This window comes from Oncorhynchus tshawytscha, linkage group LG31 (genome assembly GCF_018296145.1).
Source record: "Oncorhynchus tshawytscha isolate Ot180627B linkage group LG31, Otsh_v2.0, whole genome shotgun sequence".
Lineage (NCBI taxonomy): Eukaryota > Metazoa > Chordata > Actinopteri > Salmoniformes > Salmonidae > Oncorhynchus > Oncorhynchus tshawytscha.
Genome location: NC_056459.1, coordinates 254486 through 326574, shown reverse-complemented (window position 1 = coordinate 326574; position 72089 = coordinate 254486). Strand labels below are relative to the sequence as shown.

The 72089-nt window shown below is 44.8% G+C and overlaps 2 protein-coding genes across 9 annotated transcripts; both read right to left on the bottom strand.

Annotated features, from left to right (window-relative positions):
* Nucleotides 1-7917: 7917 nt before the first annotated feature.
* On the bottom strand, nucleotides 7918-11867 carry LOC112229998 (dolichyl-phosphate mannosyltransferase subunit 3, regulatory). Its single transcript, XM_024396197.1, has 2 exons — nucleotides 11821-11867; nucleotides 7918-8959 (listed from the first exon to the last, which is right to left on the bottom strand). Exon 2 carries the CDS (start codon nucleotides 8904-8906, stop codon nucleotides 8628-8630), a length of 279 nt encoding a protein of 92 aa, XP_024251965.1. The 5' UTR covers nucleotides 8907-8959; nucleotides 11821-11867; the 3' UTR covers nucleotides 7918-8627.
* A 23922-nt stretch (nucleotides 11868-35789) lies between these two features.
* Nucleotides 35790-71151, bottom strand: LOC112229997 (tripartite motif-containing protein 46). 8 transcript variants are annotated; one of them, XM_024396191.2, is made up of 16 exons: nucleotides 70673-71151; nucleotides 70404-70512; nucleotides 65678-65887; nucleotides 63666-64993; nucleotides 57063-57327; nucleotides 56722-56875; nucleotides 55278-55476; nucleotides 55041-55187; nucleotides 54554-54649; nucleotides 53775-54028; nucleotides 42925-43046; nucleotides 41783-42121; nucleotides 41435-41530; nucleotides 40476-40705; nucleotides 37953-38020; nucleotides 35790-37660 (listed from the first exon to the last, which is right to left on the bottom strand). In XM_024396191.2, the coding sequence occupies exons 4-16, from the start codon at nucleotides 63690-63692 to the stop codon at nucleotides 37195-37197; spliced, it is 2463 nt and encodes an 820-aa protein (XP_024251959.1). In that variant the 5' UTR covers nucleotides 63693-64993; nucleotides 65678-65887; nucleotides 70404-70512; nucleotides 70673-71151; the 3' UTR covers nucleotides 35790-37194. The 8 variants fall into 8 exon arrangements, with proteins under 8 accessions (XP_024251959.1, XP_024251958.1, XP_024251960.1 ...); XM_024396190.2 differs by lacking the exon at nucleotides 70404-70512 and having other exon boundaries at nucleotides 63666-63750; nucleotides 64000-64993; nucleotides 70673-71149; XM_024396192.2 differs by lacking the exon at nucleotides 70404-70512 and having other exon boundaries at nucleotides 70669-71151.
* Nucleotides 71152-72089: the final 938 nt, after the last annotated feature.

The following is a 72089-nucleotide window of genomic DNA, read 5'->3' as shown; positions in this document are numbered from 1 at the left end:
TCCTCCCATGCCAAAACCAGTCCTCTCATGAAATTGTTAGGCGAAATTTCAAAACAAAAAAAAGTCTACAGAAAGAACATGCAGCACCAATAGGGAGTGTCTGCAACAAAAATAATTATTAAGTAACACTGAGCGTGTCTTTCTGTGAGAGAACTCAGATGAGTTTGACTTGTACAGAACGTATCACTTTATGTTTCAAAACAAATGAATCATTCAAAATGAACCATCCTTTTACCAGCAATGTAGAAACAATGGTGTGTCAACTCTAAATCTATCAAACATATTTTATGTCATTTAGCAGACGCTTTAATCCAAAGCAATTTACAGTCATGCATGCATACATTTAACGTACAGGTGGTCCCAGGAATCGAATCCACTGAGCTGGCATTGCAAGTGCCTTGCTCTATCAACTGAGCCACAGAGGACCACAAGGAGCATATCTCATACAAACATCTATTCAGAACATTTGTTCAAGGTAATTCACAATTTGACGTTGATGTTACGAGTTAACGTTTGGCTTCCAGACTAACAGCTCATGGTTCCGAGAAAGGGGAGTATTTGATAGTTGTGCGTGTTAGTGAATAACAGATCATTGATCGATTTATCTTGGTATCAGATAATGACTCAACCTACTCATGACACAGATTCATACAATTCCACATAAAATCAGACAAAAATATGAAAGTAACCTTTCTTTGAATTTAACAGTGTCGATTGAATCGGTTGAATATTCTATACAAAGAATTCAATCTGTTGACTATACTATTCAAATAGTTCAAGTGGTAGGCATTATCTGATAACAATAATGAAGCAGTCATTTATGAATATACACTTTCATTACTAACATTCCCAACTACACTGTCAAAATGAAGTGCTTTATAACACTAAATCTAGTGGCAACTGAGGCCTATACCATAGGACCAGGAGCTATTGGCCTGGAGGTCAAAGGTTAATTCATAACATCAACATCAAATTTTATTAGTCACATGCGCCGAATACAACAGGTACCTTACAATGAAATGCTTACTTTCGAAACCCTAACCAACAATGCAGTTTTAAAAAAAACATAAGAATAAGTGATAAAAGTAACAAGTAATTAAAGAGCAGCAGTAAAATAACAATACCGAGACAATATACAGGGGGATACCGGTACAGAGTCAATGTGTAGGGGCACTGGTTAGTTGAGGTAGTACGTACATGTAGGTAGAGTTATTAAAGTGACTATGCATAAATGACAACAGAGAGCAGCAGTGGTGTAAAGGGGGAGGAGGTCTGGGTAGCCATTTGATGAGATATTCAGGAGTCTTATGGCTTGGGGGTAGAAGCTGTTTAGAGCCTCTTGGACCCAGACTTGGTGCTTCTGTACATAAGAGACGGTAGCGGCAAAATTATGTACAAAATAAGTAAAAAATAAGTTTAAAAAAAAGTTACAAATAAACTAACAAAAAAACAATCGGCTGGGGGGGCGCGTAAAACGTCTGCCTTCTTCTCTGGCGCCATCTTATGTATCACATCATGAATGAATATACTCTGTACAATGCAAGTCAACACATGCTTTTCACCTGAGAAACTGTATGGATGGTAGCTGTGAGTTTGACTTGTCTGTCCTGGCCAGGACTCACTTGAAAAGGAGATGTCAATCTCAATGTTACTTTCCTGGTGAAATAAAAGGATCGTCCTTCAGCAGTGAGAAGATGTTTAGACTGATTCTCAGAATATCAGATGAATTAACCTATTTGAATGTCACACTATTTGGGGACCAAAACATGACACATTTTCGATTTAACTTTTTAACATTCTTCTTCTTCTCTGGCTTATTACTTATCACAAAACACATCTAACAAAGACATAATGCTTGGGCCCATAAGGCATACAACATTGGGTCTCAAGGTCTATCATAACTGCCTCTCTTCCAAACATCACATTGAGTTATAACAGTCTTCAAAGTTGATATCACAGAATCTGTCAGTGGTACATTGAAATGCAATGGTAGCATTACACCGCCTTTGCTGTTGGAATCACAACTCATAGTGCTGCAAGTCCCGCCTCTCCCATCTCCCCATTGGTTTTTAGGAGCATATACCCACGAGGGTTATTGAAAGATGAACTGAGGTGTCACACTCCAGTCTAGTTGGTGGTGGTAATGCACCTTAAAGTTGGTTGCAAACAGCCATATAAAGTCCAAAGAAGAAAAAGCCTGAAGGAGGAGTGATGACTAGAAACTAAATCAGTTAACCTTTTAATCTGTGGATTAATTGTCGGAGTAGAGGACCTTGTGCATTTCGGGTAAAATAACTACCCAATGTTTATATCCCAGGACAAATTAGCTAGCAACAGCAAGCAAGCTAGCTAAATTGCCATAAATGTTTAATGCTTTTCGACCTGTCCCCAAATTAATATAAACTCAGCAAAAAAAAGAAACGTCCCATTTTCAGGACCCTGTCTTTCAAAGATAATTCGTAAAAATCCAAATAACTTCACAGATCTTCATTGTAAAGGGTTTAAATACTGTTTCCCATGCTTGTTCAATGAACCATAAACAATTAATGGACATGCACCGTTAAGACACTAACAGCTTACAGACGGTAGGCAATTATGGTCACAGTTATGAAAACTTAGGACACTAAAGAGGCCTTTCTACTGACTCTGAAAAACACCAAAAGAAAGATGCCCAGGGTCCGTGCTCATCTGCGTGAATGTGCCTTAGGCATGCTGCAAGGAGGCATGAGGACTGCAGATGTGGCCAGGGAAATACATTGCAATGTCCATACTGTGAGACGCCTAAGACAGCGCTACAGGGAGACAGGATGGACAGCTGATCGTCCTCACAATGGCAGACCACGTGCAACACCATCTGCACAGGACCGGTACATCCGAAGATCACACTTGCAGGACAGGTACAGGATGGCAACAACTGCCCGAATTACACCAGGAACGCACAATCCCTCCATCAGTGCTCAGACTGTCCGCAATAGGCTGAGAGAGGCTGGACTGAGGGCTTGTAGGCCTGTTGTAAGGCAGGTCCTCACCAGACATCACCGGCAACAACATCCCCTATGGGCACAAACTCACCGTTGCTGGACCAGACAGGACTGGCAAAAAGTGCTCTTCACTGACGAGTAGCGGTTTTGTCTCACCAGGGGTGATGGTCGGATTCACGTTTATCGTCGAAGGAATGAGTGTTACACCGAGGCCTGTACTCTGGAGCGGAATCGATTTGGAGGTGGAGGGTCCGTCATAGTCTGGGGCGGTGTGTCACAGCATCATCGGACTGATATTGTCATTGCAGGCAATCTCAACGCTGTGCGTTACAGGGAAGACATCCTCCTCCCTCATGTGGTACCCTTCCTGCAGGCTCATCCTGACATGACCCTCCAGCATGACAATGCCACCAGCCATACTGCTCGTTCTGTGCGTGATTTCCTGCAAGACAGGAATGTCAGTGTTCTGCCATGGCCAACAAAGAGCCCGGATCTTAATCCCATTGAGCACATTTGGGACCTGTTGGATCGGAGGGTGAGGGCTAAGGCCATTCCCCCCAGAAATGTCCCGGAACTTGCAGGTGCCTCGGTGGAAGAGTGGTGTAACATCTCACAGCAAGAACTGGCAAATCTGGTGCAGTCCATGAGGAGATGCACTGCAGTACTTAAAGCAGCTGGTGGCCACACCAGATACTGACTGTTACTTTTGACCCTTCCCCCCTTTGTTCATGGACACATTAGTCCATTTCTGTTAGTCACATGTCTGTGGAACTTGTTCAGTTTATGTTTCAGTTGTTGAATCTTGTTATGTTCATACACAATAATTGCACATGTCAAGTTTTCTGAAAATAAACGCAGTTGACAGTGAGAGGATGTTTCTTTTTTTTTGCTGAGTTTAGTTGGTTCAGAGTTCATTTTGATATTTCAACCTGCGTTGTCCTGATCGTGTCTGGTGTGGGTGGACAACATCAACATGTGTGCGAGCGGTCTGGACAGCATGTCAGCCTCATCAGTGGACCGGCTGGTAGAGACTTTGCATTATTATGCGATCATTATTATGGATTTGGCTCTGCGTTTCAAGTTACAGTACTGTACTAAATCAAAAGCTTCCCTCTTGCGAATAGCCTTTTGCCTAACACACAGCAATAACACTAATGGTAATCCTCTCACGTGCATGGTAAGCAAAATGCAAGGAGATTTAACAAAGAGCTCTAGTAGTGGAAAGGTCATTTCTAATGGGAGAGCTTTGTGTATTACTGGCTCTAGGTTGCATTAGATTGCAGATTTATCGCTAAACCATAAACATACTCAAACTGTGTTGAAGACAATGTCATTTTTGAAGATTTGGTATTAAAGCCAAGATGGAAGTTAGTGCTTTAGTCTAGAGTTCTGTCGCCCTTTTTTGATCATCTGATGCAAAACATTGACATCAACAAGGATCTTTTTATGTATTAGGCCAAGGTTAACTACAACACTATTTGTGTCAGCATACAAGCTAACAACCAAAGTTGGATCATCTTGGAGATAAAGACAAACAGATGAAAACAGATGAAGTCAGAGTTACGCATGCATGTGGTTATGAGTGGAAAGTGCAAATCTGCCAGACTAGAGGTCTGTTTTTCTGTGGTGTATCACAGGTTCCTTTTCATCATTGAGCCAGTCAGCGCTCAGTCAACAGCTTGCAACAGATCCATGGGGGGTGGCAAGGCAGAGCTTGATCCTGTGCCAAATCAGGCACATGGAACACGTTGGCCGAAAAACTGCCAGTTCGTTTGCATTCGTTCTGAAGTTATAAGAGGGCTTTAAACCCTTTAATGATGCCTTTGCTCAGATTGTGCTTTGTTTGTGCACAGCAGGGGTCACTGAAAATGAGCATAGGCAGCCATTTTAGCCTGACGAGAAAGAGACACTTGATGCCAAAATCATCCGATTAGTTCAGAGCTATATATTTTCACCTATTTATTTAAAGTCAAATCTTATTTGTCACATGCGCCGAATACAACAGGTGTAGACCTTATTGAAATGCTTACTTACAAGCTCTTAACCAACAATAAAGATTTAAGAAAAATATCTAAAAAAATAAGAAATAAAGTAACAAATAACTAAAGAGCAGCAGTAAAATAACAATAGCCAGGCAATATACAGTGGGTACCGGTACAGAGTCAATGTGCGAGGACACTGGTTAGTCAAGGTAATTGAGGTAATATAGGTATCAAAGTGGCTATGCATAAATAATAACAGAGTAGCAGCAGCATAAAAGAGGGGGAGAAGGGGGTGGCAATGCAAGTAATCTGGGTAGCCATTTGACTAGATGTTCAGGAGTCTTATGGCTTGGCGGTAGAAGCTGTTTAGAAGCCTCTTGGAACTAGACTTGGTGCTCCGGTACCGCTTGCTGTGAGGTGGCAGAGAGAACAGTCTATGACTAGGGTGACTGGAGTCTTTGACATTTTTTGGGGCTTCCTCTGCCACCGCCTGGTATAGAGGTCCTGGATGGCAGGAAGCTTGGCCCCAGTGATGTACTAGGCCGTACGCATTACCCTTAGTAGTGCCTTGCGGTCGGAGGCCAAGCAGTTGCCATACTAGGCAGTGATGCAACCCGTCAGGATGCTCTCGATGGTGCAGCTGTAGAACCTTTTGAGGATCTGAGGACCCATGTCAAATCTTTTCAGTCTCCTAGGGGGGAATAGGTTTTGTCGTGCCCTCTTCACGACTGTCTTGGTGTGCTTGGACCATGTTAGTTTGTTGGTGATGTGGACGCAAAGGAACTTGAAGTTCTCAACCTGCTCCACTACAGCCCTGTCGATGAGAAATTGGGGGCAGGTTCGGTCCTCTTTTTCCTGTAGTCCACAATCATCTCATTTGTCTTTATCACATTGAGGGAGAGGTTGTTGTCCTGGCACCACACGGCCAGGTCTCTGACCTCCTCCCTGTAGGTGGTCTCGTCGCTGTCGGTGATCAGGTCTATCACGGTTTCTTCATCGGCAAACTTAATGATGGTGTTGGAGTCGTGCCTGGCCATGCAGTCATGAGTGAACAGGGAGTACAGGAGGGGACTGAGCACGCACCCCTGAGGGGTCCCGTGTTAAGGATCAGTGTGGCAAATGTGTTATTACCTACCCTTACCACCTGGGGGCAGCCCGTCAGGAAGTCCAGGATCCAGTTGCAGAGGGAGGTGTTTAGTCCCAGGGTCCTCAGCTTAGTGATGAGCTTTGAGGGCACTATGGTGTTGAACGCTGAGTTGTAGTTAATGAATAGTATTCTCACATAAGGGTTCCTTTTGTCCAGGTGGGAAAAGGCAGTGTTGAGTGCAATAGAGGTTGGATCTGTTGGGGTGGTATGCAAATTAGGTGGGTGTAGGGTTTCTGGGTTAATGATTTTGATGTGAGCACTTCATGGCTACATACATGATTGCTACATGTCGCTAGTCATTTAGGCAGGTTACCTTAGTGTTATTGGGCACAGGGACTATGGTGGTCTGCTTGAAACATGTTGGTATTACAGACTCGGAACAGGAGAGGTTGAAAATGTCAGTGAAGTCCCTTGTCAGTTGGTCAGCGCACACTCTGAGTACACATCTTGGTAATCCATTTGGCCCTGTGAATGTTGACCTGTTTAAAAGGTCTTACATCGGCTGTGGAGACCGTGATCACACAGTCGTCCAGTACTGCTGATGCTCTCATGCATGTTTCAGTGTTATTTGCCTCGAAGTGAGCATAGAAGTAGTTTGGCGCGTCTGGTAGGCTTGTGTAGCTGGGCAGCTGAAAGCAGTGCTTGAGTTGGACTGAAAAAGGTTCCGGTACTCATTTTGGGTGCTGGTACTGTTTATACACTACATTACCAAAAGTATGTTCATCGAACATCACATTCCAAAATCATGGGCATTGATATGGAGTTTGACCCCCCTCTTGCTGCTTTAACAGCCTCCACTCTTCTGGGAAGGCTTTCCACTAGATGTTGGAACATTGCTGCTGGGGACTTGCTTCCATTCAAGCACAAGTGCAGCAGTGAGGTTGTACACTGATGTTGGGCGATTAGGCCTGGCTCGCAGTCAGCATTCCAATTCATCACAAAGGTGTTCAATGGGGTTGTCAGGGCATTGTGCAGGCCAGCCAAGTTCTTCCACACTGATCTCAACCAACCATTTCTGTATGGACCTCGCTTTGTGCACGGGGGGCATTGTCATGCTGAAACAGGAAAGGGCCTTCCCCAAACTGTTGCCACAAAGTTGGAAGCACAGAATCGTCTAGAATGTCATTGTATGCTGTAGCATTAAGATATACCTTCACTGGAACTAAGGGACCTGGCCCAAACCATGAAAAACAGCCCCAGACCATTATTCCTCCTCCACCAAACCTTACAGTTGGCACTACGCATTGGGGCAGGTAACGTTCTGTGTGATTCATCACTCCTGAGAACGGATTTCCACTGCTCCAGAGTCCAATGGCGGCAAGCTTTACACCACTCCAGCCGACACTTGGCATTGCGCATGGTGATCTTAGGCTTGTCTGCGGCTGCTCCACCATTTCATGAAGCTCCTGACGAACAGTTCTTGTGCTGACCCTTGCCTCCAGAGGCAGTTTGGAACTCAGTAGTGAATGTTGCAACCGAGGACAGGCAATTTTTACGTGCTACAAGCTTCTTATATACATATAGTGTATTTAAGTGCAGGAGCTCCACAATACTTTGTAGCAAGTATTTAGGTTCTGTTACTCAGCTCCAGCAAGGTCCTGCCCAAATCAAGCACTGTCTGAAACCGAGTCTAAAGGGAAACAACAGTATGTATATTTGTGTTGCCAAATATATAAATATTATATAAGACCATTCCATAGAACAGTACAGAGCATTCATTCTGTGGTTGAAGTAAAGAAGCCCCTAAGCCAAGGCCATATGTTGAGAGATCCTTAAACACACACACACACACACACACACACACAGCTTTGGGAAACATTTGTCTTTATTAAGTCACAACTGCCTCAGGACACAAGTCAGAAACATCTCAATGGAATGTGCACTTCTTGAAGACAAAAAAACTAGCTGTCGAAATCAACAGCTGAATCTCCAGACACACTACTCAACTCAATTAGCTAGAGGGTATACAAGTGTTTGACAATCCTTGGGCGGAAACTAATCCTAGTCCTGTTCTGTATCAGCATGACCCTCGAGTTTTATTAGTAGGCATTTCACAATTAACTACATTTGGCCACACAACAGTGATTTGACTGTGCTGCATGATACAGACTTCCCTAAAGGGTCTGGTCTATTACCTAAACGGTGCACAAAGTGCCCTTTATAGGGTTGACGTAATAGTACAAGCATTAGTGATGTAACAATACAAACAGTTGACGTGTTGTTGTGCTCCGTTTCTCTTGATGTTATTGGTCGAAACTGGTACTGGATAGCGGTCGGTTTTGGATGATGGATGAGTCAGCCCGAGTGACTAGGCATCTGTATAGGGTGAATCATGAATACAGAATAGGGACAACAGCATTCAATGGCGTATGTAACTAAGCAAGAACCGCTTTGACTTTATCCACTATGGACATTGTACGAAATAAAATAACATGGTCCATGATAAGAACTTTGAGTTGTATGAGTCCAAGTCTGTCATTGTGGTGTCTATCGCATAGTCTCTATAGTCTGTACTTTTCACATCTTCAACCCTTTTTTCCTAAGGTCCTCCTTGGCCTCCTTTATCTGATCCTGTAGTTCTTTGGATGCCTCCTCACAGTCGTTGAAGGTGGCCACCCTGTATCCCACAGTAGCCAAGGAGTAGCAGCCGAACACCACCAGCAGATACACAGGCATGGGCCAGGCCACCTCCTTGTAGGCCACTGGGAGCCTCAAGTTCAGAAGGTCAAAAGTCACGAGAGCCCATGCTGCACCTATTACCGAAACGCCAAACACCCACTCCAGGAGCTTGGTCATGGTGAGCAAGATGATGGGAAACTTCAGGGCCAGGAGACCAGATGCCAATAAGCCTGAGATAGGAAAAGAGTAACTTAGGGTTGAAAAGAAAACTCAGATCTTGAGTGTTTTACTAACTCATTTATTCAATGCAGTCCAGTGACTGCCCTTATCATGATTTAATGGATATTTCAGCAAGAAAAAAATACATGCATCTTAATCATATCAATCTAAAATTCGCCCTCGCTATCTACATCTTTAGATATTTTCTACAGTCACGTTCAGCAGTGTTGCTAAAACACTGTTACAAAACAACTGTAGCCAAAATTATGTGTATGCTCTGGGCTAGGCTGAACAAGCATCTGAGCAAAGGCGGAGGATGAATATGATAAGTCTCCTCTCTAGCCCAGTTAGCTACCCTTACATTTTCCCATTAGACAGCTCTGCAAGCGTTATAATGTCAAAATACATTCGTTACTCACAGAATATGGAGTTTTGCTGAGCAACTATTGTTATTTATTGCCGTCCAGCTCGGTACGTACTTCCAAAAAAGTTTTAGAAGCAACTGAAAAAGTGTCTCATCTATGTATTGTTTAAAAAAAAAATGTTTTAACCAATTGTAGGGTGTTCACCCATAAAATAATTAATTCATTCAAAGTTTATACAAATATGTCCATTCAATAGAGAATTGCGTAATAAAAACAGTCCAACAGTCCAAACCCCATGTCCTACTATATATGGTTCAAAAGTTAAGATGATTTACTCTGAGAATTTAGCATATTTAGAGTGAATGTCGTCATTGGCATGATCAAAAAGTAGTCACTGCTCAGAACTCTGTGGCGCTGCTTCGCGGCACAACGTCACCAACTTCGAACGTCAACTGATGAGCTAACTAGTGGCTGCAGGTTCGTGTGTGAAAATGGGGTTTTTCGAAATTAAATCTGCTGAATACAAAACAAAACTATATATTTAATTACAAAACTAACGGACTTAATTTCAATATTCGCGAAGACAATCCTGTTCCTGTTTTCAAGGCCACTCTAAAATGTGCAGTTTTGTCACAACACAATGCCACAGATGACTCAAGTTGAGGGAGTGTGCAATTGGCATGCTGACTGCAGGGATGTCCACCAGAGCTGTTTCCAGTGAATTGAATGTACCATAACCCGCCTTCAACGACGTTTTAGAAAATTTGGCAGCATGTACTACCGGCCCGGCCTCACAAGCTGAGGTCACGTGTATGGCATCGTGTGGGTGAACGGTTTGTTGATGTCAATGTTGGCAACTCAAATCAAATTTGTCACATGCGCCGAATACAACTGGTGTAAACCTTACCGTGACATGCCAAGCCCTTAACCAACAGATCAAGAAAGTTAAGAAAATATTTACTAAATAAATTAAAGTAAAAAATAGTAACACCAAAATTGAACAATAATGAGGCTATATACAGGGGGTACCGGTACCGAGTCAATATGCGGGGGTACAGGTTAGTCAAGGTAATTTGTAAAGTGACTAAGCTTAGATAATTTTAAAAAAGGGGGGGTTACGTAAATAGTCCAGGTGGCCATTTGATTAATTGATCAGCAGTCTTATGGCTTGGGGGTAGAAGCTGTTAAGGAGCCTTTTGGTCCTAGACTTGGCTCTCCGGTACCGCTTGCTGTGCGGTAGCAGAGAGAACAGTCTATGACCTGGATGTCAGTGATGTACCGAGTGCCCTATAGTGGCGGTGGGGTTATGGTATGGGCAGGCATAAATTACAGACAAACACAATGGCATTTTATCAATGGCAATTTGAATGCACCAAAATACCATGAAGGAGATCCATTTAAAAAAAAAAAAAGGTATGTGACCAACAGATGCATAGCTCTATGGACTGATTTTCTCATGAACTGTAACTCAGTAAAAATCTATGAAATTGTTGCGTTTATATTTTTGTTGGGTATAGATTCATTCCAGACAATACAGTTTAATTTCGAACTGTTATTGAAGTACATACTGGGCGGGACATCAGTAGATTCGGCCTCCTGAGTGACGCAGTGGTCTAAGACACTGCATCCCATTGCAGTACCTGGTTCCGGCGCACAATTGGCCAAGCATCATCCGGGTTTGCCTGGGTTAGGCCATCATTGTAAACAATAATTTGCTCTTAACTGACTTGCCTAGTTAAATATAGACAATAGTTGCTCGGGGAATCTCCATATTTGTTAATGAACGTATTGTGACATTATAAACTCGGTGGTTCGAAAACGGGATGCTGATTGGCTGAAAGCCAAATGACAAAACATTTATTTTTACTGCTCTAATTACGTTGGTAACCAGTTTATAATGGCAATATTGCCAATACAACACAGCTATATGCAGGCAATCGGCGTTACGTCGGGCGTAAGAACAGCCCTTAGCCATGGTATATTGGGCATGTACCACACACCCTTGAGCCTTGATTGCTTAATTATAACGCTTGCATAACTGTCTAGTCGGACAATGAATGGAGGAGACTCGTCATATTCATCGTCTGTTCTTCTGCCCTGATACTGGTTTTAGGCTAGGCTATTCGTTGCCAAGACTACAAATGAGGTAGCTAACAAGCTACCCTAACTCAACAGATCACAGTAGATACTGGCGACATCACAAAGCTGCAGCTCTATGAAAAGAGGAATAGCTTCAGTTAGTTGGCCTATATGACGACTATTTTGCGATATGTGAGTTTTGACTATATTAGAGAGAACAGAGTATTTAGCTAGCTAGCTCTGTAGCTAACGTTAGCCAGTTTAGGTTCCAATGTAACACAACAAACTAGCGACATAAAAGGCATTCAACGTCGAATTTGCATATACATATAGTACATGTACATATAGTATTTGACCTAGCTAAATACATTTGAAAATGGACTTAAAAATACAAATATACATCGTTAAATATTAATACGCGTTCTTACCTTCTTCCTAAAGCCAACTCACCACTAGGCGCAGAGAAATGACGTCATTAGTAAATACGGACTTATGGGATATGAAGTGTCAGAGAGATTGAAGGGACTACAAGTTGTGTCCAACAAGTGACACATTTCTTTAGAAATACTCAGACATGAAAAGCAATCTGTTTTTTATGGTCATAGGATATGTAAAACATATTGGAAACAGATTACTCAAAGTACCTCTAATTGTTTCTTTAAGCAAACAATACTACATACTGCTCTAAATGTAGAAATTCATTTTCAAATATTGTCATTCACAACCTTGGTCTCATCCTTTGTGATGGTAATGATATACCATGTTAAAAGCGGACCAACAAAGGTTACATGCGCTCAGTGGCACAGACGGCGTCATTAATTCAATGTCTCTTTATGTTTTTAATTTTTTATTTATGTCACCTTTATTTAACCAGGTGGTTAAGTTCTCATTTAAAACTGTGACCTGGCCAAGATAAAGCAAAGCAGTGTGACATAAACAACAACACAGAGTTACACATGGAACAAACAAACATACTGTCAATAACACGCAGGGTAGCCTAGTAGCTAGAGTGTTGGACTAATAACCGAAAGGTTGCAAGTTCAAATCCCCGAGCTGACAAGGTACAAATCTGTCGTTCTGCCCCTGAACAGGCAGTTAACCCACTGTTCCTAGGCTGTCATTGAAAATAAGAATTTGTTCTGTCTTGCCTAGTTAAATAAATGTTTAGGGAAGTAAGGCAATAAATAGGCTGTAGTGGCAAAGTAATTACAATTTAGCAATTCAACACTGGAGTGATAGATGTGCAGAAGATGAATGTGCAATTAGAGATACTGGGGTGCAAAAAAATAAATAACAATATGGGGTAGTTGGATGGGCTATTTACAGATGGGCTATGTACAGGTGCAATGATCTGTGAGCTGCTCTGACAGCTGATGTTTAAAGTTAGTGAGGGAGATATGAGTCTTCAGCTTCAGTGATTTTTGCAATTTGTTCCAGTCATTGGCAGCAGAGAACTAGAAGGAAAGGCAGCCAAAGAGGAATAGGCTTTGGGGGTGACCAGTGAAATATACCTGCTGGAGTGCGTGCTATGGGTGGGTGCTGATATGGTGACCAGTGAGCTGAGATAAGGGGCGGCTTTACCTAGCAGCGACTTATATATTGACCTGGAGCAAGTGGGTTTGGCGACGAATATGAAGCGAGGGCCAGCCAACGAGAGCATACAGGTCGCAGTGGTGGGCAGTATATGGGGCTTTGGTGACAAAACGGATGGCACAGTAATAGACTGCATCTAATTTGCTGAGTAGAGTGTTGGAGGCTATTTTGTAAATGACATCGCTAAAGTCAAGGATCGGTAGGATGGTCAGTTTTATATGGGTATGTTCAGCAGCATGAGTGAAGGATTTTTTGTTGCGAAATAGGAAGCCGATTCTAGATTTCATTTTGGATTGGAGTAGCTTAATAATGTGAGTCTGGAAGGAGAGTTTACAGTCTAACCAGACACCTAGGTATTTGTAATTGTCCACATATTCTAAGTCAGAACCGTCTGGAGTAGTGATGACGGACGGGCAGGCAGGTGCGGGCAGCGATCAGTTGAAGAGCATGTGTTTAGTTTTACTTGCATTTAAAAGCAGTTGGAGGCCACGGAAGGAGAGTAGTATGGCATTGAAGCTCATCTGGAGGTTAGTAAACACAGTGTCCAAAGAAGGGCCAGAAGTATACAGAATGGTGTCGTCTGCGTAGAGGTGGATCAGAGAATCACCAGCAGCAAGAGCGACATCATTGATGTATACAGAGAACTGAACCCTGTGGCACCCCCATAGAGACTGCCAGAGGTCCGGACAACAGGCCCTCCAATTTGACACACTGAACTCTGTCTGAGAAGTAGTTGGTGAATCAGGCGAGGCAGTCATTCGAAAAACCAAGGCTGTTGAGTCTGCCGATAAGAATGTGGTGATTGACAGAGTCGAAAACCTTGTACAGGTCGATGAATACAGCTGCACAGTATTGTCTTTTACCGATGGCGGTTATGATATCGTTTAGGACCTTGAGCGTGGCTGAGGTGCACCCATGACCAGCTCTGATTCCAGATTGCAAAGCAGAGAAGGTACGATGGGATGTGCCAAGGGTCACATCTGTTCATTCACAGCCCTTTTTAGTGTCTACTTAGGAGCCAGAGAGACATCAACATAATTCACTTAGGGAGGGCAAGGGAGACAGCAAAGAGCCACTGAGACATAAACATCATTCACTGAGGAAAATGGAGAGTTCTTCTTGGGACGTTGGTGTTTGTGTGAGTCACTGTTAAATGTGTGAGTGACAGTGTGCATGTTGGGAGGCACATGTTGCTCTTTCTGTTTATACAGGGTTTTCACATGCGTACGAGAGTAAGATACACATATTCTACTAACATACACAAAAATATAGTATGTCTTTTAACACACACATACGCTACTCATATAGGCCTACCCTACACAAACATTTGGTGCGTATTTGACTGTGATTGTAGGTTGAGTACTGAGCCTGAGTATATATAACTGCAATTGTCAAATAGTATTTATTACATACAGTGAATGTGAGTATCCCTTTACATATACATTTGCAATAGTATGTGCCTGCATCTACCTACCTACGTGTATCTGCCTTTGTGTACGAATGTGTGTTGTGTTTCTGTGATGTGTAGTGTAGTGTAGTTGTCAATGTTACGTCAGTGTGCGTGTGCGAGTCTCAGTGGGAACGGCCGTGCTGGCGTTTCTCAGTGTGTTTCTCTGCCAGCTCCTGTTCCTGTACTCAGGAAACCTGTGCTCCAGCAGAGAGGGCCTGGCAGACACAGCACAACAGCCTGCCTGGAGGAGGGAAGCGGCACAGGGAGAGGCAGTGGGGAGAGATGGGGGAGTGACTGGGAGGGAGAGAGGCAGGGGGGAGAGAGGTGAAAGAGACAGATTGGGAGGGAGAGCGGCAGTGGGAAGAGAGGGGGAAGGGAAAGAGAGGGGATGAAGTGGGAGAGAAAATAGGGGGTTGAGTCTGGGGTGTGGAGGAGGAGAGGAGAGGAGAGGAGAGGAGAGGAGAGGAGAGGAGAGGAGAGGAGAGGAGAGGAGAGGAGAGGAGAGGAGAGGAGAGGAGAGGAGAGGAGAGGAGAGGAGAGGAGAGGAGAGGAGAGGAGAGGAGAGGGGTTGAGATGGGATGCGGTTGAAAGGATGGGAATTTGCAGGTGCAGGTTGAACAATTGATGACCTGAATGGTGCATTAAATCCAGATGCTCATCCAGACTTTTCTTCAATCCCCCAACACCTCCAACCACCTCCCACGTGCAAACAGAAACCCTGCTTCCAACAGTGTGAAGTTACAGCTTGGAGGGAATAGAAGGAACAGAGGTACCGAGAGAAAGAAAGATTGAGTTGAAAAAGAAGATACTGTATCATTAAGTCAGGAAAGAGGAGAAGTGACTCATGACTCCAGAGAGTGAGATAAAGCTGAACATTTTGTTTTAGAGATTTATGTTGTATGTGTGTGTGGTTAGGTCAATATCAGTCGAGTGAGAGGTTCAGATAAGAGATTGTGGTCTAAAAGAACAGAGGACATATTGAACATTTTGTACTGATAAATATTGACGTACAGTATATAACTGAGAATATAATTCTGAGTAACACAAAGAGCAACAAGGAGAAGGGGAGAGAGAGACTCACTGAGCTGAGGGTATATACAGTATAGGAGAGAGTCAGCCAGGGTAACAATAGAGCTTGGCGAACTAACAGGAACCCTCTGTTTCCTGAGTAGGAGACCTAGTCCGTTGTGTGTTATGTAGCCATGAGATGGTTGTAATGAGTGTTTGTGTACCCAGGGTGACTAACAGTGTGTCGTTGTGTGTGTGTGTGTGTGTGCGCATGTGCGTGCTTGCACGAGCTTGTGTGTACGTGTGGATATTCTGCATAAAATGTGTGTTCCAGCTAAGGGAAGAATATGCAACTGGGGTGTGAGGTGAGCGTGTGGCTATGTGTGTAGTCAGTCAGTGTCTCCTATGAAAACCATATGAGGATGGCACTGCACTTGTGTGCCCTCGCTGCCCTAAGTCAAAACACACCTGTTTCAGCTGCTGCTGTGACGGAAGAAAGGCCCAGAATTCGCCTCCCTGCCCGCCATCCTGTAGGCTGATGTGATGTACAGTTACCTGCTCTAGGTGTGTGTGTGTGTGTGTGTGTGTGTGTGTGTGTGTGTGTGTGTGTGTGTGTGTGTGTGTGTGTGTGTGTGTGTGTGTGTGTGTGTGTGTGTGTGTGTGTGTGTGTGTGTGTGTATCAATCATTATGGGGCTGATTGGACTGGACTGCTAGACTCTGACGACCTGCCTGTCAATGGCTTTAGTCTGGACACTGGTTATATTGTACTCTCCACAGAAATCTGACCCCTGGACCCTCAACCCCAGTCCCCTCAGGCACCTGCCAACCTCTGACCTGTGAACCTGGGGAGCGTTTGGAGAGGGTTAAGTGTTGACACTGTAGCAGAGAAGGGCCAACAGTTCCAGACTTTAAAGAGACAGGTCAACTGTTTTAACTACCCCCTCCTTCCTGGGCTGTCTAAACCTTCTCCATACCTCTCTCCAGTCTTTTCTGTCTTTCCCTCCCTCACTGCCTGTCTCTCCCCTGATCCTTTCTATCCGTTCTCCCACTCTGTCCATCTCTCGGGGTGCGTGTCCTGTGTGTCTCCCGGTGGCTATACACTGTCAGGATTTTGATGTGCACAGCTGCTCCTGACAGAGCGGTCCAGGAAACGTGTGGTTTACAAACCCCCTGTTGACACTCGGATTTGCCTCGACTTTCGCTTTTCAGGGACCTGGAATTTTAACAGCTCTGGGGCTGTTGGTTGAGGTTCCAGTCAGTGCAGTGTGTTTGACCATGGAGGGAAAGCCCTGCCGCATAGATCTGTGACAGGATGTAAAGCTCAATCAAAATAACACTATATCATTACTCTTTCCAGATGCTATTCCAAAATAGCTGAAGTTGCACCAGCCTTAAAGTTACACCAGAGGGCCACAAAGGCATTAAGTTAATGTTTAGTTTGATAAATACATTATAGAATGGGACCCAGTTTCACCACATGCACTTGAGGTTCACCAAGAGATTTCTTTCCAGATTGCAATTCAGTATGAAGAATAGTTAAAGATGGAGATCTTTGTACCATAGACCGGTTAGGGGTTTTGAAATGTGTTGGATTCCTCCTATACACTTGATTTAAGCCTTTGAGGTTGATGCCACAGTTTAAGTCAGCATTATTGTAAAATCAAAATCAAATCAAATTGTATTTGTCACATGCGACGAATACAAAAGGTGTAGACTTTACTGTGAAATGCTTACGAGCCCTTCAACAACAATGCAAAGTTAAAAAGTAAGGAAATTGGCAAGTAGAAAAATAGTAACATAATAAATAAAAATAAGGACACTATATACAAGGAGTAAGCGTACTGAGTCAATGTGCATCGGTAGGAAGTAGTTGAGGGAATACTGTATGTACATGTACAGTTGGTAGGGGTAAAAAAATGACGCAATTAGGATAGATAATAAACAGAGAAGCAGCAGTGTATGTGAAGAGTGTGTGTGTGGTGTCAATATGCATGTTTGTGTGTTTTGTGAGCGTGAGCGTGTGTATGTTGTAGTGTAAGTATGTGTGAATGTGTGAGCAGAGTCCAGTGACTGTGCAGAGAGTGTAAGAGTCACTGCAAATAAGGGTCAATGTAAATAGTCTTGGTAGTGATTTGATTAACTGTTCAGCAGTCTTATGGCTTGGGGGTAAAAGCTGTTCCGGTCCCAGACTTGGTGCTGCGGTACTGTTTGCCATGTGGTAGCAGAGTGAACAGTCTACGACTGTTGTGGCTGTGGTCTTTGACAATTTTCCAGGACCTTCCTCTGACACCACCTGGTATAGAGGTCCTGGATGGCAGGGAGCTCGGCCAAAATGATTGCCTGTGCCTCTACTCCACCCTCTGTAGAGCCTTGCGATTGAAGGCGGTGCAGTTGCCACTGTAGAGCCTTGCGATTGAAGGCGGTGCAGTTGCTTCTGTAGAGCCTTGCGATTGAAGGCGATGCAGTTGCCATACCAATCGGGGATGCAGCCAGTCAATTTGCTCTCAATGGTGCAGCTATAGAACTTTTTGAGGATCTGAGGGGCCGTGCCAAATCTTTTCAACCTCCTGAGGGTTAGCATTAGGGTTAGGGTTTGCAAAGAGGGGCATACCCCCCCTCCCCCTTTGTTTTTGTCCACTGTCCGATCTCGACGATGCATGGAGAAACCCTAGAGTTTATTGTCAATATCACATTTCAAAGTGTGTGGTGGAATAGCTTTAGCTATAGTTTACCCTAACTGGGATAAGGATATACTGTAGCTGCAGCAGCAAACCAATGACTGAGCCTTTATGCTTGCCTGTTCACATTCACTCTGCCAGGTCATCTTCATTGTGTAACAATAAAAGCAGAGTTTGTCTGTATAGGGAGAACGGAAATATTGAAAGACAATCCAAATGGATGTGGCTTTGGGAGTGTAAATGGTAATTTAATTATCCATTAGCCCCCCCCCTCCATGACCGTAGTGCACCCGGATATAGTATGTGGCCATATGGGCTGTCTAGTATTACTGTCACCCCTAATTTATTATAGTGAATGAAGATGACCCCACAATGGCTTCTCAAATCCTCTTACCAAACATTTAGTTGATTGACCCCGCCCCCCACCCCCCGCACTTCAATTCAGCTTATCAATTTGATGAAGGCAGCCAGACAGGAATATATTCATGCTGCTGATGGATGAAAAAACAGTATAAATGTTTTAACCAGAGGCCTATTTTTTGTGTAAAATGGTTTTATAATTAGAGTTTAAAGTCCAGGATGAAAAAGTATAATTTGGGACAATGGGTAATGTGAATGATACAGCATGCCAAAGGTGAAAAGGAAGATAAATAGAATAGTTTTATTATGTAACTTGTGCTGATTGGGTTGCAATTCAATCAAAGCATTTATATTGCAATCAAACCAAAGTGGGACAGTCAGTGCCATGTGGGTGGGATGTTAGGCTACTATTTATACTGGTTAATAAAAGGCATTGTCTATATGTATCACTGAGAGCCTCCATTTCAGCAAAGCATGGTAATGATGACTTTAACTGTGCGGTATAGGACAGGTCATCAACAAACCTTGAAATATAGGCCGTGTACACAGACAGTAGCCTGGTCACAGATCTGTTTGTGCTCTTGTCTATTACATTGCTGCTGACAGGGAGTTGACATGATAGCACAAACAGACTGGAACCCATGCTATATGGATATTATTTAGTACACTGGGCCGTACAAATGATATTGGCTTAGAGTGTGTACTAACACGGATCTTGTATACAGAAGATCATTACCAGCCTCAACAACCAGAATGTGCAGCGTGGGTCTTCAAGATGGTAGACTACAGTACAGCTCTTCCAGATTTGATCTCACAGCCAGCCAGGCCTTCATCAGAAAATGTCAAATGCCTTTTCCAGTCCCCCATCCACCTCCCCCCTCTCGTTACAGTACATGTTAAATAATGATCATGGCGATGAAGTATTGGTGGTAGTTGTTCTGAGGTATTTAAAAGAAGGCCCATGCTGGGCTTAATGCTCAATGGGAGGATAACGTGGTCCCCCTGCATGTGGTGTTGTGGCAGCATACCTCCAGCCAGTCTAAACACAATCTGTTACAGATTTAGACCAAATATGATTTTTTTGAAAAGAGAGGTGCAATGCCAACGAGCGAGAGAGGGAAAGCAGGAGAGAAAGAGAGAGGAGTGGTAGAGTACAATACATTCCAATTCCACTCCCTCTATCATGCGGCGATAGAGAGATAAAGCCATCCAGGATGACTTTTATCTATGTTTTAGGAAATTAAGAACCTCTGTATTGTGCTGTTGGCTTTCTATAGTTTTTTGGTCGGTTTTTATTTCTCCTTGGTGGCTGAAGCTAGCAAACCCATCCACCCTTTGGTTCCCCTGAACATGGACCCAATTAAATACATATGTGGATTTTCATATCGAGGTCTCGTAAAAAAAAAAAAGTAGGGATTTACATCACGCTCATCTACATAGGGACCATATGCTGAACATTCTTACATGTCCTGTACAGTCTTACAGTTTTCATTATTGTGTAATGATATTTAAGGGCACATCAGATGTTCATTTTATTCACATGATTATTTCTCACTTCAGTCAAGTGTTATTTCATAAATACAGCATTTTACAGTCAGAATTTTGTTTTTTGTTAAACATGTGGAATTTGTTAAAAATGTACTGTATAGTCTACAATGTCATCCATCTTCAGCATTCAGGCTACTGAGAAGGAAACCTACATTTTTCCTTCCATTCAACTACAATAAAGCATCATAGATGCAAACCATATTGTTTATATTATGAGGCTGGGATAGCAGCATTGCTTGTTTAAAGATCTGTATGTGTGCTTTAGCCAAGTCGTTTGACTATCATTGTCATTCTGAGGATTTGCTATAGTACATAGAGATTAGCGACCAGGCTAGTGACTCTATTGTCATTGTCTCCCAACAGGTGGCTCCATGCCTCCACAACGCTAAAGTATACCACTGTGGTATAATATAAAATGTTTTTTAAAATCCCTAAGATTGTTTGTTAGGCCAGACTGAGTTTTATGTACCATGGTTTTTATGCATAGTTGATACAGTGAGCTACATTCCCTCATCACTGCTGTCTATCCCAGTACATAGTACATATATTACATATAATATAATATCGTACGGGGAGAATCTCAATTGCATTTCCTTGATTCCTCGCATCCTCTCTCCTTACCTTCTTCTTTAAAACCCCTTTCGATGAGAAGGTCAGTGGTCCCTCCCTTTTCATTTTCTCATCCAATGGGTTTTGAGGAGGCAAGGAGAGAGGACATGAGGTATCACAGCAATACAATTTAGATTCTCTCAAGGTATGAATTAGGCTTACTGTTAGAATAGTTAATGTTCTACTGCCTCCCAGTGGTCAAGGTGAAACACTGCTCAGATATTGGTCAGAAATGTGGAAAAAGTCAAGGGGTTTGAATACTTTCCAAATGCCCTGTATACACTAGAAATAGAAATGCAACATGGATTGGTCCTGTGTTTCATGGGCTGAAATAAAAGATCCCAGAAATTGTCTATGGACAACAAAATGTTTCTCTCAAATTTTACATCCCTGTTAGTGAGCATTTCTCCTTTGCCAAGATAATCCATTCACCTGACTGGTGTGGCATATCATGAAGTTGACAAAACAACATGATCATTACTAGGCTTGAACAATTTGGGGAATATTCAGAGGTGGGAACTGTCTGTGGGAATTAACAGGAATATATGGGAATTAATGGAAATATATGCAAATGAATATTAATACCATTTAAATGTAGATGTTTTTTGCATTGGATATATTTACCATATCATATCATATGGAGACAGAAACATAAACATTTTACCTTATCATCAGTAGACATAATTGCAAATGATTAAATTCTTCCAGTAGAAAAAAAACATTTAGTTACGAATTGAACTTTAAATAAGTTGACACTTCGCATGGGATGATTTCACTGAACAACTAAATAAAGGGAATATTGAATGATCCCAATGATCCATCGCATCTCCCAAAAATGTTTTAAACATACATCTGTAAAATGATAGTCTAGAAACAACAGATTTGGTTCTCTTCCTCTCAGGCTTCCATGTCTTCTCCATGGACCTCCTCAATGTCCACTTCTAAAAACATTAATTCTCAATAGGGTCTTCTTTCCCCACTGATTCCGAAAAAACCTTGGCTATGGTTTCGCTAGATAGTAGGTAGAAACAGTGGGAGTCTCTTTCATCCATTCATGCGTGTCACTAATTAGATGACGAGGCATTTGGCTACCTTAACAGAGTCACAATCACTCCCGCCCTTTACCCGGAATTCATTGAATTTCTTCACTTTGACAGCTCGAAGCGGGGCTCGTCTCTTTTGAACGTCAGCCATTTGACCCTCGGTTGATCCGCATGGCGGGGTGGACTCTTTTCCGGTTTACCGACTGGCCGTCAGTCGCCTACGAGCCATCTTGTGCTGCGTACTACTTACCTGGAAATGAGGTCACAAGGACTAGCGCTACTGTATCTGGCGTCCTCCAGCTGGAGAGGGCATGCGATTCCTATTGCTTGACTCTGTCCGTCACCACAAGAGACCTGAGGGTGACAAAAGAGTGGGATTATTCGACCGTGTGTCGGATGGTAGCGGCCTCTGCATTGTATGGAACTGTAACACTGTGTGGGTTTTGCCGGTGTGAGTGATACATGTTACCGTTCCGCCCCTGCGCACCTTACCATGTGGGGCGGCAGCGTATCCTAGTGGTTAGAGCGTTGGACTAGGAACTGGAAGGTTGCGAGTTCAAACCCCTGAGCTGACAAGGTACAAATCTGTCGTTCTGCCCCTGAACAGGCAGTTAACCCACTGTTCCCAGGCTGTCATTGAAAATAAGAATGTGTTCTTAACTGACTTGCCTAGTTAAATAAAGGTTAAAAAAATATATTAAAAAATGTGCACACACGTATGCATGTAGTGTACCTACCTTTTGGCCAGCATTTTTATCCTCTCTATTCACCATGGGGGCAGTTATTACCCCCGGGTCCTCGGAACCTAAGACCCATCTGTAGACGGTATGTTTTTGCTAAGGGTTAGTCAGAGCCACTTCATGCTCTGAGAAGCGTGAAAGGGAGCTCCCACTTTAATGTGTAGAGTCCCTTACTCAGGCAAACCTGAGACCTGGTAGTACCTAACCGCTAAGCACCGACCATCGCACCGACCGTCTCCCTTTTAATGCTCATTCTTTGGCGTTCGATTCAAAACTTCGCTGTTTAGAGTTACCTAAGTATAGGGACGCACAGCCGTCTCCCAGAACATAGTTCCCCCTCCTAGCCGAGCCACCATTCCCTGGTTGGCTACTCTTGTTTGCATTGTTATCGACACCTGAGAACGGGTGACCTACAAGGAGGGGTTGAAAGAGCCCTACTGGAAGGCTGCCTCCCTTACCTCCCTGCACTAACACGCCAGAGACAGTTCGACCTGCCCCTACCAGGTGTCATACAAGAAGGGACCAGAGGGGTCCTACTAGAGGGCCCCCTCCCTACCTCCTCGCACTACCCGGTCAGAGATAGATCTACTCAACCCCACCAGGTGTCATACAAGAAGGGATTAGAGAGGCCCTACTAGAGGGCACCTTCCTTACCTCCTCATACTATCTTGCTAGAAGTGATTTTTTCCCAGTCGTTGGAGTGACTCCCCTAAATATGTGACACAGAATAGGGGTTGAAAGAGCAATGTCTGTCTTACGGCTCTGCCTTGCCGAAAGGTGATGCCAGTTTTGATAACCCGGGTTGGTTGCCCTGGAACGTTTATGGAATCGAGTTCATTACCTGGATAATTCTGTCAGTAGACATAATTTTGTTTCGCAGAGGTTGGTGGCTAGGTGGGGTTGGGGAGGTTGCCCTTCTTTCCCCCGCCCGACTTTCGCCAGAGCAAGATGACATATTTCACAAAAAAGTTTGAGGTTGAAATGAGAGCATCTGTCATCGCCAGGGCGATGGTGAGGGGAGACATTGAACTCCCGCCTGCGCCGGTTGTCATGCATCCACCCTTTGAGCTCCGTCCATCGTCCTCGTAGATACATACTTGGTTAAGGGTCAGGCAAAACATATAGAGGGCTACTCCCTTCCAGGAACCCAGCTTCTCAGTCTGTTGCCATGTGTCCATCCCAAGCTTGTCAATCATTCGGTCTTGAGAAATTGAACAGACAAAAACCCAGGAAATATAACCTCCTCTACGGTTGTCAGGCATCCACCCCAAGTGTCAGTCTTTTGTACTCAGTGGTTCAGATGGCAAGAACTAGTGAGGCCACTCCCTTCCAGGATCGTGGGTCCCCATAGGGTGTCATTCTTAGCCAGTGAGTTATTGTCATTATGTTGTTCAAGTCTTGTAGTGGTCGGATCAGTATGAGCGAGACTGGGCCAGGTGTCCGCAGAGTGTCCGAAGCTGGTTTTCATATCTGATGGATCCTCTTCCCCGTCAAACTGCACCTGGTCCCCCTTCCAGGTTCCTAGGCCCCAAACAGGTTCCAGCGTGCCAAGTGATCCCAAGCCCATTTCACCAACACTCCATTGGAGACATCGATGGCCACCAGCCGGTCAGAGGCTGAACTTCCTGACTCATTCTGTCAAGGTACTGAATCAGCAGGCCAGTGATTTACAGGGTACCTCTGCTGGGAGCGAAGGCATGTTGTTGGCCATTAGTCAAGCCCCGCATACTCTTCGGTGAGAGTGTCTGGCATTTTTTTTAAAGAGATATGGAACGGATATGCGTAGGGCAGCATTGCTTTGTTAGAGCGTCTTATGCTGGGCATGAATCCAAGGTGCACTCCATCTCTAAGCCCCTTGGAGCAGCTGGGGCGAGGGTCACGTGAAGGCCTTAAAGATGTGGTTGCAGGGTAGATTTGGAGGGGAAGACCCTCCATCCAGTCCCACAGGCGTATTTAGATGGTTACCTTTTTACCGTACTTTTCACCCTTTGGTGTTAGGATTTGGACGGGCCTGATTTGCAAGGGAGGCTCAGCGCACAGACGGCCCGTTGGGGGAGCCAAGGGAATGAAGGTTGGAGGAGTGTTTAGGTCCTCTCTGTCATAGGGTTTGTTGGTGGGTTGTAGTGGGTTGATTGTAGTTGAGGTTGATGAGAGGCTTGATTGGAGAGTGGATGTGTTGAAACACAGGAAGGCTGTTGCCTCCGTGTGTTTTTGTTGCTCCCTTGATGGCTAGTGCCTTGGGGGCCCGTTGCTGAGTCCACACTTGGCTTTGTATCTTGTTGAGTAGAGTGTTGATTGGAGTCTGTTGTGTCATTTTTTATGATGGGATGTGGTAGGTGTAGGTGTTGGGTTGGTCCGCAATGGCAGAGGTTTTGGGTGGTGATGGGAGCACATCGAGGATGAGAAGGTGGAGCAGGAGAGGGATGATGATGATGAGGAGTCGGCGGCGGTGGAGTCGGTGGTGCTGGCGATGTTTCTAGACGAGTTTGTAGAGGAGTCATTGCTGGTGGAGGGTTGGGGTGTGGAGGAGCTGCTCTTGGTCTGTGCTGGTGTGATGGTCTTGCTGTTGGGCGGTGGTTGGTTGATCATGGGGGTGTTGTGTCCCTTTCGATGTTGTCTGGTGTTCGTCATTGTGGTGGAGGATCGTGGAGAAGGTAGAAGAAGAGGTGCTACGGTAGTGTTGTAGTGGTGGTCTTCTTCCTTGTGGAGGGGAGTGGTGCCTCTTTTGTCTGGGTTGAGTGGCGTCTGGTGGCTGTTGTGTTCTCTCTTCTAGCCTGCTGGGAGAGTTCTGTCACAGCATGCATGAGGAGGGCATCGTCTAGGATATCTTGATCCTCTGGAGCCAGTGCAGATGGTAGTCCGGTGGAGTGAAGAGGACTGGGGGTGGAGAGGTCCAGAAAGTTGGGGAGCCCCTCTTCTAGTGCGGTGAGTTGGTTGATGGTCTCTGCAATGCCGGGTGGATAGGTTGGAGGGTGGTGGGGGCTTGGTCTTTTGGAGAAGTACAATGGGTATCTTGGAGTAATGGTTGAGTTGTATCTTGGTCTTTCTGTGGGTAGTTGGTGCTGGCGGGTCTGTAGGTTCTGGTAGGTGATGGTCTCTGTCCAGGGTGGGGTGGAGTGTTGTGGGCTCAGAGGTAGTAGGTTGAGCCTTGGTTTCCTCAGGTGCGGTCTCCCTGGTCTGGGTGGGGTCCGTGCTGGGGTTGGGTTGGGCCGTGCTAGTGGTCGGGCGGTGGGTTGGGGGCAGTCTTGATCTGTAGGTGGCTGGTTCTGTCAGGATCTGGAGAGGGTGTAGAGGCCCTGTAGGTCTCGTGGGTTCTCTTGCGTACTCTAGTATCGGTCTGTGGGTTTCTTGTCTTGTAGGTTTCTTCCATGGTGTGGGAGGTAGTGGCTTTGTCCGGAGGGTCGAAGTTTGGTCCTGCCGGTTCTTCTTCTGTCGAGAGGGGCCGTTTCAGGTCTTGGCGTGGCGAAGGAGGTCTCTCCTCAGTTGGGGTGATGTGTAGAGAGGTCTGGAGAGGTGAGTCGTCCTCTGCTTTACTGCCTGGGGGGTGTGGGTGAGTGGGGGACGAATTGGCCATTGTCTCTGGTTGGCCAGTCTCCTTGAAGGTGAGGGAGAGAGTTCCGCAGGCTCTCCAGAAGAGGTAGTAGTGGGGGTCTTTGAATGAGTTCTTCTGCCCATCTGCTGCCGAGGTACCCGACCTCTGCAGTTGGTGTAATCGGAGAGGATGTGGTGGGTGTATTCTGTCTCGTTCCTGTAGTGTCTCTCCAGGATCTCATGGTTCCTTCTGAGCCATTGCGTGGTGGCGATGGTTAGTTCATTGAGGGTGTCGTTTGATGCTCTAGATGGGGTGAAGAGGGCTATTAGTTCCTTTGTCTGGTTTGGTTGCCAGGTGGTAGAGGGCCTCCGGAGAAGTGCTCGCTGGTTGTTTCCTGGTGGTGTATCGCTCTGAGTAGTCTGGAGATCAGCTTAGCTGATTTCTTGACCCTAGGGTGGAACAGGGTGAAGATCTCTCTTGGTTGCTGTTCCGTAGTTCTACAGGTGTGGAGAGGGGAGATGGGCCGCTGGAATGACGGTAGGGAAGAGGAGGAGGAAAGTGTCGTGAGAGGGGTCTCGGTGCTGCTGGTGTGGAGTCCTCTGTGTAGGTGCTCCTGCTGTCTTGTCTTAGGGGAGGAGAAGGGCTGGGGACTGGTGAGTAGTCCATGGTACCCATAGTAGTAGTGGTGGCCTCTGTGGCTTGGCTGAAGCTGCTGCCGGTGTGGGACGTAGTCTCTGTTCCAGAGGTGTCGCTGTGGTGGTTTTGAGTCAGAGGTGGATCAGTTCACCGCTGGGGAGGTGTTTCTCTAGAGGTAGTTGGGTTTCTTGATTCCCTGGAGTGTCTGGAAGCTGTTGTGTAGTGTGGAGGAGGTCCCAGGGCGTGGCGGTGTTCAATCTTCTCTGTGTGGTAGTGGTCCTCTGGGTTGGAGGTGCTACGTAGGGGTGCAGGAGCTGTTCGGTCCTGTTTCTGTTGGTCTGCTCTGCCTCCCTGTATAGTGGGAGTGTCTGCTGTAGGATGTCTTGTGGTGGTATCTTCCTGTACCAAGGGGGGACCGATGACTACTACGGCCCGTGTAGTAGTTGTGGTGTCTCCGACGGGAGGTGTCTGGGTTGGGTCGGTCTAGTGGAGAGCGGTGGTGTTCTGCTGGACGGGTGTGTGTCCTCTGCTGGGTGGTGTGTTGAACGGAGGGGGAGATTGGTGTAGGCCTGGTCCCTCTGTGGGTGCTGGGTCTGGTAGAGTTGGTCTCAGAGTGTTGCCAGTGCACTTTGCTGGTATCTGGATGAAGTTGTCTCCTTGAAGTGCTTCAACCAAATGGAGTCTGAGATGATGCCCTTCTTTTATAGAGAAAGGAGGTGTGGTCCACCAGGTGTCGAGGATGCTCATTGGAGCATGATGAGAGCATGCATTGAGCATGTGAGGGGTATGGCTGTTTCATCCAATCAGATTGCAGTACCTGTAGTGGCCTGCATGGGATGTCCATGCCATCTAGAGGTCAAGTGGTCTGGGGTAGAGAGTTAGCTCCGAAAAGCCTTTTTGAAATCTGACATGTTGGCTGGATTCACAACAAGTGTAGCTTTAATTTGCTATCTTGCATGTGTGATTTAATGAAAGTTTCATTTTTATAGTAATTTATTTGAATTTGGCGCTCTGCATTTTCCCTGGCCATATCCCAGAGAGGTTAATCAAGGGTCGGTTACAGACCGGGGAACCGTGGCTGACCATATGTGTCATTCTCTGGAAACGCAGGCACGGTACTACCGGTACCATAATTGGCCTCGTAACGCCAGCCTGGCCCGGTTATTAACCTCTCTTGGATATGTGGGACGCTAACGTCCTGATTTCTGAGAAGTTTGGACAGTGATTTTTGAACATTTTCTCAAAACCTCATAAATAGACCAGTGACTTGGCCAGGTAGTGGGGTGCTCCCATACCGGGCATGGAGGCCTGGATCCCCCTAAATGGATGCAAAAGCATTTTGAAAATATACGCCTGGTAACCCATTCAATCACCAGGCGCACAGTCAAACATCGTGCGATTTATGAGAAGTTTGGAAATGATTTTTGAAGATTTTCTGAAAACATAAAAAATGACAATTGGCGCCGCCCACAGGCAGAACCTGGGTGGGGGGTGCTCACTACCCAGGCATGGAACCCTGGATCCCCATAAATGGATTAAAAAGCATTTTGAAAATATACGCCTGGTAACCCGTTCAATCACCAGGCGCACAGCTGGACATTGTCTCTGGAGCAAAAGGAAAAAGTGGGCACTGTCACTTTTTCGATAAATTTCTGACTTTTTCAAGAAATTATTTAAAAAACTTCCCGAGGGGCTAGAGGTCCCACATTTTGGCCCTCTCTGGTGATGGGCAACAATTACCCTCGGTTAAAAAGTGTAGAACCTATAGGAAGCTATAGGCCCCGCCCACCTATACATTTCTTCACCAACTTAAAACATGATTTTCTATTATAAAATGTTATTGAAAAACGGTTTTGATTAGTCGAAATGTTCATCTATGTGTGCAATTTTGTGCAAAAAACGCCCCACCCCCAGATTGGAGTTGTACTTTTTGAGTTATTAAAGGCTACATTTTATTTCGGGGGTAGCGGGATTTGACCCCTGACGGCAGAGCAACACTATAGCTCCGTGAGTGTCAGGGCTTATGTCAACAATGCGGCCTGTCAAGTAGTGTACACACTCAGGTCTGGGTTGACTAGACATGTACCGGCGTAATTTCAGAAACCTAGTTGTCGACAACAAGAGATCCATGTCCTAGAGAGACGGGGGAGGAGGAAAACTTCTCGACTCGTGCGGAAAAGGATAAACTGACACTTTTGAGGGTTGTGCACCCCTCAGAACCATGGTTCTGGTTTTGATCCCAGTTTCCCAGCTTGGGACTTGAGCTCTGTCCTGGGCAGGTGCTCTATCCCAGCTTTCACCTTGCGGGTTCTGGGTCCTTCATGACCATGGTTCTAGTCCTATGAATGTGCCCGTCCCTTCAGAGAACCAATTGGTGGTTGTTTAGCCCCGGGGAGGGCTGGCTCTCCAGTCCAGTCCCCAGCTCTGTTCACCTTGGTTCCCCTCTGTTGTCCAGCCAGTTTATTTTCTTCTGACCGATTTGCATTCGTTATCCACCTGGGAGGGACCCTGTCAGCCGGCCTTTGGCCGGTGTTCAGACGGACAGTTCCTCCTGCCCTATGTGGATTTGCCTCTATCAGGGGAGCCCCTTTCGGAGACGGTTAACCCTGTTTCTTCGATACGCTCCAGCCGAGCCTCATCCGAGCGAGACCCAGCTGACCCGTCTGACCCAGTGGCCCTATATTGGTGTTCCAGTGCGGGGAGTGGCACACCCAGGCAGCGATGCCTGTGGTGGGGGCCACACCACTACGCACCAGCTCCAGAGACACGTGTGTTTCTCAAACCCTGTTGTTGGCTTAGCTGTGCGGTTCCTACAAAACCCTCCAGCTAGACAAGAGACCTCTCGAGCGGTGCCCCGGCACCCGTGGCTTCGGCCATGGGCAGTTCAGGACCTCCCGCTGGGCGATTGGTGGATTGCACCAGGGCCTCCTCCCCTCATGGGGTAGGACCGTGCCCTGGCCGTTCTCTGCTTAGTGAGAACGGCCAGTAGCATGCCAGTAGCATATGCTTGTCTCAAAGATTAAGCCATGCAAGTCTAAGTACACACGGCCGGTACAGTGAAACTCCGAATGGCTCATTAAATCAGCTATGGTTCCTTTGATCGCTCCAACGTTACTTGGATAACTGTGGCAATTCTAGAGCTAATACATGCCAACGAGCGCTGACCTTCGGGGATGCGTGCATTTATCAGACCCAAAACCCATGCGGGCCGCTCTCGGGTGCCCCGGCCGCTTTGGTGACTCTACATAACCTTGAGCCGATCATGCGTCCTTTGTGGCAGTGAAGTCTCATTCGAATGTCTACGCTATCAACTTTCGATGGTACTTTCTGGTGCTGAAAATCCACTTTTTCCAGGCTTTGCTAAGGGGTCCTTGAATGAGCTATCGGACAGAAACGTTAAGGGTCCGTCTCTATGGGCCGAGGCGGTTTCAATGCACCTAGTCTTGTGACTTTGGGACTTTCTAAATGTTGTCATTTTCGAGATGGTCAAAATGATTTGAAGTCATTGCAAATGTACAAGGCTGTTTCTCGGTCTGAGAACCTTCTAGAGCCACATAGATCACCGTGCACTATCAACTTGAGCTCTAGAACATGTTTCTCAAGTTTCAGAGCTCTAGGTCTGACGGTTCTTTGATAGTTTGAACAATTTTAACTATTGCAGGCTTTGTGTGTCTGTCAGCCCCACACTCCATCCTTGCTGTGTGTGTGAGTTTTTCTTGGAAATCTGATGGGACAAATGACTGATTTACAGTTCATTAACCTCTTGGAACTAGGGTGCGCTTTTTTTATTTTTGGAAAAATAACATTCCCAAAGTAAACGTCCTATTTTTCAGGACCAGAAAATAGAATATGCATATAATTGACATCTTAGGATAGAAAACACTCCAAAGTTTCCAAAACTGTAAAAATATTATCTGTGAGTATAACAGAACTGATATTGCAGGCAAAAGCCTGCATAAGAGTCCCTTCCTATGCATCCCTATTGAGCAGTGAATGGGATATCAACGAGATTCCTTTTTCTACGACTTCCTTAAAAACACCTTGAGGATGGATCCTAAACAACGTTTGCCGTGTTTCTGTCGATATTATGTAGCTAATTTTGAAAAAATTTTGCTGTTATAGTTGTAGCATTTTTCGGTCGATTTCTCAGCCAAGCATGGTGAAGAAACGGGAGCTTTTTCGCCTACAAAAATAATATTTTTGGGAAAAAGGAACATTTGCTATCTAACTGGGAGTCTCCTGAGTGAAAGCATCCGAAGTTCTTCAAAGGTAAATGATTTAATTTGGTTGCTTATCTTATTTTCGTGAAAATGTTGCCTGCTGCCAGCAGAGCCTAGAATAGCATTATGCCATGATAAACTTACACAAATGCTTGTCTAGCGTTGGCTGTAACGCATATTTTGAAAATCTGAGATGAGAGTGTTGTTAACAAAAGGCTAAGCTTGTGTTTGAACATATTTATTTCATTTCATTTGCGATTTTCATGAATAGGAAAAGTTTCGAGGGGTATTTATGTCCGTTGCGTTATGCTAATGCATTTGAGGCTATGATTACGCTCCCGGATACGGGTTTGCTCGTCGAAACTGGTTAAACAAAAATAGAACTGTTTGGCCATAATGTCCATCATTATGTTTGGAGGAAAAAGGGGGAGGCTTGCAAGCCGAAGAACACCATACCAACCGTGAATTACGGGGGTGGCAGCATCATGTTGTGGGGGTGGCAGCATCATGTTGTGGGGGTGCTTTGCTGCAGGAGGGACTGGTGCACTTCACAAAATAGATGGCATCATGAGGCATGAAAATTATGTGGATATATTGAAGCAACATCTCGAGACATCAGTCAGGAAATTATAGCTTGGTCGCAAATGGGTCTTCCAAATAGACAATGACCCCAAGCATACTTCCAAAGTTGTGGCAAAATGGCTTAAGGAAAACAAAGTCAAGGTATTGGAGTGGCGATCACAAAGCCCTGAACTCAATCCTATAGAAAATTTGTGGACAGAACTGAATAAGCATGTGCAAGCAAGGAGGCCTAGAAACCTGACTCAGTTACACCAGCTCTGTCAGGAAGAATGGGCCAAAATTTCCCCAACTTATTGTGTGAAGCTTGTGGAAGGCTACCTGAAACGTTTGACCCAAGATAAACAATTTAAAGGCAATGCTACCAAATACTAATTGAGTGTATGTAAACTTCTGACCCACTGGGAATGTGATGAAAGAACTAAAAGCTTAAATAAATCATTCTCTCCACTATTATTCTGACATTTCACATTCTTAAAATAAAGTGGTGATCCTAACTGAACTAAGACAGGAAATTTTTACTATGATTAAATGTCAGGAACTGTGAAAAACTGAGTTTAAATCTATTTGTATGTAAACTTCCGACTTCAACTGTACATAACTATTTCCTTGGCTCTCTTGTAGAGTGTATCCATTGTTTTCAGTGCCATGATGTCCTTGAGGAGCAGATTCAATGCATGAGCAGCACAGTCCATGGGTGTGATACGAGAGATGGTCTCCACTTTAGACCAAGCAGCCTTCATGTTCGCAGCATCATCTGTTACCAGTGCAAATACCTTCTGTGGTCCAAGGTTAATGATGACTGCCTTCAGCTCATCTGCAATATAGAGACCGAGACTTGTGTCTGTGCTCTTGTAGAGTACTGGTTGAGGGGTGGAGATTATGTAGTTAATTATTCCTTGCCCACGAACATTCGACCACCCATCAGAGATGATTGCAAAACAGTCTGCTTTTTCTATGATTTGCTTGACCTTCACTTGAACTCTGTTGAACTCTGCATCCAGCAAATTAGTAGATAAAGCATGTCTGGTTTGGTACTTTGTGTTTTATTAGGATCCCCATTAGCTGTTGCAAAAGCAGCAGCTACTCTTCCTGGGGTCCACACAAAACATGAAACATAATACAGAATTACATAATACAGAACATCATAAGACAAGAACAGCTCAAGGACAGAACTACATACATTTTTAAAAATGCACACGTAGCCTACATGTCAATGCATACACACAAACTATCTAGGTCAAATAGGGGAGAGCTGTTGTGCCACGAGGTGTTGCTTTATCTATTTTTTGAAACCAGGTTTGCTGTTTATTTGAGCATTATGAGATGGATGGAAGTTCCATGCAATAAGGTCTCTATATAATACCGTATGTTTTCTTGAATTTGACCTGGATTTTTTTTTGGGGGGGGACTATGAAAAGACCCCTGGTGGCATGTCTGGTGGAATAAGTGTGTGTGTCAGAGCTATGTGTAAGTTGACTATGTAAACAATTTGGGATTTTCACCACATTAATGTTTCTTTAAAAAATAAGTGATGCAGTCAGTCTCTCCTCAACTCTTAGCCAAGAGAGGCTGGCATGCATAGTATTTACATCAGCCCTCTGGTTACAATTAAGAGCAACCGTGCCGCTCTGTTCTGGTTGGAGGGGTATATGCTGGGCGAAGAACATTCAGAAATCTCTTCCAATACACAATGGCTGTGAGCATCAGAGGTGAACCAGTTGCATACACGGCTCGAGCAAGACATTCATCAGCATTTCTCTGACTACGTTCCTCCATTGAGTCAAAAACAGCTTCTGATTCCAGGAGGACCGTGAGCTGTTGCTATAAGGTGTCTGATTCATCATTTTCACCTTGAATATAAGTAGAGGGACTTTTGTCAGAGGTTGCTTGTTGTGAGCACTGAGGGAACTTTATGCACTTGACCAAATTATTCTGCATCTTGTTGCATTCTTCACATATGATTTGGCACAGTATTTGCAAATGTACAAGCTAAAACCCACATGGTAGTAAAAACTAACTAGCAGAAATTGTTAACACGTTAGAAATGTTTTAAACACACTTTGCTGTAGGCTACTATTTATTAGTTAACAAAAAATCATGTATGTCACATAAAATATATTCACTCACCCAGTATTATAATCAAAACTTACCAGAAAGCATGTAGTCCTTGGCTCAGACAGTGTAGTAGTGTGGGCTCAATAGCATCCCATTAGTGCGCAAGATCTTGAGAATCAACTGTACATGTGATGGAAGAGTACACTGCACATGGGATGGAAGAATGCACTGTGCATGCAGAGGGTTGCAATCCCATTGAATTGGGGATAGTTTAACCAAAATATACCAGAAGACGTAGAATTGCCTTACGTGTATCCCAAAAAAAGGTTTACTGTTATAAGATAACTTTTTGATGATTTTAAGCAAAATTCCCCAAATTCCCAGGCTTATCCTCCCATGGAAAATTTAACAAGAACGTTTCAGACCTTTTGTAACCCTTATCAGTACACAGGTGCACCTGGTACACAAATGACTGATGATTGGCTGAGAGAAATTGCTGATAAAAAATATTGTGGGGGCTGTTTTGTTAGACTTCAGTGAGGCCTTTGACATTATCGATCATAGTCTGCTGCTGGAAAAACATACAATATGTGTTCTGGCTTTACACCTCCTGCTATTTTGTGGAAAAATAGTTACCTGTCTAACAGATCACAGAGTGTTCTTTAATAGAAACCTCTCCAACATAATCCTGGTAGAATCAGGAATTCCCCAGGGTAGCTGTTTAGGCCCCTTACTTTTCAATCTTTACTAATGACATGCCACTACTTTGAGTAAAGCCAGTGTGTCTATGTATGTGGATGACTCAACACTATACACGACAGCTACTACAGCAACTGAAATGACTGCAACACTTAATCTGTTATAGCTTTTTTTCAGAATTTCCGCCTGACTGACATGCCCAAAGTAAACTGCCTGTTACTCAGGCCCAGAAGCCAGGATATGCATATAATTGGTACCATTGGATAGCAAACAATACTACAGTGACTGAAATGACTGCAACACTTAAAAAACAGCTGCAGTTAGTTTTGGAATGGGTGGCAAAGAATAAGTTAGTCCTAAATATTTCAAAAACTTAAAGCATTGTGATTGGGACAAATCATTCACTAAACCCTAAACCTCAACTAAAACTTGTAATACATCATGTGGAAATTGAGCAAGTTGAGGTGATTAAACTGCTTGGAGTAACCCTGGAGTTGACCATGAAACTGTCATGGTCAAAACATATTGATACAACAGTAGCTAAAATGGGAAGAAGTCTGTCCATAATAAAGTGCTGCTGTGCCTTCTTAAGAAGACTATCAACAAGGCAGGTCCTACAGGCCCTATTTTTGTCACACCTGGACTACTGTTCAGTATTGGGGTCAGGTGCCACAAAGAAGGACTTAGGAAAATGATTATTGGCTCAGAAGAGGGCAGCACAGCTGGCCCTTAAAAGTACACAGGGAGCTAACATTAATGATATGCATGTCAATCTCTCATGGCTCAAAGTGGAACAGAGATTGACTTCATTACTACTTGGTTTTTGTAAGAAGTGTTGACAAGCTGAATGTACCGAGCTGTTTTTAACGCTTTTTTGGATACTAAATTTCCCACCGTACAACATGGAAGACGATGTGTTATGGTGTGGGGGGCCTATGCTGGTGACACTGTCTGTGATTTATTTAGAATTCAAGGCACACTTAACCAGAATGTTTACCACAGCATTTTGCAGCGATATGCCATCCCATCTGGTTTGGGCTTAGTGGGACTATCTTTGTTTTTCAACAGGACAATGACCCAACACACCTCCAGGCTCTACAATCCCCTGACCTCAACCAAATTGAGATGGTTTGGGATGAGTTGGACCGCAGAGTGAAGGAAAAGCAGCCAACAAGAGCTCAGCATATGTGGGAACTCCTTCAAGACTGTTGGAAAGGCATTCCAGGTTAAGCTGGTTGAGAGAATGCCAAGAGTGTGCAAATCTTTCATAAAGGCAAAGGGTGGCTACTTTGAAGAATCTCAAATATACAATCTGTTTTTATTTGTTTAACACTTTGGTTACTACATGATTCCATGTGTTATTTCATAGTTTGATGTCTTCACTCTTATTCTACAGTCTATAAAATATTACAAATAAAGAAAAACCAGGGAATGAGTAGGTGTTTCCAAACCTTTGACTGGTACTGTACATCATTGGTCAAAACACTTGCAGTAGTCACCCCTATGCAGTTTTTAGGTTCCCCTCACAAAATAGGTTAAATTAACTGTTAAATAAAAAGTGAATGGCAAGAGTCTGTTTTGACATGAAAGTACTCAGGACAATGAACTGAAGCTGGTTTGACTACTACTACCACCCATAACAATAAGGAGGACAGATTTAGCTTATTTTCAGAATTTGTATTTATTTAGAGTTAATTGTTGGTCTATGTTTTTTATTTTTATTTTTACAAACATTCTGCCAGCAGGAGAAGTCTACATTTCGTCTGCGTCCCACTTTTGACCAAGAATCGAGTTGATCGAAAGTAGTGCACGATATAGGGAATAGGGTGCCATTTCAGAGACAACCTACATTTCTAAAAAGCTTATCATTCATAAGAAGCACTGCTCATTATTTACAATCAAGCCCACTTTGAAATAATCCAAAATATTCCCTAAAAGCCAAAATTATCATTAGCCAATGGTGATCAATATGATTATCAGACAAGTGAATTACTGCATTCTCACTCCTTCTCCTACACACACACGCACGCACACACGCACACACTGCAGAAGTTAAACATTGGAAAAACAATCAATGCACAAACGTATTAATCAAGAAGCAAGTGATAAAGGTGGCTGAAGCCGAAGCAGTATCATTCAGTTCCTAATTACAGTATTGCCTCATGTTCATGTTATCCACCTAACTAAATCTACTGTCTACTCAATTACAACAGTATTTAGTCCAGAGAAATCACTTTGGTTGGGGTTGTGATGGAGTGAGTGGGAAGATTTCACTAACAGTCAGGACTTTTTACCATTGGAGATACACAGACGTAGACGTGTGAAAAGTGTTAGTACACAGTGAAGGGGAACCTGTTACATGAAGTATCAAAAAACATAGATCTGTCAAATTCAAATCTGGACCTCAAAGCCAGTTCCACCAGGGACACCAGGTAGGTGCAATTAATTACCAGGTAGAACGGAAACCAGCAGTAGTCCGGACCTTGTAGGGTAAGATTTGAATACCCCTGACCTAGATGAACACCCAGACATAACATGACTGAGAAAGAGTGTTTCTAAACTATATCTGTTCTTGCATATATATAAACATTTATACTGTAAATATATACAGTATAGTGTGGTTAATAGTGCAAGTGTCAGAGATATAATGAGACATTACATAATTGCTGTGTGTGTAAATTGACAGCTCCTACTTAAGCAATTTAGTATTTCTGACAAAATAAAATGTGGAAACCCCCAAAATAATGCAGTAAAGTTAGACATTTACATATTGGTTGCAATAAAAACTATTTTTCTCATACAAATGAAATACAAAACAACACAATCTCTGAGGTTACTAACTTTTTGTTCCGGCCAAGTAAATAGCTTACAATTAACTTTACATTCTATGTCCAATCAATCACCTCAGATGATTGATGCACGTTTTAAAGGGAATATTACCGCATTTGCGGAGATCGCATTCAAGGTAAACGCTGCAGATGTTGTCACAATTGGAAATTACCTTTAAATGTCAAGCGCGCTACGCCGTGGTTTCGGATTGAATCTGGCCTAGTTATTCAGATTAGTGACACGTGGTTGGATGGTGACCCTCCTGACTGGAGTCTGGTCTGCCATCCGATTGGCCACAAGCTCCTGTAACTGCAGCGCCCCTCCGCCAATAAAACAGAAAGCCGGGCACACGGGGCCGGAGCAATCGACAGGCCCTTCCCACAGTGGACGGAGCGAGTGGGCATCGTAGAAAGTGACGCGACCCTTCTCGAAGTCAAGGCACACCCCGAGCCTGGGAGGCAGGGGGTAGGTGAGGCCCGTAGGCGAGGAGGCGGGGATGTTCCCGTTGGAGATGGTGGGGCTGCGGCGAGGGCTGGTGCCATTGGCGGGGCAACCATGGTTGTTATGATGGTTGGGACCGTGGGGCAGGAAGATCTTGCCCATCCCCATGGTGAGGAAGGAGAAGGGGGGAGGGGAGTCCAGGGAATCCTCCGCCCCACTGTCATGACCACTGTCTGGGTCATAGCTAGAGAGAGAGAGAGAGAGAGAGAGAGAGAGATGAGTCATACATACACACACACAACTAGGGCCTGTATTCATAAAGCAGAGTAGGAAGGCTGATCTTCATGTCCCTCTGTCCATGTAATTCTATTCATTACGCTGTAAAAGGCAAAACTGATCCTAGACCAGCACTCCTACTTTGAGACGTTTTTTTGAATACAAGCCCTGATGTAGGTCAGTCTCTCCTCAACATATTTTCCATTGACTACTTCCTGTATTCCATGCACTTTACAGCCTTAACCTCCAGCACCACTCACCGGGGACTGGCCATGTCTTGGGGAAGATGAAACCACTCCTGTAGTTTGGCCTCTAGGCCCACCCCCACCTGCGGAACAGATAGAGGCACTGAAAAGGCGCAGCAGCATACAACGGGGTCTAAAATTATTGGCACCCTTGATAAAGATTAGCAAAAAAGACAGTATAAAATAATAATACAAATACTGAGCTATATTGTATGCTCCAGAATATTTTTGGAATTACATTATTTTATACTAATACAATTGCTCAGAGAAATATATTTTGTTTAACAAGAATTTTTTTTTATCCGTTTAAATTGTTGTTTTTGTCATCATTATTTTGACGGCAAACCCACCACTGGTGTGTGTGATAAAACAGCTCTGTTTTCATTTAATCTGACCATAGCACCGGTTCCAATCGAAGTGCCAATGCCTTTTAGCAAACTCCAGGCATTTACATTTGTTGGATGACGTGAAAATAGAGATCTTTGGCCATGCATACCAGTGGTGGGTTTGTCGTCGAAAAATAAGTAACGCATAATCAGAAAAGAACCCCATATCTACTGTAAAATATGGTGGTGGATCTTTGATGTTATGGGGTTATTTTGCTTCCACTGGTCCTGGGGCCCTTGTTAAGGTCAACGGCATCATGAACTTTACCCAGTACCATGACATTTTAGGAAAAAAACTGGTTGCTTCTGTCATGAGGCTGAAACTTGGCTGCAAGTAGATCTTCCAGAAAGATAATAACGCCAAGCACACATCGATATCCACAACTGGTACATTTCCACAAACTCAACATTTTTCAATAGCCATATCTTCGGACTTGAACCCCATTGAAAACCTGTGGTTTGAATTGAATAGGGCAGTCCATAAGCACAGACGAAGGATATCAAGAATCCTGTACGGAGGTATGGTTTAGAATCCCTCCCAGTGTGTTCTCCAATCTCATAAAATATTTTTTTTAAATAACTTACATGGTGAGTTATTGAAAGGTATTGAAAATGGGGTGCCAATAATTTTGACCCCTGTCTTTTTGAGAAAAATACGAGCTGTTGACTATAACTCTTTCTCTGAGCAATAATAATATCATACAATATGATTATTTTCACATTTGTTTTGCATACAATATAGCCCAGTATTTTGTATTATAAATTTGCTCATCTTTATCAAGGGTGCCAATAATTTCAGACCCCAGAGTACATTATTACCCAAGAGGTCAACATGCAAAAACACATATGATCACACATTCATTTTCATACACATTTTTGCATATAGCCTAAAAAAAACATACAAAATACACCACACCATCTACAGTACAGTAAGGGCCAATCCCTAATTGCTCTTTAACTTCACTAGGGTAGGGGCACTATTTTCACCTCTGGATGAAGTGTGCCCAAAGTAAACCGCCTGCTACTCAGGCCCAGAAGCTAGGATAGAAAACACTCTAAAGTTTCCAAAACTGTTCAAATAATGTCTGTGAGTATAACAGAACTTTTTTGGCAGGCAAAAACCTGAGAAAAATTTATCCGTGAAGTGGGATTTTTTTATGTTTGCAGTTTTCTATTGAATGCCATTACAGTATCCATTGACTTAGGACTCAAATGTCACTTCCCATGGCTTCCACTAGATGTCAACAGTCTTTAGAAATTGTTTCAGGCTTGTATTCTGAAAAATTAGGCAAAATGAGGGAGTGAGACCACTCTGAATGAGTGGACACTGCAGTGTCCCAGAGCTTTTTCATGAGTGTGACCGAGAGCACGCCTTTCTTGTTGACATTTAATATTGACGACGTTATTGTCTGGATGAAATATTATTGATTATTTAGGCTAAAAACAACCTGAGGATTTATTATAAACATTGTTTGACATGTTTCTACGAACTTTACGGATACTATTTGGATTTTTCGTCTGCCTGTTGTGACTGCATTTGAGCCTGTTTTTGGATATAAAGAGGGACTTTATCGAACAAAACAAAATTTATTGAGTAAATGGGAGTATTGTGAGTGCAACCATTTGAAGATCAAAGGTAAGTTATTAATTTTATTGCTCTTCCTGACTTGTGTAACTACTTGGCTGGTAACTGTTTGTAATGATTTGTCTGCTGGGCGCTGTTCTCAGATAATCGCATGGTATGCTTTCGCCGTAAAGCCTTTTTGTAATCAGACACCGTGGTTGGATTAACAAGAAGTTAATCTTTAAACAAATGTATAACACTTGTATGTTTTATGAATTTTTATAATGAGTATTTCTGTTTTTGAATTTGGTGCTCTGCAATTTCACTGGATGTTGGCCAGGTGGGATGCTACCATCCCACGTCCCCTAGTGAGGTTAAGCCCTATGCAGTAGCGGAGATCTGCAAGGATTTGATTGGTATAAGAAATATGGGTAAACGTCCACCTAGCCTATCAGAGGGCAAGGTGGAGTTATTACCAAATGGATTTCACCTGTCAAATCCTCTCAGATCTCCACAGGTGAATAGGGCACGGGGCTTTGGGGACGATATGGGATTGGGCAAAACTCTCTTCCCAGCCATTCCACTTGCCTTGACCAGATAGGAGCCGGGCTCCACTGAGCATGCCCAGTAGTGCCTGCCCTGGGTGATGGCCACGTCGCCCACCAGCAGGTCTGCAGTCAGGTGACAGGAAGTGAGCGCTAGGTCGGCGGCCTGCAGCAGGGACAGACCGGGGACGCTCCGGGCGCAGCGCTGCTCCTTACTCACCACCAGCCGGTCGGCATGGAGACCCCAGCGAGAGTCCAGGTAAAAATTTAACACTGAGAGATGAAGGCAGGGGAGGAGAGTGAGATGGAGGGAGGCAGGAGGAGAGGGAGATGGAGGGAGAGAGGGAGGGAGGGTGGAAGGAGGAGTGCATTTTTAGGAAAGAGAGAAGCGGGAAGGGGGGGTTTGATGGGATGGAGTAAAGAAGTGAAATAGGAGAGAGGTAGAAGATAAGGGTACAGAGGAGGTAAATACAGGGATAGACTTAGACTTAGAATCAGGGCAAGGAAAGAACTGAGAGCGTTAAGAGAGGAGGAGAGGTATGGACAACATGCAAGTCCTCTGGAATGAGGAGAGGAGACAAGGACTAATAGAAAGGGAGTCAAACTGTCCATCAACAAACTGGAAATGGATAGAAAACATTCAAAGCCAAAGGTCAATCAAAAGAGGGGATGCATCTTTCCTAAACTGGGATAATTTTGGGGATTAATATTCCTGAGGGAAATATCACAGGATAGAATAGTTTACCAGGGGAGACAAGGGATACATTGACCACTTCTCAGGTCCATTAGCATGGATCTCAACCAACCAAATTGATTTGTCAAGCCTCAGGTCTTAACAAACAGCAAACCTCATCAACACACTCTGAGATTTCATTATGAGAGAGAGGGAGAAAGAGGGTGGCTGGGAGAACAAGAGATGCATGGTATACATGTAAAAGAGGTAGAGATATGTGCAAAGCAACAAGAGGAAAAAGGAGAAAGGGTGTAGATGCTCACACTAACAGGCAGGGGTAGAAATGTGGATTGGGAGATTGGATCTAGGAGCAGAATGAGTGAGATGAGGAGAGATGTGAAGACAAAGTGTAAAGAGGAAAGAAGCTGGGTTGGATAGAGAGATGGGATGGGTAAAGAGAGGGATGGGAGGAGAGATGGATGGTATGGGCAGAAAGAAGTATGGGAATGGGCAGAAAAAGAGAGACATTTGTCATTAAGATGATCTCCATGGATACTGTTCTGATGTATACCAGCTATACCAAGACTTATAATGAGGCCAAGTGTGTGTGTTCGTGTGTGTGCGCGTGTGTGTGTGTATAGTGTGTGTGCGCCTTTAGAACTGTGTATAGACCTCACCTGGTGCTGGTGGGGTGTGTAGGTACACCTCCTCACTGTACTCCCCGAAGCCGGCCTTGTTGCAGCCTCTCACCCTCAACACATACACACTGTCCATCTCCAACCTGTCAATCACAGCACTGGTCCCACCCACTTCCTCCAGCCGCTGCCAGCCCCAGCGGGCCGCAGCCAATCGTCCTTGGATACCACCTCTGGCCCCGCCTCCTGGCACCACCCCACGACGACGGAACTCTACAGAGAAGTGCCAGGCGGGAGCGGATTCCTGAGGCAGCCGCCAACACAGAAAAAGCTGGTCATAGGCCAGGGTCTTTTGGGTGTCAATGACAGGGGCCAGAGGGGCTGATGGGAGAAAACATTACAGCTGTCAGTCAGATGTTAGATTCACAAACATACAATTCTCTCTGGCTTGATTATACTGTATATGCAATACTACCAGATGTTCATTACAGTTTGTAGGGAAGACTAGTGGTTAGAGCGTTGGACTAGTAACCAGAAGGTTGCAAGTTCAAACCCCCGAGCTGACAAGGTACAAATCTGTCATTCTGCCCCTTAACAGGCAGTTAACCCACTGTACCTAGGCAGTCATTGAAAAAAAGAATTTGTTCTGACTTGCCTTGCTAAATAAAGGTAAAATAAATAAATAAACAGTTTGTAAACAAATCAAACTTTATTTGTCACATGCACCCGAATACGTAGACCTTACCGTGAAATACATAGTTGAAGACGCAGTAATATAACATAATTAAAGGTAGACTCAGCGAGATGACGTTGCCTTAACCCTCTCTGGCTGACTCTATCCTCCTTCACCTTCATATCCCCCTCTGTTATCCTCCTCTCTCTCTGGCTGACTCTATCCTCCTTCACCTTCATATCCCCCTCCGTTATCCTCCTCTCTCTCTGGCTGGCTGACTCTATCCTCCTTCACCTTCATATCCCCCTCCGTTATCCTCCTCTCTCTCTGGCTGACTCTATCCCTCCATGCCCCCCTAGACTTCATCTTCCTCTCCTTTCTCTCTGGCTGACTATCCCTCTATGCCTTCCCAGCCACCTCCTCTTATCCTCTCTCTCTGGTGGACTCTATCCCGCTACCCCTCCCTAGCCCCCGGTCCCCTCCTTTATCTTTTTCTCCTCCTCTGTCTCACCCTGGATGAACTGCAGGTCTGTGAGGAGTTTGAGCTCTTTGGAGACATCCAGCTGGAAGTGTCTGAAGGAGGGATCAGCGGCCAGAGAGAAACACTGCAACCTCTCGATGGACGTGGATAACCTTGGAGCGAGCGTGGAGGGGGGCGGGGTGCGAGATGGAGAGAGGGGAGGGAGAGAGAAAGGGAGATACATTTATATGAATTGTTTGGGAGTAGACGAGACATACAACAAGTTGGGGGAGGGAGACAATTTTATCATTAGGGTATTACACACAGAGATAGGCAGTATTTCTGTAACATGTACACTACCAGTCAAAAGTTTTAGAACACCTACTCATTCAAGGGTTTTTCTTTATTTCTACTATTTTCTACATTGTAGAAGAGTTTGCAAAGCTGTCATCAAGGCAAAGGGTGGCTACTGGAAGAATGTCAAATATGAAATATATTTTGACTTGTTTAATACTCAGAACACCAAACAAAAACAACAAACGGAATCACAACCGTCACGTTCTGCCGGCTTCACAGAGCTAACAAAAAACAAGATCCCACAACATAGGTGGGAAAACGGGCTACCTAAGTTTGATTCCCAATCAGAGACAACAATAGACAGCTGCCTCTGATTGCGAACCACACAACCAAAACCAAAGAAATACAAAACATAGAATGCCCACCCCACATCACACCCTGACCTCACCAAATAGAGAAATAAAACGTCTCTCTGAGGTCAGGGCGTGACAAGTACATATGCAGAGGGTTAGGCAAATTAACGTAGCAGGTTAGGAGAATTAGGCTAAGCTGTATCCCATCAAGACATGATCCCAAAAAAAGGCCAATAATAATACCCAGTGTGCTTTGCAGTTCATTTTGGAATGTTCATTTTCACATACAGTGACTTATTTCACATTCTGTTGTGTTACAGCCTGGATTCAAAATAGATTAAATAAAACATTTTCTCACCCAGCTACACACAATACCCCATAACGACAAAATGAAAACATGTTCACATTTTTGGGGGCAAATTTATTGAAAATTAAGTACAGAAATATTAAATGTACATAAGTATTCACACCCCTGAATCAATACATGTTACAATCACTTTTGGCTGTGATTACAGCAGTGAATCTTTATGGGTAAGTCTCTAAGAGCTTTGCACACCTGGATTGTACAATATTTGACCATTATTCTTTTTTACATTCTTCAAGCTCTGTCAAGTTGATTGTTGACCATTGTTAGACAGCCATTTCCAAGTCTTGCGATAGATTCTCAAACCGATTTTAGTCAAAACTGTAACTCGGCCACTCAGAAACATTCAGTGTCATCTTGGTAAGCAACTCAGTGTAGATTTGGCCTTGTGTTTCAGGTTATTGTCCTGAATAAAGGTGAATTTGTCTTCCAGTGCCTCTAGGAAAGCAGACTGAACCAGGTTTTCTTCTAGGATTTTGCCTGTGTGTACCTCTATTCTATTTATTTTCTATCCTAAAAACCTCCCTAGTCCTTGCAGATTACAAGCATACCATAACATGATGCAGTCACCACCATTCTTCAAAAAATATGAAGAGTGAATCTCAGTTATGTGTTGTTGGATTTGCCCCAACGCTTTGTTGGCAAAAAGTTCATTTCTTTGCCACATTTTTTGCTGTATTATTTAAGTGCCTTGTTGCAAACAGGATGCATGTTTTTGTATTTTTATTCTGTACAGGCTTCCTTCTTTTCAGTCTGGAGTAAATACAATGTTGTTGATCCATCCTAAGTTTTCTCATATCACAACCATTAAACTCTGTAACTCTTTTAATATCACCTTTGGCCTCATGGTAAAATCCCTGAGCAGTTTCCTTCCTCTTTGGCAACTGAGATAGGAAGTACGCCTCTAGTCTAATTAACAACTTCACCATGCTCAAAGGGATATTCAGCATCTGCTTTTTTAACCTTTTTTTTTATTTTTACACATCTAGCAATCAGTCCCCTTCTTTGCGAAGCTTTGAAAAAGCTCCCTGGTCTTTGTGGTTGAATCAGTGTTTAAAATTCACTACTCGATTGAGGGTTCTTACAGGTTTGAAACTAACTGTATGTTTGGGGTACAGAGATGGGGGTAGTTATTAAAAAATCAGGTTAACCACTACTATTGAACATGGAATGAGTCCATGCAACTTATTATGCAAATTGTTAAGCACATTTTTACTTCTGAACTTATTTAGGCTTTCCAAAACATAGGGGTTGAATACTTATTGACTGAAGACATTTCAACTTTTCATTTTTTATAAATTTCTAAAAACATAAACATTCCACTGTGAAATCATGGGGTATTTGTGTGTAGATCGGAAGGCACTGTACATGTTTCATGCCACGGATCCAGTGTCAGTCAGACAAACTATCATTGGAAACAGTGAACACCGGTTGGAGCACAACTAAACTCAGCAAAAAAAGAAACGTTCCTTTTTCAGGAGCCTGTCTTTCAAAGATAATTCATAAAAATCCAAATAACTTCACAGATCTTCATTGTAAAGGGTTTCAACACTGTTTCCCATGCTTGTTCAATGAACCATAAACAATTAATGAACATGCACCCGTGGAACGGTTGTGCTAACAGCTTTTCAGACGGTGGGCAATTAAGGTCACAGTTATGAAAAGTTAGGACACTAAAGAGGTCTTTCTACTGACTCTGAAAAACACCAAAAGAAAGATGCCCAGGGTCCCTGCTCATCTGCGTGGGTCACGCCCTGACCTGAGTATTCTTTGTTTTCTTTATATATTTTGGTTAGGTCAGGGTGTGACATGGGTGATGTACAGTGGGGCAAAAACATATTTAGTCAGCCACCAATTGTGCAAGTTCTCCCACTTAAAAAAATGAGAGAGGCCTGTAATTTTCATCATAGGTACACTTCAACTATGACAGACAAAATGAGAAAAAAAATCCAGAAAATCACACTGTAGGATTTTTTATGAATTTATTTGCAAATTATGGTGGAAAATAAGTATTTGGTCAATAACAAAAGTTTATCTCAATACTTTGTTATATACCCTTTGTTGGCAATGATGGAGGTCAAACATTTTCTGTAATTCTTCACAAGGTTTTCACACACTGTTGTCACGCCCTGGTCAAAGTATTTTGTGTTCATCTTTATGTATTTGGTCAGGCCAGGGTGTGGCATGGGGTTTTTGTAATTGTGGTGTGTTTGTCTTGGGGTTTTGGTGGTGGTATTGGGATTGTAGCTTAGTGGGTTGTCTAGCAAAGTCTATGGCTGTCTGGAGTGGTTCTCAATCAGAGGCAGATGCTTATCGTTGTCTCTGATTGGGAACCATATTTAGGCAGCCATATTCTTTGAGGGTGTCGTGGGTGATTGTCCTTAGTGTCCTATGTGTACTCGTTGTTAGTTTGCACCAGATAGGCTGTTTCGGTTTCGTTTATTGTTTTTTTGTAAGTTCGTGGTTCTTTGTTATATTAAACATGGATCGCAATCGACACGCTGCAGTTTGGTCCGACTCTCTTTCATCACCACTAGAAAACCGTTACAGAATCACCCACCAACCAAGGACCAAGCGGCGTGGTAAACAGAGGCAGCAGCAACAGCAGCAGCAGGAGAAGCGACAGGTGCAGCAGGAGCAACAGCAGCAGCAGCAAAGGCAGCAGCAGGAGCAGAGGCAGCAGCAGGAGAAGCAACAGAGGCAGCAGCAGCATTGGGAGAGGCTGCACTCTTTGGATAAATGGACTTGGGAGGAGATCCTTGACGGACAAGGACCCTGGGCAGAGCCATGGATGGAATTGGAGCTGTCGGCGAAGCAGAGTGCTGAGTCTGAGAGTGTGGAGGATGTATTGGACAGAGTAGAGAGAAAGGTGTGGGCTTGGCATAGCATGCACGGCATACCAGTGCCAGCACCACGCATCAGGCCTACAGTGTGCCTCGCCTGTTCAGCGCAGCCAGCGCTTTTCTCCTCTCCTGCGCTGCTGGAGTCTCCCGCCTGTTTAACGCAGCCAGAGCTTTCCTCCTCTACAGCGCTGCCGGAGCCTCCCGCCTGTTCAGCGCAGCCAGAGCCTTTCTCCTCTACAGCGCTGCCGGAGCCTCCCGCCTGTTCAGCGCAGCCAGAGCCTTCCTCCTCTACAGCGCTGCCGGAGTCTTCCGCCTGTTTAGCGCAGCCAGAGCCTTCCTCCGACACAGCGCTGCAGGAGTCTTCCGCCTGTTCAGCGCAGCCAGAGCTGCCAGTCTGCATGAAGCAGCCAGAGCTGTCAGTCTGCATGGAGCAGTCAGAGCTGTCAGTCTGCATGGAGCAGTCAGAGCTGTCAGTCTGCATGGAGCAGTCAGAGCTGTCAGTCTGCATGGAGCAGCCAGAGCTGTCAGTCTACATGAAGCAGCCCGAGCTGCCAGTCTGCATGAAGCAGCCAGTCTACATGGAGCAGCCAGAGCTGTCAGTCTACATGAAGCAGCCCGAGCCGCCAGTCTGCATGAAGCAGCCAGTCTACATGGAGCAGCCAGAGCTGTCAGTCCGCATGGAGCAGCCAGAGCTGTCAGTCCGCATGGAGCAGCCAGAGCTGTCAGTCTGCATGGAGCAGCCAGAGCTGTCAGTCCGCATGGAGCAGCCAGAGCTGTCAGTCTACATGAAGCAGCCCGAGCTGCCAGTCTGCATGAAGCAGCCAGTCTACATAGAGCAGCCAGAGCTGCCAGTCTGCATGAAGCAGCCAGAGCTGTCAGTCTGCATGGAGCAGTCAGAGCTGTCAGTCCGCATGGAGCAGCCAGAGCTGTCAGTCTACATGAAGCAGCCCGAGCTGCCAGTCTGCATGAAGCAGCCAGTCTGCATGGAGCAGCCAGTCTGCACGGAGCTGTCAGTCTGCACGGAGCTGTCAGTCTGCACGGAGCTGTCAGTCTGTAAGGAGCTGCCAGTCTGCAAGGAGCTGCCAGTCTGCAAGGAGCTGCCAGTCAGCACGGAGCCGCCAGAGCGGTCAGTCTGTAAGAAGCCGCCAGAGCTGTCAGCCTATATGGAGCAGCTAGTGCCGCCAGTCTGCCCAGCGCCGCCAGTGCCCCCGTCTGCCCAGCATCGCCAGTCTGCCCAGCGCCATCAGTCTGCCCAGCATCGCCAGTCTGCCCAGCATCGCCAGTCTGCCCAGCATCGCCAGTCTGCCCAGCATCGCCAGTCTGCCCAGCACCGCCAGTCTGCCCAGCATCACCAGTCTGCCCAGCGCCGTCAGTCTGCCCAGCATCGCCAGTCTGCCCAGCGTCGCCAGTCTGCCCAGCGCCACCAGTCTGCCCAGCATCGCCAGTCTGCCCAGCATCGCCAGGCTGCCCAGCACTGCCAGTCTGCCTAGCGTCGCCAGTCTGCCCAGCGCCGCCAGGCTGCCCAGCGCCGCCAGATCTGCCAGTCAGCCAGACTCTTCCAGATCTGCCAGTCAGCCAGTCTCTTCCAGATCTGCCAGTCAGCCAGACTCTTCCAGATCTGCCAGTCAACCAGACTCTTCCAGATCTGCCAGTCAACCAGACTCTTCCAGATCTGCCAGTCAGCCAGTCTCTTCCAGATCTGCCAGTCAGCCAGACTCTTCCAGATCTGCCAGTCAACCAGACTCTTCCAGATCTGCCAGTCAACCAGACCCTTCCAGATCTGCCAGTCAACCAGACTCTTCCAGATCTGCCAGTCAACCAGACTCTTCCAGATCTGCCAGTCAACCAGACTCTTCCAGATCCGCCAGTCAGCCGGGATCTGCCAGAACTGCCAGTCGGCCAGGATCCGCCAGTCAGCCAGGATCCGCCAGTCAGCCAGGATCCGCCAGTCCATGATCCGCCAGTCAGCCAGGATCCGCCAGTCTTTCAGGATCCGCCAGAAGTGCCAGTCAACCAGGATCCGCCAGTCAGCCAGGATCCGCTAGTCTGCCAGGATCCGCCAGTCTGCCAGGATCCGCCAGTCTGCCAGGATCCGCCAGAACTGCCAGTCTGCCAGGATCCGCCAGTCTGCCAGGATCCGCCAGAACTGCCAGTCGGCCAGGATCTGCCAGTCGGCCAGGATCTGCCAGTCAGCCAGGATCCGCTAGTCTGCCAGGATCCGCCAGTCTGCCAGGATCCGCCAGTCTGCCAGGATCCGCCAGAACTGCCAGTCGGCCAGGATCCGCCAGCCAGTCGGCCAGGATCTGCCAGTCAGCCAGGATCTGCCAGTCGGCCAGGATCTGCCAGTCGGCCAGGATCCGCCAGTCTGCCAGGATCAGTTAGATCCGCCATTCAGCCAGGATCCGCCAGTCTGCCAGGATCCGCCAGTCAGCCAGGATCCGCCAGTCAGCCAGGATCCGCCAGTCAGCCAGGATCCGCCAGTCCATGATCCGCCAGTCAGCCAGGATCCGCCAGTCTTTCAGGATCCGCCAGAAGTGCCAGTCAACCAGGATCCGCCAGTCAGCCAGGATCCGCTAGTCTGCCAGGATCCGCCAGTCTGCCAGGATCCGCCAGTCTGCCTGCCAGGATCTGCCAGTCGGCCAGGATCTGCCAGTCGGCCAGGATCTGCCAGTCAGCCAGGATCTGCCAGTCGGCCAGGATCTGCCAGTCGGCCAGGATCTGCCAGTCGGCCAGGATCTGCCAGTCGGCCAGGATCTGCCAGTCGGCCAGGATCCGCCAGTCTGCCAGGATCAGTTAGATCCGCCAGTCTGCCAGGATCCGCCAGTCTGCCAGGATCCGCCAGTCTGCCAGGATCCGCCAGTCTGCCAGGATCCGCCAGTCTGCCAGGATCCGCCAGTCAGCCAGGATCCGCCAGTCAGCCAGGATCCGCCAGTCTCCCAGGACCCACCAGTCAGCCAGGATCCGCCAGAAGTGCCAGTCAGCCAGGATCTGCCGGAACCACCAGCCAGCCAGGATCTGGTAGATCCATCAACCTGCCTGAGCTTCCTCTCACTCCTGAGCTTCCTCTCACTCCTGAGCTTCCTCTCACTCCTGAGCTTCCTCTCACTCCTGAGCTTTCTCTCACTCCCGAGCTTCCCCTCAGTCCCGAGCTGCCTCAGTCCCGAGCTGTCCTTCAGTCCCGATCTGCTCCTCAGTCCAGTGGGGTTCTGGGTGAGGACTACTAGGCCATGGTCGGCGGCGAGGGTGGACTATCCAGGGACGAAGGGAGAGGGGACTAAGACATTAAATGAGTGGGGTCCACGTCCCGCGCCCGAGCCGCCACCATGGACAGACGCCCACCCGGACCCTCCCTATTGTTTTGAGGTGCGTTCGGGAGTCCGCACCTTAGGGGGTTCTGTCACGCCCTGGTCAAAGTATTTTGTGTTCATCTTTATGTATTTGGTCAGGCCAGGGTGTGGCATGGGGTTTTTGTAATTGTGGTGTGTTTGTCTTGGGGTTTTGGTGGTGGTATTGGGATTGTAGCTTAGTGGGTTGTCTAGCAAAGTCTATGGCTGTCTGGAGTGGTTCTCAATCAGAGGCAGATGCTTATCGTTGTCTCTGATTGGGAACCATATTTAGGCAGCCATATTCTTTGAGGGTGTCGTGGGTGATTGTCCTTAGTGTCCTATGTGTACTCGTTGTTAGTTTGCACCAGATAGGCTGTTTCGGTTTCGTTTATTGTTTTTTTGTAAGTTCGTGGTTCTTTGTTATATTAAACATGGATCGCAATCGACACGCTGCAGTTTGGTCCGACTCTCTTTCATCACCACTAGAAAACCGTTACAACTGTTTCTGGTATTTTGGCCCATTCCTCCATGCAGATCTCCTCTAGAGCAGTGATGTTTTGGGGCTGTTGCTGGGCAACACAGACTTTCAACTCCAAAGATTTTCTATGGGGTTGAGATCTGGAGACTGGCTAGGCCACTCCAGGACCTTGAAATGCTTCTTACGAAGCCACTCCTTCGTTGCCCGGGCGGTGTGTTTGGGATCATTGTCATACCCAGCCACGTTTCATCTTCAATGCCCTTGCTGATGGAAGGAGGTTTTCACTCAAAATCTCACGATACATGGCCCCATTCATTCTTTCCTTTACACGGATAAGTCGTCCTGGTCCCTTTGCAGAAGAACAGCCCCAAAGCATGATGTTTCCACCCCCATGCTACACAGTAGGTATGGTGTTCTTTGGATGAAACTCAGCATTCTTTGTCCTCCAAACATGACGAGTTGAGTTTTTACCAAAAAGGTATATTTTGGTTTCATCTGACCATATGACATTCTCCCAATATTCTTCTGGATCATCCAAATGCTCTCTAGCAGATGCTCTCTTCAGATGGGCCTGGACATGTACTGGCTTAAGCAGGGGGACACATCTGGCACTGCAGGATTTGAGTCCCTGGCGGCGTAGTGTGTTACTGATGGTAGGCTTTGTTACCTTGGTCCCAGCTCCCTGCAGGTCATTCACTAGGTCCCCCCATGTGGTTCTGGGATTTTTGCTCACCATTCTTGTGATCATTTTGACCCCACGGGGTGAGATCTTGCGTGGAGCCCCAGATCGAGGGAGATTATCAGTGGTCTTGTATGTCTTCCATTTCCTAATAATTGCTCCCACAGTTGATTTCTTCAAACCAAGCTGCTTACCTATTGCAGATTCAGTCTTCCAAGCTTGGTGCAGGTCTACAATTTTGTTTCTGGTGTCCTTTGACAGCTCTTTGGTCTTGGCCATAGTGGAGTTTGGAGTGTGACTGTTTGAGGTTGTGGACAGGTGTCTTTTATACTGATAACAAGTTCAAACAGGTGCCATTAATACAGGTAACGAGTGGAGGACAGAGGAGCCTCTTAAAGAAGAAGTTACAGGTCTGTGAGAGCCAGAAATCTTGCTTGTTTGTAGGTGACCAAATACTTATTTTCCACCATAATTTGCAAATAAATTCATTCAAAATCCTACAATGTGATTTTCTGGATTTTTCTCTAATTTTGTCTGTCATAGTTGAAGTGTACCTATGTTGAAAATTACAGGCCTCTCTCATCTTTTTAAGTGGGAGAACTTGCACAATTGGTGGCTGACTAAATACGTTTTTGCCCCACTGTATGTGTTTTTGTACTGTCTAGGGGTTTTGTAGGTTTATGGGGTTGTTTACCATCTAGGTGTTTATGCATGTCTATGGTTGCCTAGATTGGTTCTCAATTAGAGGCAGCTGTTTATCGTTGTCTGTGATTGGGAACCATATTTAGGCAGCCATCTTCTTTGGGTATTTCGTGGTTATTGTTGATGTCTAGTTGCCTGTGTCTGCACGTTTGTAGTATAGCTTCACGTTCGTTTTGATATTTTGTTTGTTTGTTTAGTGTACTTCGTGTTTGTTTTCATCTATCATTAAATGGATGTATTCACATCACGCTGCTCTTTGGTCTCCTCACTACGACGTTCGTGACAGCGTGAACGTGCCTTAGTCATGCTGCAAGGGGGCATGAGGACTGCAGATGTGGCCAAGGCAATGAATTGCAATGTCCGTACTGTGAGACGCCTAAGACAGCGCTACAGGGAGACAAGACGAACAGCTGACCTCCCTTGCAGTGGCAGACCACGTGTAACAACACCTGCCCCTTGATCGGTACATCAGAACATCACACCTGCGGGATAGGTACAGGATGGCAACAACAACTGCACGAGTTACACCAGGAACACACAATCCCTCCATCAGTGCTCAAACTGTCCACAATAGGCTGAGAGAGGCTGGACTGAGGGCTTGTAGGCCTGTTATAAGGCAGGTCTTCGCCAGACATCACCCGGCAACAACGTCGCTGGGGCCAGACAGGACTGGCAAAAAAGTGCTCTTCACTGACGAGTCACGGTTTTGTTTCACCAGGGGTGATAATCGGATTTGCGTTTATCGTCGAAGGAATGAGTGTTACACTGAGGCCTGTACTCTGGAGGGGGATCGATTTGGAGGTGGAGGGACCGTTATGGTCTGGGGAGGTGTGTCACAGCATCATCGGACTGAGCTTGTTGTCATCGCAGGCAATCTCAACGCTGTGCGTTACAGGGAAGACATCCTCCTCCCTCATGTGGTACCTTTCTTGCGGGCTCATCCTGACATGACCCTCCAGCATGACAATGCCACCAGCCGTACTGCTTGTTCTATGCATGATTTCCTGCAAGACAGGAATGTCAGTGTTCTGCCATGGCCAGCGAAGAGCCCAGATCTCAATCCCATTGAGCACGTCTGGGACCTGTTGGATTGGAGGGTGAGGGCTAGGGCCATTCCCACCAGAAATGTCCAGGAACTTGCAGGTGCCTTGGTGGAAGAGTGGGGTAACATATCACAGCAAGAACTGGCAAATCTGGTGCAGTCCATGAGGAGGAGATGCACTGCAGTACTTAATGCAGCTGGTGGCCACACCAGATACTGACTGTTACTTTTGATATTGACCCCCCTTTTGTTCAGGGACACATTATTCCATCTCTGTTAGTCACACGTCTGTGGAACTTGTTAAGTGTATGTCTCAGGCGTTGAACCTTGTTATGTTCATACAAATATTTACACGTGAAGTTTGCTGAAAATATACGTAGTTGACAGTGAGAGGACGTTTCTTTTTGAGTTTAACAAAGAACAACATCACTAAAACAACGCCATGTTATTTTGATCTAACAGGTATAATGGTTCCCTCTTGTGTCCATTTGTTATTTTGCTGGTGATGTGGGATGAGCAACAAAAACACACAGAAAAAGGAAAGAAGCATAGACAATAGACATTGATAGAAGGAGTGGGAGTAGAAACGGAACAATAACAGAGAAACAAACAAACAAAGGAACAGAAAAATGAACAAACAACAAAACTAGGGAGTTAAAGAGTCCTGGGTATGCGTCCCTAATAGCACACTATTCCCTACAGTGCTTTTGACCAGAACCCTATGTGGAATAGGGTGTTATTTGTATAACAATAGGGTGCTATTTGTTTAAGTTGCCACGCTGTCTGCTGTTCAGCCAGTCAGACCTATTGTGTGTACCTGCTGTGTGTCTGGCGTGCTGCCTGGACGAAGCAGGGCGGGTCCGTCTCCTTCAGCAGCTCCTGGGACAACGCCATGAGGCCTGCATGCTCCAGCAGGCTCCGCCTCTCCGCAACCTGGCCCGCCAACGCCTCGCCCCGCTTCTGCCTCGCCCTCTCCAGGGCCTCGGTCAATGAGGCGTGGCGCTCGGCGAGGAGGGCAGTCAGGTCCCTCACGCTCTGAGACAGCTGCTCCCGTGCCGCTACGCTGTTGGCCTGGGGACAGACAGCAACACACAGGGAGGTTAGGACCATAGAGATATACTGTATATGAATCTATATTATTCTCGAGTTGTGTTCTATTTCATTCTGTGATTAACACTGGCTACGCAGTTCAACAGTCAGACAGCAACACACAGAGAGGTTAGGTGGACCACAGAGATGATGTGTTACACAGCAACACACAGGTTAGGACCATAGAGCAAGATATTTTATATACAGAATACAGTAGCATATGATGTTTACTGTGGTAAACAATGTTGTCCATCGTGGTGTGGTCAATAGGATCAATGATCCTAATTTACCTAAATATTCTGAAATAACTTGAAATGGCCATGGTCTAATTGACTCAACAACCAAAAACACATGTCGAAGTTGAACTTTCTTCACAAACCAGAAAATCTATAGTTATTGCTGGTTCTTTATCAAAGTTAGCTGGCTAACTCATTGATCCTGCTTGGTAGTATACTCCTCTGGTGGGGTATTTCTGGAGCTCTGCAGACTGCAGTATTATTTAGTCACCTCTGTCTGAGTGATGGCACTCTCCAGCTGTGTGATCTGGCCCAGCACCGTCTCTTGGTTGGCCAGAACGTAGTTCATCTCCTTGGTAATCTTGTCCTGACAAATAAACAGTGACAACAAACAAAGAGTTTAACACCCAGACCAGACTTAAATCCTAATGCACAACAGTAGCTCTGTATTACACTACACTTTAACTGTACTCATCTCTTACACACTGGACAATCTAAACCCGCAGTTCAATGGCTACTCTTACCCCTTTCCTGTCATGCACTGTACTACTAGACTAACCACCAACCATTGAGGGCCAATCTCCATTGCATGTGATATCCACTAATGCCACTGAGTATAACAACTATTGCCATTTAGCAGATACTTTTATGCAAAGCAGCTTAATGGTATTACATACATTATTCAGTATATTATACAGTATAAGGCCAATGCAGGAACCATGCTATAACCAATTAAGCTATTGCACCCAGATGCCCACCTTGAGAGTCTGGTAGGCCTGGGCGACTGGCGCCACTTTGTGCCCGGCGTGTATGCGGCGCAGCTTGCAGAGCGGGCACAGCAACCGCTGGCACGTCCTACAGTAGAAGTGCAGACGCTCCTGGTCATGCTCAGGACACGACAGAACCTGGAGGAGTAGAGGCAAGAGGGATGAGAGAGAGGAGAGAAGAGAGGGATGAGAGAGGACAGAGAGGGATGAGAGAGAGGCAGGCCTCACCTTGGGCCTAAAGTTGAGGGTGGGCTGGACGTGTTCGTGCTGGGCGCGCGGTGTCCCCCAGGGGTGGTAGAGCTTGAAACACTCGTTACAGAAGCTGGCTCGGCAGTCGGCGCAGCCCTTAGTGGCCTCCAGGGACTGGGGAGGCTTGCAGAACTGACACATCACAGCCACACTGCCTAGGCTCACTGTGTGTCTGTACCTGAGAGGAGGAGGGGAGAGAGGGAGTGGGGGGGAGGAGAGGGGAACGATTAAAGGGAGGAGGATAGGGGAGAGAAAGAGAGAGCATTGGGCGAATTAGGGCTGGATCGTAGTGGAAAGGCGGTGAGTGAGGGCGAAAAGAAGTGGAAAAAAAGAGAGACAAAAAAGAATACTGTGGAAGGAGAAAACGGTGCCAAGACAGAGAGAGAGTGGATGGGTAAGACATGCTGATAAATATCATAAAGAGATTACTGTATAGGGGGAAATAAGTTGCTTGCAGTTACACTGCAGTAGTCCAGTGGAAGTGCAGTGTATGTCCTGCTGCAGTAGTCCAGTGGAAGTGCAGTGTATGTCCTGCTGCAGTAGTCCAGTGGAAGTGCAGTGTATGTCCTGCTGCAGTAGATTGCAGGAGCTCTGCTAGCTTCCTCTCTAACGCAGCTTCACGCTGATTAACAAGAGTCAGCACTTGGCACCCTATTCCCACTATGTAGTGTACTACTTTTGACCAGGGTCCGCGCTACTTTTTAGCAGGGTGCCATTTGGGACGCAGAACTTGGACACGCTCTCTCACTCACTATTTAAGGGGCTAAAGCTGCTACTAAGTGAAATGTTACACTATAGTCTACCCTGCAGCATAGAGGCATGTAACAACCGACCACCACACAGTGTGAACGCTGTTTTTATATGTATCTTTGTCTGAGTGTGTTTGTGCACGTGTGTGCACGTGTGTGTGTGTCAGGGGCAGCAGGTAGCCTAGCGGTTAAGAGGTTAGGCCACTAACTGAAAGGTCGCTGGTTCAAATCCCCGACTAGGTGAAAAAAACGTCAAGGTGCCCTTGAGCAAGGCACGTAACCCTAACTGCTCCTGTAAGTCGCTCTGGATAAGAGTGTCTGCTAAATGACTCAAATGTGAGATCTGAACCTCTTGGGAAACAGAAATTCCTTCCCGATGGTGACACTGATTTTGCAGGCAGGGAGGGCTACATCCTCCCTTACAGAAGAACCATGATTTCATGGAAAATTCAGAAAATCATGTGAAAACGTCATTTCGGAACACCAAATTTGATCATGTGTTTTGCATGTTATCACATTAACTTCACATAAGATCACGTGAAATTCTCAATTTTTCACGTAAGGGCTCACAAGACCATGAACCGACACCTCCACTCCATATGATTGTGCATACGCGCATGTGTGCGTGCGTGCATGTACAAGTGTAAGTGTGTATAAGTGTGTGTGTGTGTTACCTCTCTACAATGCGCTCCAAGGTGAGGTTACGCAGGCAGTCAGTCAGACCCTTCTCTCCCAGCTCTACCTCCCTCCCACAGGGCGGGCATGGAAATAACATTGCATGGGGTGGTTCCTTACGCCGTCGCCCCGGCGACAGATAGGTCCCAAATCCTGGATACAGGGTGGGAGAGGGGATGGGTAAAGTGTGGATGAGAATAGAGTAAAAACAAGAATCAGAGAAGGATGTGTGTATTCCCATCGCATCCCCAGACTAGTCCTATTGATCGTCACATTCAACATTGAATCTAAAGACACACACACTCTCTCTCATGTGCACACACTCACACACAAACATTACCTGAACGTAGCACGCGGTCAATGGGTCTATGGTCGGCCTTGCTGGGCATGGGCCTGCGTGCCTGGTGGGGAGAGCGGGTGTTGGGGGTGGAGGCAGGAGAGTTGGGCTCGGGCGGCAACTCCGGAGGAGGGTAGCCATTTTGAACCAAGACCTCGGAGGCACACATCAGACAGACGCTGTGCTGACACGGCAGGACCACGGGCTGCTTGACGATCTCCTTACACACCGGGCAATGCAGCTCGCGCTCCATGCTCTTCATGTTAGACTGGGGAGGAGGGAGATGGGTAGAGTCAATGAATCGCACAGGTACAGCAGATAGACAGAGCTAAGGCTGTCCCATGTCGCTCTGTTGGTAGAGCATGGCGCTTGCAAGGTCAGGGTTGTGGGCCACTACTGTATGTCGCTCTGGTTAGAGTGTTTGCTAAATGACCTAAATGTAATGTAAATGGGGAGTCTCTACTACATTGATATTCAAGGGAATTACTGTAATTAATTGAACTAAAATGAACCCACCAAGACAACAACAAAAAAGGAGGGGGTCCAGGGATGAATTTATAATACATTTTTTGAAAAGAGACCGAAGTATGTACGGGACAGAAACAGAGGAATGACATGAAGAAAATTGAAGAGAGTTATAGAAATAAAACAAATAGCTGCACCACCAACTACAATAAACCGCAGCACTCAAGATCCATAAACATGCAAGTCACGAGAACACAGAGCACAGGAGATGAGCGGTCTCGGTAACTGAGTGAGATACAGAGAGGCTGAGAGGTTGAAGGAGGAGAGATAGGCTGGCATCCCAAATTACACCCTAGTCCCTATATAGTGCACTAACTTTGACCAGAGTCTTATGGCCTTGGTAAAAAAGAATGCACTATATAGGGCCATCGAACTGAACTATTGGGCCTCGAGGCCAATTCCACTGCATTTTTTCATTGTTCCCCTATTATCAGGGACTGATTTAGACCGGGACACCAGGTGAGGGTAATTAATTATCAGGTAGAACAGAAAATCAGGAGGTTCCGGACTTCGTAGGGTAAGAGTTGAATACCCCTGATATAGATAATAGAGTGCCATTTGGGATGCAGCCGTAGCGTGAGAGAGGGCAGAGATTTCTCTAGCTAAGTGTTAACATGTGACATTATGACAGTGGGCTTTATAAATAGCTGTCCTCAATGGGCTGTCAAAACAGTGTGAGATGCGTTAAATATCAATAAGGAAGGAGGACCTGACGTTTTGTAATTCCTGCACACGCCTGATCCGGAGTGTGTGTGTGTATGTGAGTTTGTGTGTGTGTGTGTGTGTGTGTGTGTGTGTGTGTGTGTGTGTGTGTGTGTGTGTGTGACCCCTGGTCCCGATGAGTTCATTCCACACACCTCTGCTGTATAGACGGGTGCTCCCTGCTGTCACACACACCATACCTGGGTGTATTCATAAAGTTTCCTGCTGAAGTGCTGATCTAGAATCAGTTGAGCCTTTTCAAGCATAATGAATAAGATCTATATAGACAGTGGGATCTGATCCAAGACCAGCACTCCTACTCTGAGACGTTTTATGAATACAGACCTAGATCGGAAGGATGAATGGAGGAAATGCATTTGTAATGCTAAATATACCGTGTCCCTTAGAGCTAGACAGTGGGCACTGATAGGTCCAAGACTAGGTGTGTTGCTTCTGTGGTTGCCCTTGACAGAGGTCTGAGACATAAAGCTCTGGCTAAAACAGCTAGCGGCTAGATTCTAGCTGTTTAACTTTTTAGATCATAATGAGTAAGATTACATGGACAGGGGGGACCTGATCCTAGATCAGCATTCCTACTCTGAGTGAAGGAAATTAATGAATTAATGAGTGAATGAGTGAGTGAATGAATGAAGGAAATCCCCCTGTAAACTGTAGCAGCGAAGGTGCTATCCAGAACCTAAAAGGGTTCTTCGGCTGTCCCCATAGGAGAACCCTTTGAAGAACCATTTTTGATTGCAGGTAGAACCCTTTTCTACAGAGGGGTTCAACATTAAACCTAAAAGGGTTCTCCTATGGGGACAGCCAAAGAACCCTTTTGGAACCCTTTTTTTATGAGAGTGTAACTGCTGCAGGAATGCATTAACACTGATAGCACACACACACACACACACACACCCACACCCACACCCACACACACACACATTGACATTCACACTCACTCTCACACTGACACTCACTCACACACACGCGCACACACACACACACACACACACACACACTGACACAATTGAATCAGACAGATTATATTGAAAACCACTTAACCTAACATATCCATTATATTGATTGCAGAGGGGAGAGGGGAGAGGAAGAGGATAACAACCTCCCTTTGAATTTTCTAAACTAATCACATCCACTTGAGTTACATTAACTGCATTTGATTATATGATTTAAGCAACAATATAAACTGGGTGGTTCAAGCCCTGAATGCTGATTGGCTGACAGCTGTGGTATATCAGACCATATACCACTGGTATGACAAAAGATTTATTTTTACTGCTCTAATTACATTGATAACCAGTTTAAAATAGTAATAAGGCACCTCCGGGTTTTGTGGTATATGTGCAATATACCACAGCTAAAGGGCTGTATCCAGGCACTCTGCGTTGTGTGGACGCTTAAGAACAGCACTTACAGTGAGGGAAAAAAGTATTTGATCCCCTGCTGATTTTGTACGTTTGTCCACTGACAAAGAAATGATCAGTCTATAATTTTATAGACCTCCATGCTTCACGGTTGGGATGGTGTTGTTGGGGTTGTACTCATCCTTCTCCTTCCTCCAAACACGGCGAGTTGAGTTTAGACCAAAAAGCTCTATTTTTGTCTCATCAGACCACATGACTTTCTCCCATTCCTCCTCTGGATCATCCAGATGGTCATTGGCAAACTTCAGACGGGCATGGACATGCGATGGCTTGAGCAGGGGGACCTTGCGTGCGCTGCAGCATTTTAATCCATGACGGCGTAGTGTGTTACTAATGGTTTTCTTTGAGACTGTGGTCCCAGCTCTATTCAGGTCACTGACCAGGTCCTGCCATGTAGTTCTGGGCTGATCCCTCACCTTCCTCATGATCATTGATGCCCCACGAGGTGAGATCTTGCATGGAGCCCCAGACTGAGGGTGATTGACCGTCATCTTGAACTTCTTCCATTTTCTGTTTGATTGAGTGTGTGGACAGATGTCTTTTATACAAGTAATGAGTTCAAACAGGTGCAGTTAATACAGGTAATGAGTGGAGAACAGGAGGGCTTCTTAAAGAAAAACTAACAGGTCTGTGAGAGCCAGAATTCTTACTGGTTGGTAGGTGATCAAATACTTATGTCATGCAATAAAATGCAAATTAATTACTTAAAAATTATACAATGTGATTTTCTGGATTTTTGTTTTAGATTCCATCTCTCACAGTTGAAGTGTACCTATGATAAAAATGACAGACCTCTACATGCTTTGTAAGTAGGAAAACCTGCAAAATCGGCAGTGTATCAAATACTTGTTCTCCCCACTGTACGTAGGACAAATCATCAGAAATAGGGGTATTGTGAAGCAGTTTGCTAAAAACGTAGCATAGTGTTTTCTGCCCCATGCAAGATTGTACAAGATCACGTTTTCTACGTGACTTGTCAACTGACGCAGTACCACCTATCTATCTGCTTGACAAAATGTATTCCCTTACAGTGCATCAATGAAATTCAGATAGCGAGTGGAATATATTGCTATATACAACCCAGATCTTTCAGCAGTGCATTGTACACTATACTCTTAGGGAAAAAAGGGTGCTGTCCAGAACCTTAAAGGGTTCTTCGGCTGTCCCCATAGAATAACCCTTTGCAGAACCCTTTTTGGTTCTTCAGTTTGCACGACAGAAGAATTTCTGCACAAACTGTCAGAAACCGTCCCAGGGAAGCTCATTTGCGTGCTCATCGTCCTCACAAGGGTCTTGACCTGACTGCAGTTCGGTGTCATAACTGACTTGTGGGCAGATGCTCGCCTTCAATGACCACTGGCAAGCTGGAGAAGTGTGCACTTCACAGATGAATCCCGGTTTAAACTATGCCGTGCAGATTGCCGGGCAGTATTGCGCAGTGTGGGCGAGTGGTTTCAACGTTGTGAACAGAGTTCCCCATGGTGGTAGTGGGGTTATGGTATGGGCAGGCATAAGCTACGGACAACAAACACAATTGCATTTTATCAATTGGCAATTTTTATGCACAGAGATACCTTGAAGAAATCCTGAGGCCCATTGTCTTGTCATTCATCACCACATGTTTCAGCATGATAATGCACGGCCCAGTCAGTGTCTCAAGGATCTGTACACAATTCCTGGAAGCTGAAGATGTCCCAGTTCTTCCATGGCCTGCATATTCACCAGACATGTCACCCATTGAGAATGTTTGGGATGCTCTGGATCGATGTGTACGACAGCGTGTTCCAGCTCCTGCCAATACCCAGCAACTTCACACAGCCATTGAAGAGTAGTGGGACAATATTCCACAGGTCACAAGCAACAGCCTGACCAACTCTATGCGAAGGAGATGTGTCGCGCTGCATGAGGCAAATGGTGGTCACACCAGATACTGTCTGGTTTTCTGATCCACACCCTTACCTTTTTTTTAAATGTATCCATGACAACATATGCATATCTGTATTCCCAGTCATGTGAAATCCATAGATTAGCGCCTAATGAATTTATTTCAATTGACTGATTTCCTTGTATGTAAGTTAAATATGTTTAATTGTTGCATGTTGTGTTTATTTTTTTGTTCAGTGTACAGTATATACGTTAACTATACACTACCTTTGGTCCAGCAGTTAACAGTTCTGAGCAGTTTGATTAAATGATAGTTAATTGTATTGTTAACAAATGACAAGAACATCATATCAAAAGTAGGCTTATTGCATTTTGAAAAGCAGATACTTCGATTGAATATGTATCCAACTTGAAAGAGTGATTTGATGCAATTAACAAGTGACTGTGCATTCATTTGTTGTACTCAGTCAATTTAAAATGTGCTTAGAGTTTTGAAACATGAGCCATTTTCGTTTGGATTTTTGTGTTTACAGTTGTGAAAATGTACCACATAGCCAGCCTACTTGTTGAAATTGCACCAAAGCGATTTTTTTTTTGTATTATATGAAGCAATACCAAACAATCCACACACACATCACATCATAAAAAAACATGCAGACCTGGAGGTTAAAGAAAGATAATTTATAATTTACCAGCAGGACAGGGTTAGAGATCCTGTCTCGCTGTCATTCACCAATGTTAAATCCGTCCTGTCATTTCTTGTTCTGTTCAAAACAGCCGGTGACGAAATTAGCAATAGGCTAGACAGGCTATGCTACACTGGCTACAATCTATTGACGCCCATAAATTAGTTTTCCAAATAGGACCTATATTCCATTTTACAGAAAAAATTGATTTGCAATGCGATGTCTGTCTGTCACCGGTTTGGTTTCCAGAACACGCGTTGTGCTACAGCGTATTTCTTACCTTCAACTGGAATCGAGGCGCCATGATATGAAGGTTTCTTCCATAGTAATCTGAGCGACGCACCCAGAGGGGATAGTAGAAACTGAAAGCCGGGGGGGGTATTTCTGCCCCGCCACAAGGTGTGGCATGGGAGAATTGTGAGATGCAAATATTTAAGGACTCCCTTTTCATTCCTGTTAATATAGTGCGTAAAAAATAGTTATTTTCAGTCTCTCATTGTTCTTATTTTTCAAAACTAGGTTAGCCTATTGCGCTGTGCAATATTCGGTACCCTAGTTTTTTTTATCTCCCCCTCTGCTGCGCAAGACCGCGCCGCTTTCCTGCATCCCGTCTCCATGGTAACGAGCATCCGTGGTCCCTGCGCATCCCCGGAGCATGCACAAAACGCCTAGCATTTTAGTTGCACGGCTTCTTTATTTGTTTCCAGTGTGTCTTATTGTTGCATTTGAGTAGGCATATGGTCTACATTTCTTTAGCATGTTTGTTATCCACCCCAAAAATATATATACATAGCCTAGCTCTCAATAATGTTGCCCAAGAAGGGCAACGCCTATAAAAGGCCTATAAGTGGTTCAATACATTTGGTAGGTATCCACATATTTGCAGGTGAATTCAATGGAAATTGTAATATTGCCTAATGGGAATAGTATGGTAAATGATAGTTTTATTTAAAACATAAATATATGTTTCCTTTTGGTCTAGGTTGAAGAATATTTCGGCCATCATAACGAATTCATGACCACATTCAAGGTAGAGGAATGGGGTGGAAGGGGAATAGATTAGCTAGAAAACAGTGTATAGACAGGCCTATATCACCTAAAAAAAGATACCAATGTGTTACATTGAGCCGTGTTAAATATTGGAAATTATGTCGTAGACTAATAAGAGGGGTCCGACAGATGCATATGGGGGCGAATCATACACCTGAAAATAAATGGTGATCTGTTTCTGGTAGCCAAGGCTTTAGGCTACTGCCTGCATCATTAGCCTATAACATGTAATAGGCTATTAGTAGACTACAACGGGGAAACAACAAACCATGTAAACATATACAAAACACTGACATGACCAGATACATGTTACTCACACTAATACGAACCAGAGCGTCCATCATTGAAGAAGTGAGCGTTCAATCCGATTGTGCCTTCTTCGATGAATTAGACATGATAGGCCTACCGTTATCATAACAATAACAACAGGTGGCATGAAGGCAAAAACGTCAAAATAGATATTCATAACTCCTGGATCAATATAGCGTATTTAGCCATAATAGACATTTGCGCATTATTGGAAATGGACGCATGCGCATGAGCCTACAACCTCCAAAAAAACCTTAACAAAATAAAAAATGAAGCCAAATGGAAGAGAGAAATGGAATTTGTAACCAAATTAAATGAAAGCGAACATGAAAGTACACACACCATTCCAAATCCTGCCAGATTATGCGCTTGGTAGGCTACTCCCCGCCTAGTCGTCTCTCAACCTTCATTTACCGAATCACATCAGCCTCGGAAATTCTGCCACGATTCAGTTTTTCCGTCTCTGTCGGGGTGAGGACTTCAGTAGTCGGAGCATGCGTAATAAACCCGGCCTGTTACTAAAAAGAGTGACATCAATTTATTTATTTGTTTTACTTTAAAAATTGCTACAGCTTTATAAACAGAATTGTAAAAAGTACACTAGAGTCTATAGCACAGGCGGGATTGCAAATGTTCATAAACGTGTGCAAAACAAACCACGTTCCAAACGTGGATCTTTGGTTGGGGATTTTGCCCATTTATTAGCAGCAAAGATAAAACATATCAAGGTAAATACTTAGGCCTACACATAGCCTACACACACTGTTTACTATCTCACATGCTATGCTCTGTTTAGCAGCATTCTTGAGATCTTAATATAATCTAACAATATACGCCATTTATAGCAGAAGCTTTTATCCAAAGCGATTTAGTCATGCGCGCCTACATTTTACAACGGGTGTTCCCACGAATCAAACCCACTATCCTGTTGTCGAAAGCGCCATGCACTACCAACTGAGCTACTTTCTGACAACGAATCCATGTGGGTAAATGTGTTTGAGGATCAGTCTCATCATTATTGCCGAGTTATGCAACCCTTTGTGTCTGTGCGGGCGTGCGTGCATGCGTGTGGACACAGGGAGGAGGGCATTTACCCAATGTACTCAATGAGATATGAGACATTAGTGTGCCATGTAGGCCTAATGCAATACACTGTAGAAAGCAGATGGAAGCAGGCAGGTTTTTTCATGAAATGCAAACACATTTTCTCTTTCAGGACGCAGTTGCACATGCAGGCAAGGGTTACAATCAGGGTAAGGTACTCCATGAAGTTCAGAGCGCCGTCGCCGTCCTGGTCCAGCATCGTCACCAGGTCATCCCCTTCAGGACCACCCTTCTGCTCATGACAACGTAATACAGGATCACAAGGAAGACGCAATACATTAGGATTTCAGTATTTTGTTGTCAATCGCACTGAATGGCTGACATTTCGCACATGTCCACAGAACGTGAAAGGGGGGATCACTAGGAAGACAATACAATACATTAGGATATCTATACTTTGCTGTTTAGTAGGCGACTAAATGAATGAGACTCCATGCATTGTAATCAGTCAATCTCAATTCAACTTTATTTCATGTAAATGTTTTATTAAAATCACAACACATAACAATAAAAAATAGCATTTGCTAGTTTGTGAAGGACTAGTTTCCCAGACACAGATTAAGCCTAGTACTGGACTTTAAAACTGGCACGACCGTTTGCGATATTACAACAAAAAACGTTACTGCAAACAATTTATACTTTTCACTCGGATATCCTTGCACGCGCTATAGAACAGCACAATACGTACTGCATTTCCTTTTTATCACATTGCACGACGCACCTCACCAATGCATTGTCAACAAAGCAACAAAAAAATAACAACAGCGGTTGGGCCGGCCGTGTCCTCACTGCGGATCCCATCTTCACAAAAAAAGGCATGCTCAACTGATAATCTTAATTGAAAGTGCTTTTTAGTTCAGGACTATAGGCTTAATCTGTGTTCGGGAAACTGGCCCGAGGTCTTGCAGTGACTCACCACAGCGATGATGGACAGCTCTACCTTGATGAGGTTGGTTAGCTTTCTTGCTGAGGGTCATGGAATCTCCACTGTCAGCATGCTTGTGGAATGTCATGATGATGGCTTCCAGGGAGGCTTCCAGGGGTGTGGGCTGTGCCATGGTGTCTGAGGGTGATGGTGATCCTGGGGATGTGGGCTGTGCCATGGTGTCTGAGGGTGATGGTGATCCTGGGGGTGGAAACTATTATAAGTAGGCTACTAGGCAAGCAGCTTACTTGTGGAATGCCTTAAGTTTTGCATCGGAATAAAGAGGACTAAGTCAGTAAGTGAAACTACATACAGTAATGTAAGTAGGAATTTACCACATGCAGAATATACATGTTAAATTGATACATTTACTGGAGGATGCTATCACACAAGTAACTGACATTTGAATTCTTGTGAATGCATGAACAGTAAATTAATGTTCATGTTTGAGACATTCTAAGTATTTTTATGACAAAGTAGAGTGTGTAGGTAAAGAACTAAACAGATATGAATAGTACACTTTAAGGAAAAAAATCATTAACAGAAGAATAATTTCTCAAAAATCTTTAAAAGTATTTACTTCCTGCATTCTACCCTAATGATCAATGTACTATTTTGTTCTTCAGTCTAATCAGCCGATTAAAAAAAATCCCCCCCCAAAAAATGGTATGTAGGGAAGACCAGGGATGGCTGTAACACTTTTTGCATTTTTGTCAATTTCTCAGAGATTGTTTGAGGTACTAAATTCAAAATTTGATACGAACAACTTACATCTGCTACAAATTGGTAAGGGTGTTATTTCTCTAAATCAAACTGAAGAGGTGTGACTTTTTCCTCAAATACAAGGAGTGAAATGACAATTTACACCACCTCCCGGGTTAGATGTAACAGGGCTTGGGGTGAAACGTAACAGTTTGCAAAATTGCATAAATCATGACATGCAACAAAATATTGAAATCCTTTATTCAGACCATGAGAATAACATTGCCATGTTTAACATATATTTTTGTGTGGCAGAAATAATAAAATAATACAAATCATAAAATGTTTATTATTTTTACACTCCATTAACTGTCCCTTCTCAACTAAACAAAAACATCTGACAACTAAACAACAACTGAACAAAACAGCTGAATGTTTGTGGTGTGTGTGCACATTGTGTTTGCGTGTGTGAGTGAGTTTGAGAGAGACAGAGGGGTGCTGTGCGTGTGTGTGTGTGTGTGTGTGTGTGTGTGTGTGTGTGTGTGTGTGTGTGTGTGTGTGTGTGTGTGTGTGTGTGTGTGTGACTGAATCTTGGACATGCTCACTGAATCAGAGTCACAGTTGTGACAGTGGTAGGGTATTCCTGGGGTACAGGCTTGGTGGGACCTGTCATGCCAAAAAGTGTCCCTTCCCCCTGCGTCACAATGGGATTCAATGACCTCTAGGTTCCATTGATAGGGCTGTTGCTTGAACTTCAAAATTCTGACTGGCCTACGTAATGAAACAAAGAGTCCTTTGCTATGCTGGTTGCTTGGCTCTATTTTACCTTGTAGCGTCGCGGAAGAGGGACGACGTTCTAGATCTATTTCACCCCATAAGTGCTCACTCGGTCCGCGCAAATATATTACCTCAGAATCGCTCTACAAGGACGTTGTTTTTACGGTGAATACCTGCTGACTACCTACTGCTTCAGAAGACCGAAAATACTGAAAAGGAAAAAAACTCTCTCTTTGATATTTGTCTTTATATAAGAAAATATTGTCAAATAAGGAAGAAAAAAATGTAAGCTGTTTTTAGATTGATTTTAGATTGACATCGCTAGCTATGTATTTACAGTACATTCGGAAAGTATTCAGACCTCTTGACTTTTTCCACATTTTGTTACGTTACAGCCTTATTCTAAAATTGATTTTTTAAAAATTAAATCATCAATCTATACACAATACCCCATAATGACAAATCCAAAATGTGTTTTTAGAAATTTTAGCAAAAATAAATACAATTAAAATAAATATTACATTTAAGTATTCAGACCCTTTACTGAGTACTTGGGTATGATGATGCTACACGCTTGGCACACCTGTATTTGGGGAGTTTCTCCCATTCTTCTCTTCAGATCCTCTCAAGCTCTGTCAAGTTGGATGGGGAGCGTTACTGCACAGCGATTTTCAGGTCTCTTCAGAGATGTTTGATCGGGTTCAAGTCCGAGCTCTGGCTGGGCCACTCAAAGACATTCAGAGACTTGTCCCAAAACCACTCCTGCATTGTCCAGTTGGAAGATGAACCTTCGCCCCAGTCTTAGGTCGGGTGCACTCTGGAGCAGGTTTTCATCAAGGATTTCTCTGTACTTTGCCCTGCTCATCTTTCCCTCAATCCTGACTAGTCTCCCAGTCCCTGCCGCTGAAAAACATCCGCACAACATTATGCTGCCACCACCATGCTTCACCATAGGGATGGTGCAAGGATTCCTCCAGAAGTGTCTCTTGGAATTCATGCCAAAAAGTTCAATCTTGGTTTTATCAGACCATAGAATATTCTTTCTCATGGTCTAAGAGTCCATTAGGTGCCTTTTGGCAAACACCAAGCAGGCTGCCATGTGCCTTTTACTGAGAAGTGGCTTCCGTCTGGCCACTCTACCATAAAGGCCTGGTTGGTGGAGTACTGCAGAGATGGTTGTCCTTCTGGAAGGTTCTCTCATCACCACAGATGAACTTTGGAGCTCTGCCAGAGTGACCTTCAGGTTTTTGGTCACCTTCCTTACCAAGGCCCTTCTCCCCCAATTACCCTGATTGGCCGGGCGCCCAGCTCTAGGAAGAATATTGATGGTTCCAAACGTCTTCCATTTAAGAATGATGGAGGCCTCTGTGTTCTTGGGGACCTTCAATGATGCAGAAATTACCCTTCCCCAGATCTGTGCCTTCGACACAATCCTGTCTCTGAGCTCTACGGACAATTCCTTCGACCTCATGGCTTGGTTTTTGCTCTGACATGCACTTTCAACTGTGGGACCTTATATAGACGTGTGCATTTCCAAATCATGTCCAATCAATTTAATTTACCACAGGTGGACTCCAATCAAGTTGTAGAAACATCTCAAGGATGGTCAATGGAAACAGGATGCACTGAGCTCAATTAGAGTCTCATAGAAAAGGGTCTGAACACTTATGTAAATAAGGTATTTCTGTTTTTTATTTGCAATAAATTAGCAAAAAATGCCTAAAAACCTGTTTCCACTTTCTCACCATGGGGTATTGTGTGTAGAGTGATGTGGAACATTTTTTATTTAATCCATTTTAGAATAAGGCTGTAACATAACAAAATGTGGAAAAAGGGTGAGGGGTCTTAATACTTTACGAATGCACTGTACTTCAGCCTGATTTGTCAGCTAGCTAGCCAGACAGTTTTATTTGGCTAACGATAGATAGCTAACTGTTTTTGTAGCTTTCTGAATGTATGTAGCTTGCACTTTAATGGCATCCCTCTGAGATTTTGTTTTATCTTTCCAATCAGGTGGAATATTATGAAGGCATCGCTGATCTCGAACAAGAGTCGCAACATTCGTAGGGCAGAGAAATTCACAGGGTAAAGTTTAATAGTTAACTTCAATTAGATCACTGGAAGGATTTATTGAACAACTGTTTTTCAACACTTAGCCATCTGGTTGGTCATCTACGTGTTGCTAGCTATACATTTAGTTATCTGTCTGTCATATTAAGGTATCTAGCTACAAGTTAACCTTGATCAATCAAATGGATAGGTGTGAGCAATTATGGTAGCTCCAACTGCCCTTAGCTAGGTTTCTTCGCTAGACAGAGAGAGAGAGAGAGAGAGAGAGAGAGAGAGAGACAGACAGACAGACAGACAGACAGACAGACAGACAGACAGACAGACAGACAGACAGACAGACAGACAGACAGACAGACAGACAGACAGACAGACAGACAGAGAGGAAGAAAGTGAGAAAGGATGAAAGTGAGAGAGGGAGAGCGGGAGGTGGGAAGAGAGTGAAAGACAGAGAGAGAGACGGAGAGAGAGAGAGAGAGAGAGAGAAACAGAGAGAAAGAAAACAGAGCAAATGTACTTAGACTAGTATTTCAACAACCCTTGTCTTCTAACTTGTTAGACAATCACATCAAATCGTATTGCGATGCGGGGGACGGACACTATTTGGCATGACAGGCCCATAATTTGCATTCCCAGCACTGAACCCATACCCCTGAAGGCTTGTTACAACTAACCCTGACCCTTGCATTGTTATCTTACATCAATCTACACACACTGGTTATGAACCTGATACAAGTTTGGTGAATCTAACTACAATGCAAGTAATGCCATCACAAAAACAATTTTGGTTAAAAAAGTATTTCTTACCTCCAAATCAGATTCTTGTCAATGAAATCTGCTGTCTATCACAGGTCCGTGTTTCTTCACATGAGGGTTGAGGACTAAACTGAGCATGTGCACAGCCAGTCACATAATTCTAGCTTGTTCCTGATTGGAGATATTGAGAGTGTTACAACTATCCTATGTTACAAACAACCCTGGTCTCCCCTAATTTACTGGCAGACAGTTAATCACCATAAAAACAACGTTTTTTTAGAGTGCAGGCAGGATCCTCCACATACCACTGGTCCTCACAAGCAATTTGTCCAAATAGCCTATTACAGCGCAAATTGCTGTGCAATGCGATGTCTGTCTGTTACCGGCTTGGTTACCAGAACAGCGCATTTCTTACCTTCACCTGGAATCTAGCCGCCATGATAGGAAGGTTTCTTCCATGGTAATCGGAGCGATGCTCCCGGAGAGGATAGAAACTGAAGGGGGGGGGGGGGTGGGGGGTATTTCTGCCCGCCACAAGGAGGGGTGAAAGGAAGATTTGTCTGCATGCATCATCATTAGCCTATAAAATGTCATAGGCTATAACTACAACGGGAAAACAACAACACGTGTAAACACAGACAAATCACACACTGACACGATCACAGACACAGGCTACTCACGAACCAGAGCGTCCATCATTGAAGTGAGCGTTCAATCCGACTGTGCCTCCTTCGATGAATTACACATGATACCCCTACCGTTATCATAACAATAACAACAGGTGCCATGAAGGCAAATATTGCAAAATAGATATTCATAACTCCTGGATGATCACGTTATTTAGATGGAGAAGGCCTTGCTTTAATACGGCATATGTTTTGCGCAATAAAATTGGAAATGGACGCAAGCGCGTAAGGCTATAGTTTACATTATACAACGCAATAGAACAATCATTCCAAATGGAATTAAATTTAGGTCTAAACGATAATCCGATCATGAAAATGCACACACCCCTTTCAGAGTGTTTGCCAGATTATGCGCTTGATAGGCTACTCCCGCCCTCTTGATAGATTTCTCCCGCTCTCCTTTACGGAATCGCATCAACCTTGGACACCGTGCCACGCTTCAGGGATTTAGGTCTCTGCTGGTACACTGCAATATAATGGGGCGGGGGTAAGGGCTACAGTAGTCAGAGCATGTGTAGCCTAATAAACCATGTTAAAGTGGCCTCAGGTAAATGTATATTTTACATAATAAATTACTGCTGTAAAAAAAATGGTAAACAGGACATGCCTGTTTACCACTGTCAGGTGGGATTGCAAATGTTCGTAAATGCTTTACAAAACGTACTTGGGTCTTTGGCCCATTTATTAACAGCAAAGATACCATATTGTAGTGATCATCACTATATGAGTCATTTTCACAATTCCCACCGGGTGCGTTAACCCTATTAGCGCGATGGTGTTTGCCTTTCAATCCAGCGACCCAGGTTCTCTTCCCTGCCCCACCGAAGTGTGAAGGGGCGGAGAAGTAAAAAACTGGAAGGTGCATTCAGAGGGGGCAGTGTCGCGATTCTTGCTATATGAGCCACTTTACAATTCCCATCAAGTGGGTCAACCCATAGAGATGTATAGAGGACTCTAATGCCCAAAAGTCCATTTTAGCATCAAATCAAACTTTATTTGTCACATGCGCTGAATACAACAAGTGTAGACCTTACCATGAAATGCTTACTTACAATCCCTTAAGCAACAGTGCAGTTCAAGAAGAGTTAAGAAAATATTTACCAAATAAACTAAAGTAAAAAATACAAAATAATAAAAAGTAACACAATAACATAACACTAGCGAGGCTATATACACGGGTACCGGTACCGAGTCAGTGTGCAGGAGTACAGGTTAGTTGAGGTAATAGGTACATGTAGGTATGGGTGAACCGATTATGCATAGATAATAAACAGCGAGTAGCAGCAGTGTACAAAAATTTGATTATTTGATTAATTGCACAGCAGTCTTATGGTTTGGGGGTAGAATCTGTTAAGGAGCCTTTTGGTCTTAGACTTGGCGCTCCGGTACCACTTGCCATGCGGTAGCAGAGAAAA

Bases quoted from the DNA above. Each gene is read 5' to 3' on its own strand.
- LOC112229998 (XM_024396197.1), bottom strand. From the start codon at position 8,906: ATGACCAAGCTCCTGGAGTGGGTGTTTGGCGTTTCGGTAATAGGTGCA.
- LOC112229997 (XM_024396192.2), bottom strand. From the start codon at position 63,692: ATGATGGACGCTCTGGTTCGTATTAGT. The intron at 56,876-57,062 runs GTAATGTTTGTG...CCCTGTATCCAG, and splicing joins TGACCGCGTGCTACGTTCAG to GATTTGGGACCTATCTGTCG. The intron at 55,477-56,721 runs GTAACACACACA...TCCTCCTCTCAG, and splicing joins TTGGAGCGCATTGTAGAGAG to GTACAGACACACAGTGAGCC.